The sequence below is a fragment of the Balaenoptera ricei genome, chromosome 6 (assembly GCF_028023285.1).
Source record: "Balaenoptera ricei isolate mBalRic1 chromosome 6, mBalRic1.hap2, whole genome shotgun sequence".
In the NCBI taxonomy this organism is placed as follows: domain Eukaryota; kingdom Metazoa; phylum Chordata; class Mammalia; order Artiodactyla; family Balaenopteridae; genus Balaenoptera; species Balaenoptera ricei.
Genome location: NC_082644.1, coordinates 18,764,809 through 18,836,897, shown reverse-complemented (window position 1 = coordinate 18,836,897; position 72,089 = coordinate 18,764,809). Strand labels below are relative to the sequence as shown.

The window sequence follows — 72,089 nt, the reverse complement described above, 5'->3', positions numbered from 1 at the left end:
TTTCTTACTAGAAAACTGATGCATACTTGCTGCAAAAGATACAAAGAATGACAGAAATGTATAAAATGAGCTCCACCTGCACCTTCATTGCTCAGGGAAGGCTCCTGTTGACCTAGAGTCCTTCTTTTATTGAAAAAGTTCCTTCTTTTCAAAGCACATTTTGGATATCCTTGAGAGTAGCTCTTTGTACACATTTCAACTACTTTGTGGGGCAAACTTTGTTTCTTAAATCAGTATTTGCTATATCAAAGTTACAAATTTAAAATTAGTGAATTCTAAAATTGTAAAAACCTAGTTCTTTAAGTAAACCTATAATTCATATTATTCTATTTATATATCTAACAAATCTTTAAATAAATTTTAAGGCTTTTATACAACTTAAGTCTCCTTAAACATTTAACAATATATTTGATTTCCATCAACTATACTTAAATTAAAAAATAGCTAAATACGTATATGTGTGTGTGTATATATGTGTGTGTGTGTGTGTGTATATATATATATATATATATATATATATATATATATATGATTTCCTTTGTAAGTACTTTGGTTGTTTGATTAGTGAACAAAATTATCCCAGTAATCACCAATCTTCATAAATTCATGAGTTGTAAGTTATTTTAAATGGTAATAATGTTTACAAAGAGCAAGATTTTCTTTTAAAATTAAAAAAGTCTGGTCAGTTATCTAATTACACATTTTAAGCTGAAGTTACAAGATTGTTGGGCCCCAAATCTCTGAAACTTTAAAAATACTTAAAATGCTAAGTATGCACAAAAATATTAACTCTATATGTTTGACTTATGAATTAGGTCTACACATACTTTAGATACATTGACACAATGAAGACACAAGCATGTGGTGCCACCTGAGTGGAGTGAAGTAACCATCCCAAGCAAGGTTATTCTCTCAGCTCCAGAAAATCCAGGTGATCCTTCTCAAAATGAGGGACACATTTCTGTACCAAAGGGACTCTCAGCCCATGTTTCAATCACTCAAGTTGTACATTATCTAATTCTCCTATCCGAAGATCAGCAGCCTCCCCCTTAAGATGGTACCTAACCTCCTTGCATTTGGGATTTTTGTCTTTTTGTGGCTCTTAAGATATTTAAGTGACATTATCTCCCAAGGCGCTGTCTAACTTTGCACCCACAAATTCTAAGGTCTGTATTGGATTCTGTATTTCCCAAGGCTCTAACTCTGCACCAACAAATTCTAAGCTCCTTTGAAGGAATTCAGGAACACCACCCCAAACTATGCCTCTTTGGTATATTGATTGTTTTGATCTGAAGGCACTCGGAAAAAAGCAAATGCTTATCTGCCTAAAGACAAATCCTCCAAAAAGAACCAGGGACTTCCCTGGTGGTCCAGTGGGTAAGACTCTGTGGCCCCAATGCACGGGGCCCAGGTTCAGTCCCTGGCTGGGGAATTAGATCCCACATGCATGCCGCAACAAGTCCGCATTCTGCAACTAAAAAGTTCCCACATGTCACAACTAAGACCAGGGGGCAGCCTAAATATAAATAAATAAATATTTTTTTTTAATTAAAGAAAAAAAAAAAAAAAAGAACTCAATTGTCATCAATTCCCTCCCAGGAGTTTTTCACTCACCAGGGAAGATTGACTCTTATCACAGGAGAAGAGACAGGAAGTCACCACCACTCTCAAATTTTGTCCCAAACTACCACAGCTTCCATCTGGTTTTTTGTTGTTTTTTTTTTTGTAAATCATTTACTCTCCCCTAAAATGCTCACATCCCTTCTCCCCTTCCCCTCTTAAGACAGTATATAAGCTCTCAAATCTCATCACCATTCTGGGTATTCACTTGTTTTCCCTGAGACACCCCCATTCATGTGATGTTCAAAATAAATTTGCATACCTTTTGTTCTGTTTACTGTGCCTGTTGTCAGTGTGTTTCATAGACCCAGCCAGGGCAAGTCTTTCCTCCTCTACCCTTTCCAAACACAAACCTCTTCAAAGATAGTCTGGAGAGACAGGTACACAGAGTGAGGGGAGAGGGTGATATCCTCCCTCACCTGCTACATCAGTAAAACAGATCTTGCCAATCAAGAGTAAGCAGTGTCCCCTCCTGTCCCTCACAGGAGCTGGCCTGTGAGCTGGCCCCAGGAGGACAAATGAGGGACATACAAGCATTCAAGCAGAGGGTCCTAGCCCCACTGGCCACTCCTCCCCTGCCATCCTCATCTCTCCGTTCTGAATGTGCCCTTCCTTTGTCACTCACTTTAAGCAATTTTATTATGATATGCTTTGGAGTAATTTTCTTCATGATCCTTCTGCTTGGGGTTGTTGAGTTTTGGTTTTTGTTCTTGTTTGTTTGAGCTGTGGGTTTATAGTTTTCATCAAATCACCTCCCTCTATACTTCTAGGACTCAAGTTACAAAAATATTAGGCCACTTATGTTGTCTCACAGTTCACTGATACTCTGTTTCATTTTGGATGATTTCTATTACTAGGTCTTCAAGTTCATTAATCTTTTCTTGTGCATTGTCTAAAATGCTGTTAATTCCATCCAGTGTATTTTTCATCTCAGACATTATATTTTTTATTTCTTGAGGTCCTGTCTATTTTTTTTTTCATATGTTCCAATAACTCTTTTATACATATGTGTTCCTCTGCCTTCTTGAACATTTGGAAAACATCCATAGTAGCTATTTGAACATGCTTGTCTACTAATTCTATCATTTGTATCATTTCTGGATCTGTCTCTACTGATTGATTTTTCTACTAATCATGAGTTATAGTTTCCTAGATCTTTGCATATTTGGTAATATTTTTTATTGCATGATAGATATGGTAAATATATTCTTGGGTGTAGGAATTTTTTTTAGTATTCCTTTAAATGTTACTAGCCTTTATCCTGGTACATACTGAAGGTACTTGTAAATAGTTTGATCCTTCCAAGACTTGATTTTTACTCTAGGGCTAATTTGTCCCTACTCCTAAGACAATACACTATTGACTACTTTTCTCAACACCCTGTTTCTCAGGAGTCTTTCCAGTCTGGCTAGTGGAACATGAATTATTCCTGGACTGTGTGAACCTGGGGATTGCTCCCCTGATCCTTTCTGGTGATCTTTCTCTGGCCTGTCTCCTCAGGTACTCACACTTTTCAGAACTCATTCACATATCTGCAGACAGATTTCTGGAGTTCTCTGTGGAGATCTCTCCTCTGGGGCACTCTCTCCTGTGAAGCATAGCTGCCGTGGCCACCCCCATCTCTGAGCTGTGTCTCCTTAACCCAGGGATCCTGCCACTGCTGGGCTACATCTGGGCACCCTTTATGATGCTCCGTGGCCAGCAAACCATCCAAGCAGTAATCCATAGTTGTTTCCTATATTTGATCTGTTTTTCAGTTGGGTAAGGCAAGATATAAATTCTGATCCCTTTATTCCACTCTTACTGGAAGGAGAATCACTCTCTTTGTGATCTTTGAATGGTCAGTCCTCTAGGACCTTCGTGTTTAATGAATGTGAGGCTCATGGACCAGCAGCAGCCCCTGGGAGACCCACCTGCTACTGAGTCACATTCTTCCTTTTAACCATCTCTCCTGGTTCTTCATACACAAGTTATGTGCTGCCTTGGGAAACAAGCTCAAGAACAATAAAATTCACACTCTAGTTTAAATAAAACACTAAAAACAGTGGAATGCAAGTTAAATAAGAACCCCATCTATACATGGCATGGAAAATGCTGTATTGTTTAGCTTGCCTTCGGTCTAGAACGATTGCTGCAAAATTATCATTACCACAGGGATCCTTGATCACATATTCTTTTCATTCAATTTAGCAAAAGATCCCCTCTATTTTGGTCTCATTTTGGTTTTAATATAAAGCTATCCTTACTTGTAAAGCTTTTTTAATCCTAGAATGAACCCAACACTGAGCTGGGTCTTTTCATTTCAGCTACAGCAGACAGTGTCTGTAGCCAGAGAACCTGCTTCACACTCAGGCAAGGAAAACACATGACAAATTTGTAAGTTACTCATTTGGCATTTTAACTGAACCAAAGAACAATTCATTTTTGTAGAAAAAAATTTAAATTACCTGGTTTCTCATACCTGGCTGTCAAGCAAACAAAGGCGTAAAGTAGGATAGAAGATTCATTTGGACATATTCCAACAGCAGGTGTTTTCTAATGTAGGCAAGTAGCCAAAGGTCTCATCTTTCAAAGCATATTATTAATAAGTTCAAATAATGTCAAAACAAATGAGTGCATAAATACTTGGAGGTCACTATGTATCTATTTTAATGATTCATTCATTCATTTTCTAAATGTAGTAATACTTCTGATAGAATTTGACTCATTCAGAAATGTGACCCCACACTTTAGGTGATCAGATTCTTTAGACCACTTTTACACCATAATGGTGGGATTTTTATGTATTCATTGAGCATCTACGCTGTGTTTAATTATATTTTATTCCGATAAATTTACACCTTGCACACCAGAGATTCAGAGAGTCAGAGGCATAGAACTAGTGAACAATGACCAAGTAGGTTGGTGTCCATTTACCTATGAGAGAAAGCTCCTTAAAGCTAGTGAGCTTCCAGGTTTAATAAAACACTAAATAATGTATCACAAGGTTCCACATCATAGTGAGTAACATTATTTCACAAATTTTGTAATGATAACTGTAAAAGGTTTGCTTGTAAAGCATTTTAAGTACTTTAGTAATGTTATTGGTAAGCCATACTGTGTAATTTATATACCTATGGTCAGTGTATCTGGAGATGGAGAACAAGATTATGCTCAACTGAAGGAAACAATCATGACAATGGTAATAGGAGTTTTTAATGGGGCAAACACGATTCTGGCAAATCCTACTCTAAAACCATCACAGCATGTAATAACAGCAAAATACTAACACGATTTAAAAAGAAGTAAAAAAAAAAAAAAAAATCCGCTGAAATTTGACAATAAAATTCCCTGACATGGAGATCCCTACAAGATGCTGCCATTTTTTTGTAGTTGTTTATGTCAAAAGTATAGAAATAACAAGAGTCTGCAATTTATAGTTACAGATATCAGGCTTCCCTCCCTGCCCTCCTGCCCTTATTCAGTTAACAAATATTTATTGGATGCCTACTGAGTTTTTAGGCACTGTTAGGTGTAAGGGATATCATGCTTAATAAGACGTGAATAATGCCTGAAAAAAATGAAATGCAACTACAACAACAAAAAAGGAAAACCAGTTTCCATGAATGAAGCCTGTGCAAAAGTTGTATACTTTGGTGCCAGAACTTCTGCCCAGTCCTTGAGAGACATGAGGCCACAGGGGTCAGGCATCAGAGCCTCAGTGGTAGGAAACCACATTGTTCCAAGTACAAGTTCCCAGAAATTGAGAGCATGTGTGGAGTAGAAGAGGCATTCTTCCTGTTTGTCTTTAAAGTATTTGTCTAGGTTTAGATAAACTTGATTTATCTTTCTAAAAAGATTTCATTGTATTTTTCTCTTTTTTTGGCTATGCCGCGTGGCTTGCAGGATCTTAGTTCCCCCACCAGGGATCGACACCAGGCCTCAGAAGTGAAAGCGCTGAGTCCTAACCACTGGACTACCAGGGAATTCACTCACTGTATTTTTAAGTTAGGAGGTCTGGCCTTTTGAACATGGAATGATACATGACAAATGTCCTACAGGGCATTTTGGGACATCCTAAGAGATCTTTATAGCATGTATTGAGATATAATTTACATAGCATACAGTTTACCCATTTAAAGTGTATAACCATCACTACAATCGGTTTAAAATATGTTCATAACACCAAAAGACCCATATCCTTAAGCAATCACTCTCCATTCCCTCCTCCCTAGGCAACTACTAATTTACTTTCTGTTTCTATGGATTTACCTATTCTGGATGTTTCATATAATTGTAATTATACCATTTGTGATTTTCTGTGACTGGCTTCTTTCACTTAGCATAATGTTTTCAAAGTTTATCTTTTTCAATATAATGTAGAGAATCACATTAATTGATTTTTTTTCTGTTTTTTAATTTTTAAAAAATTTTGGCTGCATTGGGTCTTCGTTGCTACACGTGGGCTTCCTCTAGCTGTGGCAAGTGGGGGCTTCTTTTTGTCATTGCGGTGGCTTCTCTTGTGGAGCACAGGCTCTAGGCGCACAGGCTTCAGCAGTTGTGGCATGCAGGCTCAGTAGTTGTGGCTCACTGGCTCTAGAGCGCAAGGTCAGTAGTTGTGGCACACGGGCTCAGTAGTTGTGGCACACGAGTTCTAGAGCGCAGGCTCAGTAGTTGTGGCACACGGGCTTCATTGCTCTGTGGCATGTGGGATCTTCCCGGACCAGTGCTGGAACCCGTGTCCCGTGCATTAGCAGGCGGATTCTTAACAACTGTGCCACCAGGGAAGCCCACATAAATTGATTTTTGTATGTTAAACCATCCTTATATTTCTAGGATAAGTCCCAGTGGGTCATGATAAGCTTAATTCTTGATATATTACTAAAGTAGATTTGCTAATATTTGTTAAGGATATTTGCATCTGTCTGTAATTTTCTTTACTTGCAAAGTCTTAATCAGGTTTTAGTGTCAGGGTCACATAGGTCTTACAAAACAAGTTGTGAAGTAGTTCCTCTTCCTCCATTTTCTGAAAGAGCTTGTATAGTATTGGTATTATTTCTATCTTAAATGTTTGATAGAATTCACCAGGAAAGACCTCTAGGTCTGGGCCTTTCTGTAGAGGGAGGATTTTTTTTTTTTATTATGAATTCTTTATAGATTTGGGATTCTTTAGATGTTCTTATGTCATATTTGCTAATTATATTTTTCAAGGAATTTATCTAAGCTTATTTAACTCTTGAATGTGGGTTATAGATCAAAAGGTGAATGAATATTTCAAGCATAGAAGATTGCATGGTCAAAGGAGTGGAGTGTGTGCATGTGTGTGGGTACAAGCAGTTGTTGCTGGAACATGAAGTAAAGGCTGAGAAGTGATGGAAACAGAGATTGAGACCAAACTTTAGACAGCTTCCTTTTTGACTATGCCTTGTCCTTGAGCCCTGTCCTTGGCCTGACAAGTCAAGCTATAGCCAAAATCCTGCTAACTCCGTTTAGAGAGAATCCCCTACCCTTGGTATTGTAGGGGTGGAAAGACTTTCCCTCTACCCTCCTGGATTTGATGGTTGGGTCTATGCAGTACCCTGACAACAGGCAGATTAGCAGAAGAAAATGTATACAAATGTATTAATTTTTTTCTTTTGTTTTTTGGTTTTTTGGCCTCACCATGTGGCTTGCATGTTCTTAGTTCCCTGACCAGGGATTGAACCTGAGTCCCGGTATTGGAAGTGCGGAATCCTAACCACTGCACTGCCAGGGAATTCCCAATTAATTTTGAATGTTACGTACACAAAGGCATCACAGGAAAAAAAGTGAATACCTAAAAAAAGCATATATAAGTAAGAGCTTATATACCATCTTAATAGGGGAAGGGGATAGGGAATATGGGCCCCTTAGGAGAGAGTGAGTGATATTCAGGAAAGATGTCGGAGCCCTTAGAGGAATAGATGGGAGGTATGATAGACTGGGACAAATTCTGGATGTGATGTCAATTACTAGTCTTCTCTCCTGGTGGATGAAACTCCCGGGGATACGATTTATGACAACTGAATTCCTTTTGGAGGATCTGTCTTTAGGTGAATGAGGGGAGTTCAGAGAAAGCCTCTCCCTGATTTGCTGCTTTTAAAGTGCCTTCAGCTCAAAATAATCAGTATACAAAAATGGCATATTTTGGGATGGCATGTTGTCAGGATTCAGGAAAAGCCTCCCAAAAATGTGCATGAGGATTAGTTCAAGCTAAAGGCAACTGAGACCCCGCTGGTTTAAGAGAAGTTATTGCTCCTCCCTTAAGTACCTAGAAGAATTTAAATTGGGGATTTTTCCCAGAAAATTTATTACTGAGAGATAAATTTTATCTAAGTGGCCCAATATATACAGCAGGTCAAACATCTAATTACCAAACACCTGCTCTTCTTCTTACTGTCCTGTGAATTACCTTCCTGTCCTTGGAAGCCCCAGGCCCCTATCCCATTCCTTAGCTCAGGATGACATATATACCTCATTTTACCTTTCTGTCTCTGAACTGCTCATGTATGTGGGATTCCTATACATACAAAATTAAGTTTGATTTTTTCCTGTTAATCTGTCTCATATCTATTTAATTCTTATACCAACCAGAGGAACCTAAGAAGGGTGGGGGAAAGTTTTCTTCTTCCCTGACAGTGTCCTGAATGCCTTCAGTATCTGCTCACCCTGGATATCTGATCAAATTCCTCACCCCTGCACCCTTGATATCTGACAACCCCAGCCTGCCTTCAGCAAGAATCCTCTTAAGTTAGTTTAGCAAGAATCCTCTACCCTGGATGTCTCCTCTTAGTGATTTCCTATCCACTGACCCCTCACTCTGCTTATTGGCTATAAACCCCCAGCCATCTTTGCTGCATTTGGAGTTGGACCTATCTTTTGCCCCTATTGCAATAGTCTTGACACCTTTCACCATAGTCCTGAAGAGAGTCTTCTTTACTGTTTTAAAAGTGTCATAATGATATTTTCTTTAACAGGGCCATGGTCTTAGGAAGTTTGGATTGGAGTTTCTAAGTTTTGAGAGGTTATAAAAAAATCTAACTCATGGTTAGATTTCTCAGTATAAAGTTGAAAGTAAGAGTTCCTTCTGATGGGGTTCAGAAGGCACCCCTTGGCACCATCTTGGCACCTGGGCATATTGAGTATTTTAAACTGAAGGCATTTGAGAAATGACAGGTGCTTGGAAGGGTTCTCTGACCTCCCACTTCCCCCGAAGCAGGTCATGAGATCCTCTTATAAGAGGTGCCCTCCTTATACCCAGAGTAAAGGAGCCTCCTTATCTCCAGGTTGGAGGGACACTGAGAAGATTCTGAGCACACAGGCCTTGCTGTTTCCCCCAGTTTACTACACTGACTTCATACCCTGTCCTATCCTGTTCCTTCATGACCGTGCACTCTTCATCAAACTTAGCATAAAAACGCTCAGTTTTAACTGTTTCTTTAGGTCTTCATTTTCTTATGAAGGCTCCCATGTCATATAAAACTTATATTAAATAAATGTGTATGCTTTTCTCCTGTTCATTTGTCTTTATCAGTTTAATTTTCAGACCTAGCCAGGGACCCTGAGAGGGTCGTCCCTCTTCTTCCCCTACATTTCCTTCCAATAACTGTATGAGGTTTTTTCATTGTGAGCTAACTTAAGTGAAATGAAATGAATGACAATCTATTGTTCCCAAAATTGAAGGAAAGGCTAAAGGCCCAGGCTGAGAAAGGACAGGGGGACCGAGAAGCCTGAGAGACCTGGAGCAGGAAGAGATGTGGTGTCTCCTCATGGGGAGCTTGGCCATTTTCGACCCCTACATAGCTCTACTTGAGGCTCCAATTCCAGCAAGAGTTGGGTTTTTGTCTCCCAGAGCTGCAAATCTCTCTAGTGCCTGCACGCTAGAATCTCCTGGGAAGTTTTAAAAAACATGCTGATTTCCCAGCTCTACCCCAGAAATTTTGATCAATGATAATTGGCCTGGGCTACAGGGCCTTGGTCTTTTCCAGAGTACCCTGGGGCTTTAGGTGTGGCTGGGAGAAGAGCACTCCTTGGGGTAGGGGGCTGAGTCTGCAACCACCTGGAGGTATTCTGGGCCAGGTGTGCTGGGGCTTGTTTTCGGCCAGTGCGGGGGAAATATAATTGCAAAATCCTTTCCCACCCCAGAATACTGCTCCACAGAAGTAGAAGAAAAAGAAAACAACATTATTATCAAATAAAGCATTAAACCAGAATTCGATGCACATCACAGGCATTCAATGTAACTCACTAAAATGATTGCAAAGATAGAAAGAAATCTCACTCTTTGATACAGCCAAGGGCATACAACCCATCACATTAGGTAGCATTTGCCATTTGGAAAAAGGTGACAAGTCTGGTCCACCTCCTCCCAGGGCATCTTAACTCTGTTATACTACTGGTATATAAATCCTGCATCATCATGGTTGTCCTTAAACATGGGCAGTGCATTTGGCCACCAATCAAGATTAAGGGCTATAGGGGATCAGAACAGACCACCCCAAAACATGCCACATGGGCATAAAGATTATTTTGAGCTGAAGACAACTGAGAAACAGCAGATGCCAAACAAAGCTCTCCACCCTCCCCATCTGCCTAAAAGCACGATATAAATCCCCATTTGTAAAAGTTTCTCCCTGTACTGTACCAGAAAGAGGAGGATGGCTCTGAGTCTCTTCTCAGCCCCCAAAATAGCAGGAGAGGAATCTATATAACAAGGCTACTAAAACAACACTTATCTTCCATGAGTTCTCCCCACATATTTACCTTCCCAAGTTTGCTGCCTTTAAATCCTCAACATCTTTTCCTAAGTCTTGTCACATCTCTAGAGATTTATTGTTTTTTGTTAAGATGCTATATGAGCCCAAGTTCTAACCACCCCTTTGAGTTACTCATCCCTGAGTTTCCCCATGTCTATATGTGCTGCACGCATTAATAAACTCCGAGGTTCTCTGCTTAATCTGTCTCTTATCAGTCTAATTTGCAGGGCCCCAGTTGGAGAACCTAGGAGGGAAGAGGGAGAGTTTTTTCCTCCCCTACAGAGCTAATACGTTTCCTCATAGTGGGGTTGGATACCCTTATCAATGCCTTGGGGATCCAGAATACTGAAGAGCAGCAGGAAAGAGAAGGAGGCTTTGGCATGCCAGCCAGAAGCTCATGGTGCCATGTTGGGAAAGGAAAAAATTTCCCTCTACTCTTTCTAGGTTCCTCTAGCTGGTCTAAGAACCACACTGACATGAGACAGATTAACAAGAGAAAATAAAGTTTAATTACATACTACATACCTACGGGGTCTCCATAAGAATGCGAGTTAGGCAATTGAGGCCTATATGTCATCTGAGGGAAGGAGAAAGGGTAGGGGTTTGGGACTTCAAAGGAGAGAAAGACAATTCACTTGGAAGTGGAAAAACAAATGTTTGGTGAACAGACGTTTGCTATGCCATGCAGAGACAGTGGGACGCAGAGAGGACTTTGGTCTCCAGGCCCTGCTGAGTGACCCCTGCCACACCCAGCCAGTATTCTTTGTAGATATCTCTGGTGATGGAGCTCTTCCTGGGTCAGGGCCTTTATCTAAATTCTTTCGGCAGTAAGAGGGAGGTAAAAAGAAAGACTTCCTGAGTCTTCTGTTTCTTAAAAATTATCAGCTTGAGATAATCCTCATGCCAAGGAGACATTCTGAGAGGAAAAATGGGATTTGTTCAGTCAGTGAATTAAACTTTTTTTGAGCATCTATGTGCCAGCAGTTAGCTAGACTCTGCAGAATTACTGGGATTAAATAAAACAGCAAAATGAATTCTCCTATTGTCAGAGAGGAGGGAGGCAGGGAGAGGGAGAGAGGCAGGGAAGCTTCTCTGACTTGTCCTCCTCCCCTTTCCTTCTTTCCTCCCTTTGACGCTGCACCCCAGCTGCCTTGGACACCCCCACCACCCCATCCCCGGTGTCCTGGGAGTGTTTGCATCTTCACCTCCCCTTCCAGACTGCAGGCTCCTCAAGAGTGGGGTCAAGATCCTCAGCACGTTCTCAGGGCCCAGCTCAGGTAGGTGTTCAACAAATGTCTGAGGACTAAAGGCAGAGTCCTCACCCTTAGGGCTTAGTATGCAGACTGTCCAGACATTGCGGGAATGAAGCCAGCCAGGCGGAATCCTGAAGGATGAGTACGACAGTGCTGTGGGCCAGTCCCCCCAACTCTTGTCTCGTTTCTTTGAAATTTCCCTGGCTGGTTTGTCCCTGAGACAAATAGTTGTTTTTCCCTGGGATTATAGTTGTATTTCAAAAAACAGATGGAGCAAACCTTCACTGGTTCAAATCTCTGGATGGAGGCGGGCACCAATCCCCAAGCAGCGTGGAATAATTGGGCCTAGGGAAGTGACTTGTCTCATCTAAAAATACACTTGTTTCTGCCTCTTCCATTCCCATAATTAAACACATGTACATGTACATGCACATATGCTTGCTGCCCCCATTTTTTTTTTTTTTTCAGTGTTCACATTTTCATTAGGGGATCCAGGGAAAAGGACCCCTCCCTGTCAATGTAGATGCTCACAGTTTCTTCAGCCACTCCAAGCTTGGGGCCTGTGGGTCCTGTGGGTGGCTGGACCCATTGAGTATGTTCCCATTGTCTAGGAGGAGCACTGGGTGGTTGTAAGGTGAGGCCTGGTTGATCATGATGGCATACTTGGTGTAGGGGCTGATTGTGGGCAGAATTATAATGTGGCCCCCGATGGTGAAGGACACCACCAGCACCAGCTCCTTGGCCCAGGCATTCCTGAGGAAGGAAGGAGTCTTGCAGTTTCCCTGGCTACCCCAATTTAAGTCAGCTGGTTCACAAAGACTCTCTGTTTGACCAAACTTTACACAGCCTCCTCATCCACGGCCTGCTAAAGACAATCTTTTAGCAAAAAATCCTGCTAAGTCAGTTTAGCCAGATTCACCCACTCTTGATATCTGATCAAACTCCTCATCCCCCACTACTGGTGTCTCATCCTTGATGCCTTCAGCAAGAATCCAGTTAGACTGGTTTAGCCAGAATTCCCCATCCTGGATATCTCCTCTTAGTGATTTCCCATCCACCAACCTCACAGTCTGCTCATTGGCTGTAAACCCCTAGCCATCTTTGCTGCATTCAGAGTTGGGCCTGATCTCTTGCCCCTATCGCAATAGTCTTGAAAAAGGTCTTCCTTACCATTTGAACAAATATCAGGGTAATTTCTTTTAGCTTGTTTGAGAAGGAAGAAGAGAAGTGGTCCAGTTGTTGCTTCTTGGTCTGTTCCTACAGGTGACTGGACTACGGCCAGAGTGACTTTGGGGAGAGAGCTGTCAGTTTCTGTACTTGGGAAGTGAAGAGTGGACTGAATCCCCAAATTTCTGTCCTTCTTTAGAAGGATACAGAAAAAGAGGTATGGGCAAAGAGATGCCCAGGAGAGGCAAGGCAGTGACCACCAGGGAGTTGGTAGGAAAGTGTTTACTTCTGCATTCTCAGAACTAAGGGAGAAACGCCGTGCCTGTCCATTAGCCTCTTGCGTTGGAGGGAAGAAGGTGGGGAGACACAAAGCAGGGCTGCAGCCTCAGGGAGATGTCTACATGTGTCCCCATGTCCCTGTAGCTCACAGGTGGACATTGCAAGATCCTTCTATCTATCTACCTCAGCTTCTTTTCACATTTAAAAAAGAAAAAATTATTTATTTATTTATTTTTGGCTGCTTTGGGTCTTTGTTGCTGCGCATGGGCTTTCTCCAGTTGCAGCGAGCGGGGGCTACTCTTTGTTGTGGTGCACGGGCTTCTCATTGTGGTGGCTTCTCTTGTTGTGGAGCACAGGCTCTAGGTGCGTGGGCTTCAGTAGTTGTGGCATGCAGGCTCAGTAGTTGTGGCACACAGGCTTAGTTGCTCCACGGCATGTAGGATCTTCCCGGACCAGGGCTGGAACCTGTGTCCCCTGCATTGGCAGGCGGATTCTTAACCACCGCGTCACCAGGGAAGTTCCCTATTTTCACAGTTAAGGCTTAATATGTGCTGAAGAGTGCTCCATCTGCTCCCCCTTTAATTTTTTTTTAAAACAAAATCTTTTGTAAAGAGAAAGGGAAGGAGGATGTAAGAGCTAGGTTGATTCATGAACAAACGTGGATCAGATAGGACTATGTCATGTTACTTGTATAATCCACCATCAGAAATGTTGTGTAGTAATGGAAATAAATCAGTTAAGCAAAACCGGTTATATTAGTGCTACTGATGTAAATACCGAGACTTTGTTTTCACCCTCTGCAAAGTACAGAGACAAAAAGGGGCCATGAAGGAAAACTGACCCACTGCACAAGCACATGAAAATGTGAAAGACGCGAGGACCTTTCTCCTCTGCAAGGTTTTTAGCCCCTGTGTTTAACGTGTCAAATCACTTCTACCTTCTGAGAGCTGTTTAGTCGCCATTAAAAAATAAAGATCTTTGATACATATTGTTGACACTGTTTCTTCAGGAAAACACAGATTTATGCTCTGAGGGCCTATATGGAGAGAATATGTGGCCTCTATAGCTGAAAAATTTAGAGTTCTAAGGAAAAAAATTTCTAGACACCAAATAAGATTTATTTAAAAAATGAATCAGTGTTAATATAATCCAACATAGTTTACATTATGGTTTATATAAAACCCAGAATAGATAATGTATGACATTTTAAATTAATATTTTAGATCATCTTTCTAGAGTGTGATTTCTTCTTGACCTGGAGACTAGAGACAAGGTCCCAACTGCCAAGAAATTAAGCAGAGTAAGGGAGATGGTGATGTATGGGGGAGGGACAGTGGCTTTTGAAACCACAGTCTTCACTAGGGAAACAGAACTATAAATACCAGAGCAGTTAACAACTCAACAGAATAAAATACAGTCAAGCGTCTAGATTTTTTTTTCAAGGTGATAGTGAATGTGTAGTTTTTTGGGGAAAAATATCAAAACTATCCATTTTTCTTACAGATATTAGAGCTTGCTGAAGGGTAGCAGAATATGCCACCCCAAAATATGCCTCTTTGGCACAAGGATTATTTTGAGAAACAGCTGAGGCCGTAGAAGCTCTGAAAACAGAGTAGAAGTTACCTTTTTGTAAGGGACATTTACATTTACAAAACAAATCTCCATTTGTATCGGTATCACCTATTATGTACCAGGAAGAGGAAGATGACTCTAAATTACAAGACAGTCTAATAAGTGAGGGAGGCACACACTTGAATCTATATAACAACTTTACCCTTGTTTACTTTACTCTTCCTGGAAATAACCCCCACCATCACCATGACTGGCCTCCCTTCCCCAACATCTTTCTTTTGTCTTTAGCTGAAGATGGTATTTAAGGTGGTGGCTTGGGTAATCTGGGGATTTACAGTTTCCCTGAGTATATTCCATGCACCTATGAGGTATACATGTTAATAAACTTCTGTTCTTTTTTCTCTTGTCAATCTGTCTTTTATTATTAGGAGGGTCTCAGCCAAGAACTCAGAGGGTAGAGGGAAAATTATTTTCTTCTCTTACACTTCCAAGCATGAATTTAAGTTCCTAAATTAGTTGCTAAATTTGTGAAAAATATTAGCTTTTCCAGGCCCAAGTTTCTGACCTCAAAAATGAAAGAGGAGGGCTAGCAGTTGGAGTATTTGTCCTATGCCTCCATGACCTGTGCGATTTATGGTTTAACGGTCTTTCTAATGAGGACGACTAAGAATTTTTTTATCCCCTGTGTCCATGGAATAAGTGATCCCCTTTGGCTACCAAGAGTAAAGGGAAGCATTTCTCTACTAGTCTTCATGACAGGCGCGTCATGGGAACGGATGTTGAGGGGTTAACGTGTCTCTCCCCGACAGCTGAGGCATTCTGGCTTTAGCTGTAACAAGCAGGATGTGATTTGTCACCTGCTCCCTGGCACTAATGCCCACAAGTTGATTGGCTTCAGACAGCTGACTTCCCAAGGGGCTGAAACACATACATTCACAACGGGGGTTTTGTCTTATTACCTCATCTGCTGGGGCGTCATCCGTACACCGTCTCCACAGAGGAGACCGGTGGAAGGTGCCTTCGCGGTGCAGGGTGGTTAGTCCTCACCTCTTCCCTGGGGAAGGTGTCTGTTTTCCTTTGTTAGGTCTTCAGGGTAGTGATGCCTTTGGTGAGGCTGCCTTCCCTCTTGTCCCAAGACAGCTGTAGGTCGGAGGCAGACACATCCCAGGATGTGTGCCGCTTTCCAGGCGCTTTCCCAGATGTCAAATCGAACAGCTTCCGTTAACATCTCCTTTGGTACCACAGCTGCAAGGAGAACAATGCCGAGTAACTGGTCGTCTGTCTTATTTTTCATTATATTCTGTTTTTTTTTTTCTTAATTGTAGTTTAATAGAGATAACATAATTGTAACCACTTTTAAGTGTGCAGTTCAGTGGCATCAAGTGCATTCACACTGTTGTGCAACAATCACCACCCTCCACCTCCAGAACTCTTTTCAACTTCCCATACTTGAACTCTGTACCCGGTACACAGTAACTCCACATTTATCTGGGTTTTATGTTGGCGAAAATCTTCTTACATTTCTCCCAGTATGTTAGAGAGTTTTCATCTTTTATGTTGTTCACAAATTATTGTTCCATGCCTGGCCATTTGTTTGTGTAAGTATTTCTCTTGTAAACTATTGGTTCTCTTTTTTCTGCATGGTGATTGGTGGATGTTTGTTACAGGAGAGCTCAGTGGCCAATGGAAATTTATGCTGTTGTTTTGGATGGAAGTCATGTCCCCCGAGGGATCTTTCTAGTGAGTTTGACTGGGAACTCAGGGGACCACTCACTGACCAGCAGACTTCACTCAGGGTGTGTCATCAGGGAGCTTTGGGATGAAGAAGGCACTGCTAGAAGCAGGAGGTCTCAGACAAGTGGAAGGTGGCATGTCTCATTGGTCTGCTGTCCTGAACTGGACTTTCTTATATCCTTTTAAACCACTGCATACTTTTCTATAATATTAAGGTGACACAGTTTAATGAAATTCCCCTTCTGATGAACATCTAGGGTGTTTCTGTTTTTCATTACGATAAACAGTACTTCTATAATCATCCACTTAACATGCATGATTATTTCTATAGAAGGGCTTTTTATAAATGTTATTGCTATCCTAAAGTATATGTACACTTTAAAATCTGATTGATAGATGCTTACAAATAGTTCTTTATAAAGTCCTATACCAATTTCCTACCGAAAATGTATAAGAATAAGTTTTCCTTCCCACGCTAGAAACATACAGATTCATTTGCTTACACTGGATGTTATTATTTTTTTTTAAATAAATTTATTTATTTATTTTTGGTTGCGTTGGGTCTTCATTGCTGCACGCGGGGTTTTTTTTTTTCTAGTTGTGGCTAGCAGGGGCTGCTCTTTGTTGTGGTGCAAGGGCTTCTCATTGCCGTGGCTTCTCTTGTTGTGGAGCACGGGCTCTAGGCACGTGGGCTTCAGTAGTTGTGCCTCATGGGATCTATAGCGCAGGCTCACGGTCTTAGTTGCTCCACGGCATGTGGGATCTTCCTGGACCAGGGCTCGAACCTGTGTCCCCTGCATTGGCTGGCAGATTCTTAACCACTGCTCCACCAGCGAAGTCCCTACACTGGATATTATTAATCTTTATTATTTATGCTCATCTAATTAGCTTAAATGATATCTCACTATTTTAATTTTCATTTCTCTGATAACTATTAAGAGAGAATGTTTCTGTTAACCATTTGTAGTTTTCTTTATCTAAACAGTCTAGTCACATCCTTTACGCATTTCCCCTCCTGCTGGGTTGTTGTAATTTTCTTCTTATGTTAAAAAATTTTGTGCATTATTTGCTTAACTTTTTTATGGTGTCTTGCCATATAGAAGTTTAAATTTTAATGCAGCCAAGTCCAACCTATTTATTTTCTTTATGGCTTTTGCATTTCATATCCTCATTAGTAAGTCATTGTCTTAGTCTGTTTGGACTGCTATAACAAAATACCATACATGGCTTACAAACAACAGAAATTTATTTCTCACCTTCTATGGGCTAAAAGTCCAGGACCAAGTCACCATCTGATACAGTGTCTAGAGAGGACCCACTGTCTGTTTCTAGACAGCTGTCTTCTCACTGTGTCTCCACCTGGCAGGAGTGAGGGAGCTCTCTGATGCCTCTTTTATAAGGGCACAAATCCCATTCATAATTACCTCTCAAAGGCCCCACCTCCAGACTCCATCACCCTGGGGGTTAGGATTTCAGCATATGAATTTGGGGGAGACATAAACATTCAGTCCATAACAGTATTTTTGTTACTGAACACAAGTTTGTGTGCCCGACGCACAGTGAGGCCAAACAAACTGAAATGTGGGAGTCTGGAGCAGAGAAAGGTTTATTGCCAGGTCAAGCAAGGAAAATGGGTGGCTTGTGCTAAAAAAACTGAACTCCCTGATGGTTTTCAGTGAGAAGTTTTTAAAGGCAAATTTAGGGTAAGGCTTGCAGGGTGTGTGACTTTCTTCTGATTGCCTGGTGGTGAGGTAACAGGGTGGTGCTCCAGAAATCTTATGCTCAGCTTGAAGTTACCATCTTCCACCTGGGTGGGGACCTTAGTTCCTGCAGAAGAATTCAAAGGTATTATTATATATATTCCTTCAGGAAGAACAAGGACCCAGCCCCAAGTCTGTACTATTGTTTCTTGACTTCTCTCTTGTTTCTGCATTCGCTCCCTTCCCTGATTAGCAACTGTTTGAACCTACCTTTTGGAACTCAGGGAAGGTCATGGAAGCTGAATGAAGCTTATTTTCTACAAACAAGAAACGGGGGACACAGAAAGGATTTGTACCTGGGAGACCCACAGGGTTCTGTTTGGTTTCACTTTCCCACCCAACAATCAAAAATATTCCCCCTTAGGGCTTCCCTGGTGGCGCAGTGGTTGAGAATCTGCCTGCCAATGCAGGGGACATGGGTTCGAGCCCTGGTCTGGGAAGATCCCACATGCCATGGAGCAACTGGGCCCGTGAGCCACAACTACTGAGCCTGTGCGTCTGGAGCCTCTGCTCTGCAACAAGAGAGGCCGCGATAGTGAGAGGCCCACGCACCGCGATGAAGAGTGGCCCCCACTTGCCGCAACTAGAGAAAGCCCTCACACAGAAACGAAGACCCAACACAGCCATAAATAAATAAATAAATAAATAAATAAATAAATAAATAAATAAATAAAAAATTCCCCCTTGGTTTCTTCTAGTACTTTTATAATTTCACTTTTTAACATTTACATCCTTAATCAATACAAAACATTTTAAGGCTGTGTGTTTTTGTTTTGTTTTGTTTTTTTTGCCATACCATGTGGCATGTGTGATCTTAATTCCCTGAGCAGGGATTGAACCTGCACCCCCTGCACTGGAAGTGCATTGTCTTAACCACTGGACCACCAGGGAAGTCCCAAGGCTGTGTGATTCTTAAACTGATGTTGGGGAAGAAGAAATTTTCCTCTACCCTTCTAGGTTCTTCTGGCTGGTCTAAGAATTAAATTGACATGAGACAGATTAACAGGGGAAAATCAAACAAAAGTTTAATAACCTGTACATGGGAGAGACCCAGGAAAACTAAGTAACTCACCCAAATGGCCGAAACCCTGACCTTAAATACCATCTTCAGGTAAAGACAAAAGAGATGTTGGGGATAGTAGTTTGGAACTTCAAAGAGGAGAAAGGCAATTCACAGGAAGTTGAAAAAGCAAATGTTTGGTAAACAAATGTTTGCTGGACCAGGCAGAGGTGAGGGGACACAAAGCAAACTCTGGTCTCTGGGTCCTGCTGAGTTTCCCCCACCACACCTAACCCATATTCTTTGCAGATAACTCTGGACAGCTTTATTCTGTAAATAAGCCCTTTATCTAACTTCTTTAGGCAGCTAAAGGGAAGGGAGAAAGAAAGACTTCCCGAGTCTCTTGTTTCTTAAAAATAATCAGCCTGTATTAATCCTCATGCCAAAGAGACACAATTTGGGGTGGCAAATTTTGCTCCCATACACCAGAAAGACTTCTCAGATTTTCCTGTATGGACAGACAGTTGTCTCAATACCATTTAAAAAATAATCCATTCTTTCTTTACATTTTTGAACTTCGACTTTGTCATGTGCTAAATTCCCATTGGTCAAGTTGCCTGCAGCAGTGCAAAGCCACACTATTTTCATTTCACAGCCAGCAGTATTTTACCTGTGATAGGACAGTGTGCTCTCATCATTCCTCTTCTTCAAAAAATTTTGGCAGATATTATTTATCTTTTAGAAAAATTTTAGAATTCACATTTCGAGTTCCATTAGGCTTAAGATTGGTTGAATTTACTGAGTAAGTTTGGTAAATTTTTTTATAGTTTTTGTTGGGATTATTTTGCATTACATTTCTAACTGGATGTTCCTTGTAAGGATGTTCTCCTATGTGAAAAACTATTACCAAACCAAACTTACATTTGCTCACCTGCCATGTAGTAAAGCCAAACTACTGACACCAGGTTGTCGTGAAGGAAAGTACAGTGTTTATTTGCAGGGCACTAAGCAAGGAGAATGGGTAGACAATGCTTAAAAGATCCAAACTTCCTCATGGCTTTCAGGGATTTTAAAGGCAACACTAGGGGTGAGGGTCATAGGGTGCGTGATCAGCTTGTGGACATTCTTCTGATTGGTTGGTGGTGCAGTAACAAGGTGATATTTCAGGAATCTCAATCCTCAACCTTCTGGTTCCAACCAGTCTGGTGTCTGTGTGCTTGTGGTTAGCAGTTTCCAACCCGGGGCGGGGGTGGGGGGTCCTAGTTTCTGTAAAAATCTCAAGGATATGCATCAGATTGTTATCTATATCCTTTCAGGAGGAACTAGGAGTCCTGTGACTCTATTGTTCAGGCTTAGAACTTATCTTGTTTGACTGCTTTTCCTTTGTTTCTGCATTTTCTCACTTCTATAATACTTAACTGCTTGAGTCTGATCTTTGGAACTTGGGGAAGGCCTAGGAGACTAAAGCTTTTTTTTACAAATCAGAAACCAGGACATGAAGAGACTTGTACCCAGGAGGGCCCCTCAGGGTCTGGCTTGGTTTCCGGGTGAATGGTTACTGTTTGTTGGAACCATACCTGCCCACCTAATGGAACTCTCTTACTACTTCCACTAGATTTTATGTTGATCACTTTGAATTTTGTAAGACAAGCATCATTCCATTATTCAACTTCCTAGTTTTTGTCTCTTTATTACATTGGCTAGGACCTCAATCACTGTGCATCCTTGTTTTATTTGAAAATTCAATATTGTAAATTAAAGTAGGCAATTGTATTTTTATAAAATCTTCAAAGTAAAACTTGTAATTTGAACTCTGAAATAGTCACTGCAAACAGCAAAAAAAGAAAGAAAAAGAATACATCACTAATGAAATTACACATTCAAATATAGAACATCATCAAATTTCTACTTAGTAGTTAAAGGCTTCCAACTGTACCCCTCCCCCCACCATGTGCAACATTCTAAATTCTGAAAAATAATAATCCAAAGCATCCTCTGGGCAAAATATTTTTATAAGATACAAAAACCAGTCAATATATTGGGATATAGGACATTTATCTTGTATGAAGCTACAAAGCTATACAAAAGCAGTTGACAAAGCTATACAAAAGCAGTTGAATACTGTGTTTTTGCAACTGCAGAAAGAATACCAATCTTAGATGGAACATAGAAGAATATGTTTCTACTTCAGAATAGTAGAGCTGTGTAATCTACCAGATTGCTTACTGTGAAGATGAAACTCAGTCCACATCTTGTTCCGAGGACCCTGTGAGCAAATCCATTTTATGAATAGAAATGGCATTAGTAATTCTTGAGTGACAATGTCACTATTTGTAATCACAGATTTTGGTTTTTTTGGCCACACTGCATGGCATGTGGAACTTCCCTGACCAAGGATCAAACCCATACTCCTCTGCAGTGGAACCTTAACCACTGGACCACCAGGGAAGTCCGTAATCACAGATTTCTCATTTTAGTCAATAATTTCTCACCTGGCTCCATACCTGAGCTCCCTTCACCTGGAATGTTCTTTTGTTCTTTGCCTTGCTAGCTCCTTTGGTCCTTCAGCTCTTAGCTTACTCATCACATTTTCAAGGCAACTCTTCCTGATGCCTAGGCTGGGTCACATCTCCCCTGGGGCACCTGCAGCTTTCTCTACTTTACATTCCAGTTTCTGGTGTAAAAGAAAAATCAGAATGGAGTCAGTATTGCTAAGAGAGCTCTCTAAAATGGAGCCAGGAGGCCACTGATGAGGTGGGACTTATGCATGTCTCAGCTTGGATGGAATCTGAACTTTTGACCGCTTATTGCCTTAACACAGGCATCCAGATCATCTGCACAGTGTTCCAGAAACCCAAGATACTTATGGGACCCTTACCCTAAATAACTTGTGACAGCCTATCTCTCTCTTTTTAAAAAATTTTTTAAATTAAATTAATTAATTTTTGGCTGCATTGGGTCTTTGTTGCTGCGTGCAGGCTTTCTCTAGTTGTGGCAAGCGGGTGCTACTCTTCATTGTGGTGCACGGGCTTCTCATTGCGGTGGCTTCTCTTGTTGTGGAGCATGGGCTCTAGGCATGTGGGCTTCAGTAGTTGTGGCTCGCGGGCTCTAGAGCACAGGCTCAGTAGTTGTGGCTCACGGGCTTAGTTGTTCCGCGGCATGTGGTATCTTCCTGGATCAGGGATCGAACCTGTGTTCCCTGCATTGGCAGGCAGATTCTTATCCACTGCGCCACCAGGGAAGCCCTTTCAGCCTATCTCTCTCTTAAGAACAAATATTTCCCATAATAGCCAAGACATGGAAGCAACCTAAATGTCCCTCAACAGATGAATGGATAAAGAAGATGTGATATATATACACAATGGGATACTACTCAGCCATAAAAAAGAATGAAATAATGCCATTTGCAGTAACATGAATAGACCTAGAGATTATCATACTAAATAAAGTCAGAAAGAGAAACACAAAAACCATACGATATCACTTATATGTGAAATCTAAATTAAAAAAAATGATACAAATGAACTTATTTACAAAACAGAAATAGACTCACAGACATAGAAAACAAACTTATGGTTACCAAAGGGGAACGGTGGGGGAGAGGGATAAATTAGAAGTTTGGGATTAGCAGATACAAACTACTATATAAAAAATAGATAAACAAAAAGGTCCTACTGCATAGCACAGGGAACTATATTCAATATCCTGTACTAAAGCATAATGGAAAAGAAAAAAATAAAGGAACAAATATTTCTCTTTTGCATCAGAGCCAATTATAAGTCTTGCAAGACAACTGTAATTACCTTGTAGCTTTTGCCTTTATAACCTCCTGTTTCTCTTCCCCAGAACACTCTTGGTTTTACCTGCGTGTCTCCTGAATTGCAATTCCTAAGGCTTCAGACAAAACTCTGTTCTTTTCAGTCATGATACTGATTATTATTTGATGTTGGTCCCAACTCTACCTGGCCCTTCTACCAGAATAGAAGCTCCATTAGGCATGGACCACGTGTGTCCCCAGCTCCTTAGTCCACACTTATCCAGATTGTGGAGTGAATAAATGGATAATTTCATTCTTGAGTTTCTTAAGCATTTTTTTAAAACTAATTAATTAATTAATTACTATTATTGTTTTGGCTGCATTGTTGCACATGGGCTTTCTCTACTTGCAGTGAGTAGGGGCTACTCTTTGCTGTGGTGCACGGGCTTCTCATTGTGGTGGCTTCTCTTGTTGCGGAGAATGGGCTATAGGCGCGTGGGCTTAGTAGTTGCAGCACGTGGGCTAAGTAGTTGTGGCACGTGGGCTCAGTAGTTGCAGAGTGTGGGGTCAGTAGTTGCAGCATGTGGGCTCTAGGGCATCTGGCCTTCAATAGTTGTGACGTGTGGGCTCAGAAGTGTGGCTCGTGGGCTCTAGAGTATAGGCTCAGTAGTTGTGGCACGTGGGTTTAGTTGCTCCACGGCATGTGGGATCTTCCCGGAACATGAATCGAACCCGTGTCTCCTGCATTGGCAGGCAGATTCCTAACCACTGCACCACCAGTGAAGTCCCAGAATTTTTGTTTGGACAGCATCCTGTTCTACTTTTTTATTAATATGTAATATGTCAATTACCTTATTTACTTTCTGTAGTAAATGCATTTTCTTTCCTACCTCTAAGGTGCTTATAATTTTGTCAATAAAGTCAGGCCTCGAAAACATAAAATAATGGAGACTCACATCCCCTGGTCGTGGAGTAGAGCATCACCAAACATCACAGCAAATATACTTTCTCAAGTCTTATTGGTAGTTTTTAAAAAATAATCATTAACTAAAGTCCAGAAAACTTAAAAATAATTCTCTTCAAATTTAATAATTAATATTTTGTTTGTATAAAATTATGGTAGTGTCTTTATTTGTCATATCTTAAAAAGTTTTTCTTCAAAAGGAAGAAAATATGAATATATTTTTAAGTGTTAAAAGAAAGATATTGAAAGTTGAGTAATGTAATCAGATATTAAAGCTTATTCTAAAGTTATAATAAATTAGGGATTTCCCTGGTGGTCCAGTGGGTAAGACTCCGCACTCCCAGTGCAGGAGGACTGGGTTCTATCCCTATCGGGAAACTAGATCCCACATGCATGCCGCAACTAAGAAGTATGCATGCCACAACTAAAAGATCCCACATGCCACAACTAAAGATCCCGTGTGCCGCAACTAAGATCCAGTGCAGCCTAAATAAATAAATAAAAATATTTTTTTAAAGTTATATTAATTAAAAGTGTGATTTAAAAAAATTTTATTGGAGTATAGTTGATTTACAATGTTGTGTTAGTTTGAGGTGTACAGCAAAGTGAATCAGTTATACATATACATATACCCACTTTTATTTTTAGATTCTTTTCCCATATAGGCATATACAGAGTACTGAGTAGAGTTCCCTGTGCTATACAGTAGTTTCTTATTAGTTATCTATTTATATATAGTAGTGTGTATATGTCAATCCCAACCTCCCAATTTACCCCTCCTCCCCCCACTTATCCCCTGGTAACCGTAAGTTTGTTTTCTACATCTGTGATTCTACTTCTGTTTTATAAATCAGTTCATTTGTACCCTTTTTTTAGATTCCACATATAAGCAGTATCATATATTTGTCTTTCTCTCTCTGACTTACTTCACTCAGTATGACAATCTCTATGTCCACCCATGTCACTGCAAATGGCATTATTTTGTTCTCTTTTATGGCTGAATAATATTCCATTGTATATATGTACCACATCTTCTTTATCCATTCCTCTGTTGATGGACATTTAGGTTGCTTCCATGTCCTGGCTAGTGTAAATAGTGCTGCAATGAACATTGGAGTGATGTATCTTTCCGAATTATCGTTTTCTCCGGGTATACGCCTAGAAGTGGGATTGCTGGGTCATACGGTAGTTCTAAAAAGTGTGATATTGATTCAGTCATAGAGTTCAATGTTTTTTGCTGCATTCTAGCCTTGTGACTCAAGCTTGTCCTTCACATCACATTCTTTCCTTGTTTCATCCTGCTTCTTTTTCATTTCTACCTGTTTCACAACCATTTCCCCCCTCCCCTTTGCTATTATCTTACCATTGTGTATTTTATCTAGTATTTTATAGTCATTGCTTTTCTTTTTTTCTTGAAGGGACACATCAAATGTTTGCTTCCAAATCATAAATCTTTAAATGTATTTTTTTCCTTTTATCTCAGGTGATCTTCTAAATTTTGATATTGTAAATTCTTTTCATAGATTCCAGTTTCAGAAAGCTTGTTTTTAACATACAGTCCACTGTTGTGTTTTTTTAAATTTTACATAAATGGTATTGTAGACATTATATAAATGATTTGCAACTTGTTTTCTCATTCAACATTTTGTTTTCAGACTTTATCCATGATGATATGTGTAGTCCAGTTCATGTTTTTATTTTGTGTGATGTTCATTGTATGATCAATGCATTACTTTTTATAAAAAAAATTTATTTTATTGAAGTATAGTTGATTTACAATGTGTTAGTTTCTGGTGTATAGCAAAGTGATTCAGATATCATTCATACACACACACACACACACACACACACACACACACACACACACACATATATATTCTGTTCCATTATGGTTTATCACAGGATATTGAATATAGTTCCCTGTGCTATACAGTAGGACCTTGTTGTTTATCCATCCTATATATAATAGTTTGCACAGCAAATGCACTACTTTTTAATCCATTGATAGATATTTAGTCTATTCCCATTTATTTTGCTTCCACGAACATCACCGCATAAGCTGCTTATATGTCCTGTGTTGAGACAAATGCTTCCCAACATTCCCATGTCACATCACTCACCAGACACAGCACTACTGGTGTGGCAGATTGGAGTCAGCACAGGATGGCACTGCTCCTGCAGGAGGTGCTGATCCCAGCAGCCCTAAATGCCCCTGGCCCTGCTCAGCCACCAGGGGACACCTGAGGACACATACAAACTCCACACATCTGCATTCAACTTGGGGCACCTGGTCGGGAAGCTCTGCTCCAGAAGACAGACTCAAAAGGGAAATTACTGGGTGTGTGAACAGTCAACCCCAGGAATTACTGTCAAGTCACTCTTCAAAATGGTATATTAATGTATACTCTCAAAGCCTCTTTCAATCTCAAGATTGTGTCTTTCCTCAGCTCTTGGAAAAGTTTCTCTATTTATTTGATAATTTTCTACTCTACATTTTATGTTCTCTTTCTTTCCTTCTCTCTCTCTCTCCCTCCCCCTCTTCTTTTCCTCCTCTTCCTCCTTCTCCTCCTCTTCCTCCTCCTTCTTCTCTTCCCCTCTGTTTCTCTCCCTCTCTGTCTCTCTCTCTCTCTCAATTTCCTACTAGTTAGGCATTGTATCTGGATTAATCCTGGTTTAATCATCTATATCTCTTATTATTTCTGTCATATTTTCTGTCTCCTCTTTCTCTCTGTACTGTAGTCTCTGAAATGTCCTAAATGTTATTGTCCATCCATATTTGTTATTTTATGTTTTGTGAAACAATTTTAATTTCCAGAGGCTTTTGTTGTGGGTATTTTCACATGGCTCATTTTTCATAGTGCCATGCTCTTGTTCTATGGATGCAATGTTTTCTAAAATCTCTCTGAGGATGCTGATCAAAGAGGTTTTATTCTGTTATGTTCTTTGTTTTATACTCTCTTGTTCTCTGAATTCCCTCTGCTTCCTCCGAGATAAGTTTCTGTCTCTGCCTTTCTCTCTCTCTTTAGAATCCTGGTTGCTTTCTTTCATGCTACAAGTTTTGTCTAATCTCTAGTGAGCCCCTAAAGGTGGACGAAAACTCTGGGACTGGAGCAGGGACTGCTGCCTTGGACTCCTCAGCAGGAGTGGGCAGAGAAGCACCTGAGGCTAAGATAAGACTCTGCCCCCCTCCCCTCAACAGCTGCATTCCAGCAGGAGGTGGTCTTCACTCTGGGTCTGCACACCAGCTGCCCAAGTCCTTCCCTGACTGGGCACTTTTCTCTGGGCTCAGGGTAAGTGCCTGGCTGATGTTCCCGGCAGCTCTGTGCACAGACTGGGGTGGGGTAGGGGGATGTTAACCCTCCTGTACACAGATCTTCAGACAGTGCTTGGTTTTCAGCCCCATTCTTCTCTCCTGCCACTAAGTGTCAAGCCCTGGGCCTGTCCCAAATTCTACAGGCAGAGCAGTCTGTTGCTCCCCCCTCCAGATGCATCTCCTAGTCTAGCTGTGGTTTCCTCTGGGCTGTGGTTTCCTTTGCTATTTCCTCCATCAACGCTCTTCAGTCTTCGTTCAGTGTTCCAGAAATGGGCTGTGAGCTCTCCTCTGTGCGCACCCATCCGTCAGCATCGTTCATTCTATCAGGGTTTGCTGTCTGGTGTTTATTTACACCTATCCTTTTGCCTTCACTTATAAACTTACTAGTGCCTAGAAGTGGCTCCCAGCCCACACCAAAGCCAAGCCCCAAGGATGATCAATGAGCCCAGGTGAAGCCTGAAGGCTCTGAGGCAAGTGCTAGCTCCAAATGCACACATTTATCACATCAAAATGTTTGGGACATTTGAATATTGATGGATAGGTATAAGTTTGGGGCAAGGAGAGAAATGTTTTGGTTTGATTACCTGGTGAATGGCATGGCCATTTACTAAGATGGAGGAGAGGAGAAAGGCAAGAATAAGGGCAAACTCAGGGGTATGCTTCTCAGTATATTATATTTGAGAAGCCTCTAATCATTGCAGGGGTTCAGAATATGTCATTCCAAGATATGCCACTTTGGAATATTGATGATTTTGAATTGAAAGAACTTGAGAAACAGCTGTTGCAAGAAGGACACTCCGAACTTCCTTTTTCCCCATGAAAGCAGGAGATAAATCTCCCCTGTGAAAAGTCCCCTCCCTGTACTAGGAGGGTAGAAGGCACCCATATCACCAAAGATAGGGAACTTAGGGCCGAGAAACCTGTATAAACAAACCTGTTACTTCCTTACTAATTTACTATTCCAAACCCAAACTTCTTCATTTTGTCAATTCTTCACACATTTATTGTTTCCTTGTCTAAAAGGTATAAAAGCAGTCTGCTTTGGTCACTTCTTTGAGTCCCATATTTTTATGGACTCCCGAACATACAAAATTAAATTTGTTTTTCTCCTGTTAATCTGTCTTATGTCAATTTAATTACTAGACTAGCCACTGGAAGGGAAAAGGGGAAGAGCTTTCCTTCCCTACAATACAAACAATTGTTTGGCAGTTGCTTTAAGTTCCTTCCTGGCTTACCATGGTTCAGAGCACTTTCAGCTGAGAACCAGAACTCCTTGAACAAGGACAACTTTTGCACTTACTGCAAGTGGTATTTATCCACCAGCAAAATTTTAAACAGCTTTAGAAATCATTCAAAGAAATGTAGCAACTTAATTGTAACATTGATTTCATTAATCATGTAATTGAATATTTGTTCAGAGAGAAGTAGGTCAAAGGTTATGATTTTCCTCAGAGTAGGGCATATGGTATAAGGCATGACTATCTGTTTGAAGTGCTTCTTTGGGCAGGTTTGATTTTTCTGCATTCAATAACCCATCTGAGATTTCTTTGTCTAATCTAGTAATTCTCTGAAGTGCAGGGGAAGACAGAAATTCCTCAGGGTAAGCATCCAATGATTTATGTTTGGTCAAATTCAGGGATTAACTCAGCATGGTATAAATAATAAGTAATGACAAGCTAAGGCAAGCTTCAGAATTAGTACTTTGTTTGGCAGAAGAAATTTAATAGACTTTAAAGACTGGAACCCAAGCTACAGTGAGTAATTTAACACGAGTTGAGTAAATATATATAGATCAAAGATACAAACTGCTGTCCTCCTGTTTAAAACATGTTTAAAAATCATGTTTTTTAAAAAAAATTAGTTACCAACACTTAAAAGTTGGGCAACTTCTCATAAACATCCAAATTTAAAAGACCAGGCAACATTGGGTATGTGTGGGCACAGGAGAGGCTATCCATTAGATAAGATGTATTCCAGGTTGTCATGGGGCCTGTCACCCTGTCTGTACACTTGGGGTTGGCCTCACCTGCATTGGATTCTCTCTTACTCACTTTATTCTGGTTTAGGAAGATTGCAAAGAAAAGGGGATTGACTATCAATGGCTTCTAAGGAAAAAGGAAGAAACCAGCAGAATTTAGGCTTGAACTGAACCAGCAACAGAAACTCACTCAGCAAAAGAAACTGCACAACATCAAGAAAATGCAATAAAAGCATTCATGGTACGTGATTTCAAACCATGAATAGTACTTGGAATGCAAAATCCGCCATATATACTTTCCTAGGTAAAAACATGAGTAGTTCTATTCAGAAATATTGTATAAGCTCAGTTCAATAAATAATTTTTCAACATCTATTTTATGCCTAACATTAAGTTGGGCCCTGAGGATGCCAAAATTGGGAAGACCATCTCTGCCTCAAGGAAATCACAAACTAAAGGAGGAGACTAGCATATATAAATGCATAAAAATAAATGGATTTACAACTTTATGATAAAAAAGAAAAATAACTCAATTAGAAATAGGCAAAGGGCTTACCACATAAAAAATTAACTCAAAGTGGATTGAAGATCTAAACATAAGAGCTGAAACTATAAAACTCTTAGAAGAAAACATAGCAGAACATCTTCATGATTTTGGTTTTTTGATGTGACATCACAAGTGGAGCCAACAAAAGAAAAAATAGATAAATTGACTCTGTCAAAATTAAGAATTTTGCCCATCAAAGAACACTATCAACAGAGTACAAAGACAACCCACAGAATGTGGGAAGATATTTGCAAATCACATATCTGATAAGAGATTAATACCCAGAATATGTAAAGAACTCCTATGACTCAATGACAATAAAACAAGCAACCTAATTAGGAAAAGGAGAAAGAATTTGAATAGACGTTTCTCCAGAGAAGTTATATAGATGACCAATAACACATGACAAGATGTTCAATATCATTAGCTATCAGGGAAATGTAATCAAAACCACAATGAGCTATCACTTTACACCTATTAGGATAACTATAGTAAAAAGACAGATAATAATAAGTGTTGTCAAGGATGTGGAGAAATTTGAACCCTCATAAACTGCTGGTAGAATTACAAAATGATGCAGCTACTGTGGAAAACAGTCTTGAAGTTCCTCAAACAGCTAAACATAGAGTTACCATATGATCCAGCACTCCACTCTTAGGTGTATATACCCACGAGAAATGAAAATATATGTCTACACAAAAACTTGTACACAAATGTTCCTAGCAGCAGCCAAAGAGTGGAAACAACCCAAATGTCCATCACCTGATGAATGGATAAACAAAATGTGGGATATTCTTACAATAGAATAGTATTCAGCCATAAAGAGGAATGAAGTTCTGACACATGTTACAACATGGATGAACCTTGGAGACATTATGCTAAGAGAAATAATTCAGTCACAAAAGACCATGTATTATATGGTTTCACCTATACAAAATGTCTAGAAGAGGCAAATCTATAGAGACAGAGCAGAGATTGGAGGTTGCCTGGGGTGAGGGAGATTGAGGAAAGGGGAGGTTGAAGGGTGATGGCTGAGAAATGTGTGATTTCTCTTTGAGGTAATAAAAGTGTTTTAAAATTGATTGTGGTGATAGATGCACAATTCTGTGAATATAATAAAAGTCAATTCAGTTGTACACTTTAAATGGGTGAATTGTATAGTATGTGAATACTCTCAATAAAGCTGTTATAAAATAAATGAATCAACACATTTGGTTGTGGCAGGTGCTCTAATAGAAGCTGGTTCCAGTATTATGTGACAACAAAAGAAGGAGTGTGACCATCCAAACTTAGAGGGCAGGGGAGATTTCATAGAGGAGGTGATTCACCAGACACACCCACAAACAAGAGAAAGGCTTTTTTTGGCAGAAAAGCAAATACAAAGGCCTGGAAACATGACAAAGCCTGGAATGTTCTTGCCCTTGTGAACAGGGGCAAGAGGAACAAAGTAGGGGATGAAAATCCAGGTCATGGGGGACTTGGCTAGTGAGGTTAGGGATTTTAGCCTTTATCCTATAGGAGATGGGATCTAGAAAGATCCTCTGGCACCAGTATGGAGGATGAATTTGAGAGAATTGGGTATTTACTACTTCTTGCATTGTCCCACTACACTTGGTATGAAAGGCAATAAAATGCATTTGTTTTTATAAGTGTTCATATGCCAGTTTGTGACATCAGTTCCATCAACTTGTGATGTCCTTGAGGAAAGAAACTGTCTTTTTAATCTTGGCATTCCCTGGGTCTAGCCTGATGCAAGGCATAAAGTAGGTGCTGGGAAAATTCTTACTGAATTGCGTTTACATGAGAATTCTAGAAAGCCTTGCTCAGGTTGTTACCTTAAAAATTACATGGGAGATTTTGTATGACTCCTGTATTTTATTCACATAATGATATTAGGTGTAAAAAACACCCTCAGATGCCAGTTAAGAGAATTCTCAATAGGTAAGAGAATGGAGGTCTGAATTAGACCACTGGCTGTAGAGGTAAAGAAAATGGACTAACTTGAGAGATATTTAAGAAGTAGAGTTAACATCTAGGGAACAAATAGAAGTGGACGTGAGAAAGAGGTTTCTTGGTTCACTCCCAGAAACTTGTTGGGTATTATCAGTACCACGGTAGAGGCAGTATTTGTCAGGAAAAGAAAGCACACAGAAATGAGCAGGTGAGGGCGGTGGACTTAGCAGGGGGTGGGGGATAGGACAGGCAGAGTTGAACATGTGGAGTTCTAGGTGTCTGAGGAGCAAATAGATTTGAAGCCTCTGAGAAAAGACTGGATGAGGTGGTGGTGGGGGAATGGGGGACACCAAGTGTGAGCTGAAAAGCTTGCTTGAGAAAAGTTCTGTGCTGTATCAGTTTTAAGGGCAGGCAGAGGTGTGGGAGCCAGTAAAAGAGGCTAGGAAGATGGTGGGTGGGGAAGTAGATGCAAGGCCAAGAAACATGGAGTTTCCTGAAGGAAGAAGTAAACAGTGCTAAATGCCACAGAGAGGTCAGGTAACATAAGGTGGAAACATGACCACTGGAATTGGCAACATTTCCAAAGATTTGGGAGGTCGTTGCCAGGACAATTTCAGATGATTAAAAAGGGCAGACACTGAGCATGGAGGGTCACAGAGGAAATGAAAGGGAAGAAAAACGTTTACGAAATGGAAACACCCCTCCCACTTCTGGGTATATATCCAAAAGAATGGGAAACAGAATCTCAAAGAGATATCTGCACATGAATGTTCACTGCAGCATTATTCACAATAGCCAAGAAGTGGAAGCAACCTAAATGTCTATTGACAGGTGAATGGATAAAGCAAATGTGGTGTATACATACAATGGAATACTATTCAGCCTTAAAAAGAGGGAAATTCTGACACATGCTAGAACATGGATGGATCTTGAGGACATTATACTGAATGAAATGAGCCAGTCACAAAAAGACAAATACTGTGTGATTCCACTTATATGAGGTATCTAAAATAGTCAAACACACAGAAACACAAAGTAGAATGTGCTTACTAGCAAATGGGGACAGGGAGGAGTGGGGAGTTGTTTCTTAATGGGTATAGAGTTCCAGTTTTGCAAGATGAAAAGTTCTAGAGATCTGTTGCACAACAAGGTGCATATAGTTACTACTGTACTGTACACTTAAAAATGGCTAAGATGAGGGACTTTCCTAGCAGTCCAGTGGTTAAGACTCCGCAATTTCAATGAAGGGGACACAAGTTTGATCCCTAGTCGGCAAACTATGATCCTACATGCCAGGTGGTGCAGCCAAAAAAAAAAAAAAAAAAATGGCTAAGATGGTAAATTTTATGTTATATATATATTTTTTTAACACACTAAAACAGTAAGAAATGAAAACATTTAGTTTGAATGTGAAAATAATATACTCTTACTGTTGGAAAATTCAAACCACACACAAACTATTTAAACCATAAATAGTGCACTGTAAGGAAGTAAAATGCAAGCCACAGATGTAATTTAAAATTTTCTTGCAGCCACTTTATTAATTATTTATTTATCATTTATTTTGGCTGCTCTGGGTCTTACTTGTGGCATGTGGGATCTTTAGTTTCAGCATGCATGCGGGATCTAATTCCCCAACCAGGGATCAAACACGGACCCCCTGCATTGGGAGCATGGAGTCTTACCCACTGGACCACCAGAGAAGTCCTTCAGCCACTTTAAAAAGAGAAAAAGAAACATATGAAATTATTTTAATAAATTTTCATTTAAAAGAATATATCAGCACCAGAGAGCAGAGAGCAGAAGCAAGAAGAAGTACAATCCTGCAGCCTGTCGAACAAAAACCACATTCACAGAAAGATAGACAAGACGAAAAGTCAGAGGGCTATATGTCAGACGAAGGAACAAGATAAAACCCCAGAAAAACAACTAAATGAAGTGGAGATAGGAAACCTTCCAGAAAAAGAATTCAGAATAATGATAGTGAAGATGATCCAGGACCTCTGAAAAAGAATGGAGGCAAAGATCAAGAAGATGCAAGAAATGTTTAACAAAGACCTAGAAGAATTAAAGAAAAAACACTAGAAGAACTAAAGAACAAACAAACAGAGATGAACAATACAATAACTGAAATGAAAAATACACTAGAAGGAATCAATAGCAGAATAATGGTGGCATAAGAACGGATAAGTGACCTGGAAGACAGAATGGTGGAATTCACTGCCATGGAACAGAATAAAGAAAAAAGAATGAAAAGAAATGAAGACAGCCTAAGAGACCTCCGGGACAACATTAAACACAACAACCATTGCATTATAGGGGTCCCAGAAGGAGAAGAGAGAGAGAAAGGAACCGAGAAGATATTTGAAGAGATTATAGTCGAAAACTTCCATAACATGAGAAAGGAAAGAGCCACTCAAGTCCAGGAAGCACAGAGAGTCCCAGGCAGGATAAACACAAGGAGAAACACACTGAGACACATAGTAATCAAATTGGCAAAAATTAAACATAAAGAAAAATTATTAAAAGCAACAAGGGGAAAGCGACAAATAACATACAAGGGAACTCCCATAAAGTTAACAGCTGATTCCTCAGCAGAAACTCTACAAGCCAGAAAGGAGTGGCATAACATATTTAAAGTGATGAAAGGGAAGAACCTACAACCAAGATTACTCTACTCAGCAAGGATCTCATTCAGATTCGAAGGAGAAATCAAAAGCTTTACAGACAAGCAAAAGTTAAGAGAATTCAGCACCACCAAACCAGCTTTACAACAAATGTTAAAGGAACTTCTTTAAGTGGGAAACACAAGACAAGAAAAGGACCTACAAAAACAAACCCAAAACAATTAAGAAAATGGTCATAGGAACATACATATCAATAATTACCTTAAACATGAATGGATTAAATGCTCTAACCAAAGGACACAGGCTCGCTGAATGGATACAAAAACAAAATCCATATATATGCTGTCTACAAGAGATGCATTTCAGACCTGGGGACACATACAGACTGAAAGTGAGGGGATGGAAAAAGATATTCCATGCAAATGGAAATCAAAAGAAAGCTGGAGAAGCAATACTCATATCAGATCAAATAGACTTTAAAATAAAGAATGTTACAAGAGACAAGGAAGGACACTACATAATGATCAAGGGATCAATCCAAGAAGAAGGTATGACAATTATAAATATGTATGCACCCAACATAGGAACACCTCAATATATAAGGTAACTGCTAACAGCTATAAAACAGGAAATCAACTGTAACACAGTAATAGTGGGGGACTTTAACACCTCACTTACACCAATGGACACATCATCCAAACAGAAAATTAATAAGGAAACACAAGCTTTAAATGACACAATAGACCAGATAGATTTAATTGATATTTATAGGACATTCCATCCGAAAACTGCAGATTACACTTTCTTCTCAAGTGAACACAGAACATTCTCCAGGATAGATCACATCTTGGGTCACAAATCAAGCCTCAGTAAATTTAAGAAAATTGAAATCATATGAAGCATCTTTTCTGACCACAATGCTATGAGATTAGAAATCAATTACAGGGGAAAAAATAGTAAAAAACACAAACACATGGAGGCTAAACAATACGTTACTAAGTAACCAAGAGATCACTGAAGAAATCAAAGCGGAAATCAAAAAATGCCTAGAGACAAATGACAACGAAAACATGACGATCCAAAACCTATGGGATGCAGCAAAAGCAGTTCTAAGAGGGAAGTTTATAGCAATACAAGCCTACCTCAAAAAACAAGAAAAATCTCAAATAAACAATCTAACCTTACACCTAAAGGAACTAGAGAAAGAAGAACAAACAAAACCCAGAGTTAGTAGAAGGAAAGAAACTATAAAGATCAGAGCAGAAATAAATGAAATAGAAACAAAGAAAACAGTAGCAAAGATCAATAAAACTAAAAGCTGGTTCTTTGAGAAGATAAACAAAATTGATAAGCCATTAGCCAGACTCATCAAGAAAAAGAGGGAGAGGACTCAAATCAACAAATTAGATATGAAAAAGGAGAAGTTACAACAGATACCGCAGAAATACAAAACATCCTAAGAGACTACTACAAGCAACTCTATACCAATAAAATGGACAGCCTGGAAGAAATGGACAAATTCTTAGAAAGCTATAACCTTCCAAGACTGAAACAGGAAGAAATAGAAAATATGAACAGACCAATCACGAGTAATGAGATTGAAACTGTGATTAAAAATCTTCCAACAAACAAAAGTCCAGGACCAGATGGCTTCACAGGTGAAGTCTATAAAACATTTAGAGAAGAGCTAACACCCATCCTTCTCAAATCTTCCAAAAAATTGCAGAGGAGGGAACACTCCCAAACTCATTCTATGAGGCCACCATCACCCTGATACCAAAACCAGACAAAGATACTGCAAAAAAAGAAAATTACAGACCAATATCACTGATGAATATACATGCAAAAATCCTCAACAAAATACTAGCAAACAGAATCCAACAACACATTAAAAGGATCATACACCATGATCAAGTGGGATTTATCCAAAGGATTCAAGGATTCTTCAATATACGCAAATCAATCAATGTGATACACCATATTAACAAATTGAAGAATAAAAACCATATGATCAACTCAATAGATGCAGAAAAAGCTTTTGACAAAATTCAACACCAATTTATGAAAAAAACTCTCCAGAAAGTGAGCATAGAGGGAACCTACCTCAACATAATGAAGGTCATATATGACAAACGCACAGCAAACATCATTCTGAATGGTGAAAAACTGAAAGCATTTCCTCTAAGATCAGGAACAAGACAAGGATGTCCACTCTCACCACTATTATTCAACATAGTTTTGGAAGTTCTAGCCACGGCAATCAGAGAATAAAAAGAAACAAAAGGAATACAAATTGGAAAAGAAGAAGTAAAACTGTCATTGTTTGCAGATGACATGATATTCTACATAGAGAATCCTAAAGATGCCACCAGAAAACTACTAGAGCTAATCAATGAATTTGGTAAATTTGAAGGATACAAAATTAATGCACAGAAATCTCTTGCATTCCTATACACAAATGATGAAAAATCTGAAAGAGAAATTATGGAAACACTCCCATTTACCATTGCAACAAAAAGAATAAAATACTTAGGAGTAAACCTACGTAGGGAGACAAAAGACCTCTATGCAGAAAACTATAAGACACTGATGAAAGAAATTAAAGATGATACAAACAGATGAAGAGATATACTGTATTCTTGGATTGGAAGAATCAATATTGTGAAAATGACTATACTACCCAAAGCAATCTACAGATTCAATGCAATCCCTATCAAATTACCAGTGGTATTTTCTACAGAACTAGAACAAAAAACCTTAAAATTTGTATGGAGACACAAAAGACCCCGAATAGCCAAAGCAGTCTTGAAGGAAAAAGACAGAGCTGGAGGAATCAGACTCCCTGACTTCAGACTGTACTACGAAGCTACAGTAATCAAGACAGTATGGTACTGGCACAAAAACAGAAATACAGATCAGTGGAACAGGATAAAAAGCCCAGAGATAAAACCACACACTTATAGTCAACTAATCTGTGACAAAGGAGGCAAGCATACACAATGGAGAAAAAGACAGTCTCTTCAATAAGTGGTGCTTGGAAAACTGGACAGCTACATGTAAAAGAATGAAATTAGAACACTCCCTAACACCATACACAAAAATAAACTCAAAATGGATTAGAGACCTAAATGTAAGACTGTAAACTATAAAACTCTTAGAGGAAAAACATAGGAAGAACACTCTTTGACATAAATCACAGCAAGACCTTTTTTGATCCACCTCCTAGAGTAATGGAAATAAAAACAAAAATAAACAAATGGGACCTAATGAAACTTAAAAGCTTTTGCAAAACAAAGGAAACTACAAACAAGACGAAAAGACAACCCTCAGAATGGGAGAAAATATTTGCAAATGAATCAATGGACAAAGGATTAATCTCCAAAATATATAAACAGCTCATGCAGCTCAATATTAAAAAAAACAAAGAACCCAATCAAAAAGTGGGCAGAAGACCTAAATAGACATTTCTCCAAAGAAGACATACAGATGGCCAAGAAGCACATGAAAAGCTGCTCAACTTCACTAATTATTAGAGAAACGCAAATCAAAACTACAATGAGGTATCACGTCACACCAGTTAGAATGGGCATCATCAGAAAATCTACAAACAACAAATGCTGGAGAGGGTGTGGAGAAAAGGGAACCCTCTTGCACTGTTGGTGGGAATGTAAATTGATACAGCCACTATGGAGAACAGTATGGAGGTTCCTTAAAATACTAAAAATAGAATTACCATACGACCCAGCAATCCCACTACTGGGCATATACCCAGAGAAAATCATAACTCAAAAAGACGCATGCACCCCAATGTTCATTGCAGCACTATTTACAATAGCCAGGTCATGGAAGCAACCTAAATGCCCATCAACAGATGAATGGATAGAGAAGATGTGGTACATATATACAATGGAATATTACTCAGCCATTAAAAGGAACGAAATTCGGTCATTTGTAGAGACGTGGATGGATCTAGAGACTGTCATACAGAGTGAAGTAAGTCAGAAAGAGAAAAACAAATACCATATATTAACACATATATGTGGAACCTAGAAAAATGGTACAGATGAACCAGTTTGCAGGGCAGAAATAGAGACACAGATGTAGAGAACAAACATATGGACACCAAGGGGGGAAAGTGGCGGGGGTGGTGGTGGTGGTGGTGGTATGAATTGCGAGATTGGGATTGACATATATACACTAATATGTATAAAATGGATAACTAATAAGACCCTGCTGTATGAAAAAATAAATAAAATTCAAAAAAAATAATATATTGAAATGTTATTGATTCAATATGTAATCAATAGAAAAGATTAGTAAAGAGTTATTTTACATTCTCTTTTTTCACTAAAACTTCAAAATCCAATGTGTATCTTATAGCACATCTCAGCTCAGAGTAGCCACATTCAAAGGCTCAATTGCCACATGTGGCTAGTGACTATTGTACTGGATAGTGCAGATTTAGACCATAAAATATCCTTGTAATTCCACTCTTGAGATAATAAATATTAATTACAACCATTTTCTTTTCATATTTCAAGTTATTAAGATACATAGTCTTATGTATTATCTTACTTCATAACTAAAAATAAACCAATGTAAGATTTTAAAATATTTTTTCAAAGGGAAGAAGCAGAGACAGTGTGTAAAAAACTATTCTTTAAAGAGAACTTGGCTGCAAAGTATAAGAGAAATAGTGGTTAACTAAGATGATACAGGAAGGGAGGGAGGGTGGTTTGTTTTCTGATATTTAATGAGAGACACAAGTGTATTTATAGACCAAAGAAAGGAGACAAAAATACAGGATGAGACAGAAAATACAGAAAAAGGGATGTTAAAAATTTGGGAGTAGTCTGTCCTTACCCCATTGGTTAGGCTCTCTCCTTATCATAAATAGAATTCCCATGTATATTTCTATTTGGTTCCAGATTTCCTATTCTGATCCACTGATCTGTCTATTCATGTTCTGCTACCATGCTGTTGTCATTACTGAGGCTTTATAATATGTTTTAATATCTGGTTGCACCATTATTTTCACCTAATTGTCCTCCCTCTTTTTAAGATTTTCTTCCATTGGCTATTCTTGTTTGTTCAGTTTTCATATAAATTTTAGAATCAGCTTGTCTAGTCCAAAAAAATTTTTTGGATGATATTTTTATGGAGAAGAGTTAACTTTTGGTCAATTCAATTCACATGGGCTCTTCCCTATATTCTAAAACTAACTCTCAACAGCAGGAAACTAATGATGAAGAAAGTTGATCGAAATGTGAGGAAGAAAACAGGAAGAGTAGACTGACAGAAGTCAGAGAGGAAGAAAGATCCAAGACAATGGCAGTGATAGACAAATCCAAATGCTCAGATAGAATGAAAGATATATGGACAGAAAAGTTTTTATGGACTTGACTACAAGGAAGTGTAGGGGAGCAAAACTTGCCACCCCAAAATGTCTCTTTAGCATGCTGATTATTTTGAGCTAAAAACAAGCAAGGCCCAAAATACTCAGGAAGAAACTTTGACCTTCCCCCTAACTGCCTTAAAGAATTTAGATAGAGAGCCAGTCCCCAGAATAGAGCTGTCACCAGAGATATCTGCACAGAATTTGGGCCAGGTGTAGTGAGAGGAACTCTAGGCAGGGCCTGGAGGTCAGAATTCACTCTGTGTTCCACTGTCTCCTCAGGGCCCAGCAAACATTTGTTTACCAAACATTTGCTTTTCTATTTCTGAATTGCCTTCCTCCCCTTTGAAGTCCCAAACTACTACCCCAACATCCTCTTTTGTCTCTAGCTGAAGACGGTAATTAGGTGAGGGCTTCAGCCACTTTGGCAAGTTACTCAATTTTCCTGGGTCTCTCCTATGGATACATGTTATTAAACTTTTGTTTGATTTTCTCCTGTTAATCTGTCTCATGTCAATTTAATTCTTAGACCAGCCAGAAGAAACTAGAAGGGTAGGCAAAAATTTATTTCTCCCTGACAGAAATCATTGGTAACCTTGACAAGAACAGTTTCCATGGAGTTGTAGGGGCAAAGGCCCAGTATCAGGGGGCTGAGGAATGAATGGGAGAAAAGGAAATGGAGACTGAATGAATTGTGTGTGTGTGTGTTTGTGTGTTCATTGCAATGTGATGGAGAGGGGTTGGGCATTGGACGGCAGCTGCAAAATTGGGTGGGGGCCTTTTTAATGAAAAAGATGTGAAAATGTTCATAGGCTGAGAGGAAATAACTAGTAGAGAGCAGGAGGTTAAAAATATAAGGAAAGGAAGACGGAGCAAGGATGAAGCTGTGGGGCTGAGAGCACAGATGGAGGATGAATCTTGGATCTGAGGTCATTTTAAAACGAAAGAGAATTGCAATGTGTCAGCAAGTGTGGGATGGAGAGCTGATGGGGCTTATTTTCTCTGTCAGGTAGGACCCAGGTCAAATGCAAGATGCTGAGGGGCACTAATAGACCAGTAAAAATGGTGACCCTCATTTGAGTGCCACTATTTGCTTGGTTATACTCCTCGGTGTATGCATCTGAGTGAAGGGTCAGCTGCAGACTGATTCAGTGTTAGGAGAACATAGAAGGATAAGGAGGTGAGGGCGTGGTGGATACAGATGGAAAAGAAGTTGATGTCATCAATCATAGGATCTTGGGTGATCAGTGAGGTAAGGAAAGGAACAAAAGACAGGGACAAGAGGACACAGCATGGAAGGACAAAGAGGAAGAGTCAAGGGACATGTGAGCTCCAAATCAGGGCTGGGGACATGGCAGGGTATTATGGACTGAGTGTCTGTGTCCTCCCCCCAAAATTCGTATGTTGAAATCCTAATCCCAACATGATGATATTAGGAAGTAGGACCTTTGGGAGGTGATTAGGTCATGAGGATGGAGCCCTCACGAATGGGATTGGTGCTCTTATAAAAGAGACCTCAGAGAGCTCCCTCTCCCCTTCCACCATGTGAGGATTCTGTGTGAAGACGTCTGTCTAGGAACCAGGAAGTGGGCCCTCACCAGACACCAAATCTGCCAGCACCTTGATCTTGGACTTCCAGTTTCCAGAACTGTGAGAAATTCCTGTTTTTAATAAGCTGCCCAGTCTATGGTATTCCATTATAGCAGCCTGCATGAACTAAGACACAGTGCAAAGAATATGAAAGGCTAGGAGTCTATCTGAAGAGTAAACTTGAGAGTTTACAGTTTCATGAGTGCAGCAATTCCTAAGAACTGATCAGCCCCAGGATTTAGCTATGGAACCAGCTAAATGAATTGAAATGGAGATGAATATATCTGGAGTTAAGGAACTATAAGGACTAGCTACTGGATGGACCCGTGAACCATGAAATCATCCAGATGTTGGCAGAAGTCAAAGTGGAGAGAGGTACTTAGAGTCACATGTCACAGTTTTAATGAGGTCAGGAAGAAGCCACAGGACATTGCAATGATTTTCGAACTTAAAAAAAAAAAAAAAATGAAATACAGTGTGCACTCAAATACACGTGCATGACTGAAATAAAACAAGAGTTTTGCAAAAATAATTCTGCTATTTACTAATCTCTGTTCTATTCTATTCTATTCTATTCTATTCTATTCTATTCTATTCTATTCTTTCTGTTCTGTTCTATTTCATCTAAAAATAAATGCTGGTCACAACTCCCTACACTAATTTCATCACCCAACTGCTGGATTTCACAGCATCCATGGACTCTAGATCCAGATGGCTTAAATTTTAATCCTGGCTCTATCAGTTATTAATAGGGTCCCCTTAGACAAGTTACTTGACTGTTCTGGGCCTCAGTGTCCTCATTTGTAAAATGGGGATCATGGTAATAATCCTTACCTTGTACGTAGTTGTGTTGGAGAGTGAATGACTTAGTACATGAAATGCCCTTGGAACAGTGCCTGCCACACTGTCCACGAGCTACTATCATCATCACGTAGAAGAGTGCAGTCAGGGACAGGAGAAGCTGCTATTGCCGGGGGACAGAGCTGGCAAAGGAGGATGCTCTTTCCACAATGGCGGAGAGGAAAGGAGATCGCCTGCCTCCCCAGGAGTGTGTGGGAGAATGGCAGCCAGGACACGAAGATCCTGCAAGGAGGCAAGGCCTCAGGAAGAATCAGAGGTGGGGGAGCATGGCCTGCTCACACTGGAGGGGGGCTTCCAGGAGGCAAAGTTTTAAGTGAAAGGTTAGCAGTGGGAAGACAAGCTGCAGTGAGGGGAGACAGGACCGGGGGGGGAATCAGCTCTGCATCGACACTAGAAATTTGATTCAGACGGCCTTTGAAGCAAGTAAGACAGGCTCAGGGAAGTTGCCTTCCCTTCATTTTTATAACACATGCTCAAGCCATAAAAATTGGGCATCGATAGTGATCAGGAAAAGTTGGCATTGAAAGAGCTGCTGGACCATCTAGACTCCGCTCTATGTTCGAAGTCCCAGAAGTTTTAGGGACATGCTAAGGCCCATAGGTAATTCATGGAAGAGCCAAGACAGACCTCTGCTCTAGAAACAATTATTCTTTTGCTTTCTCTGGCAGTAAAATTATTTTGTCCGAGAGTTTACATTTTGAGAGTAGTTACCCCTCCCTCTCTACTGAAGCCCACAACGAAACCGCCATCTTTACAAGTCCTTACAGCGCTTATCCTTATAATTCCCCCTTGACCTGTTCACATGTGGCCTAAAGATGTTATATGCATGCTGTATGTCCAACTCCGTATTTGTGGATATGGATTTTATCTCCTCACCTCCTGTGAGAACAGGGGCATTGCAGTGTGCCTCATTCATTCATTCAAAAAAAAATTAACTGGGGCCCTACTATGCACCAGGTACTATTCTAGTTGCTGGGAAACATAGTGCTTAGAAGTGGGGGAAAACAAGTTGCAGGGGGGACAATTTACCAATAAACAAATAATCAAGTGACTGCACCATGGGTGGAGAAAAGAGCTCTGGAGAAGCCTAAAGCAGGGTAAACAATTAATTAGTACTCAAGGAACGTTGACTACTCAACCAATACTCAACTGGTAATCAACTCCTTGATTGATCTGAGGGTCAAATTCTGAAGTCCATACAGGACATAGTTTGGGGGCACCAAAACATGCTTGATGGTCTTGCCTTAGGACACGCTGGCGACTCTTCCCTGAGGCCAGCGTTACACTGCTGACTGTCACAGCCACGCCGTCTCCAGCCTGGCTCTGTGAGCCGTTCTTGGAAGCGGGAGGTGCATCACCTCTTATCAAGTGTTGGATGCTAAGGGGTCTGGGGGTGGGCTTCCGCCTCCCTGTGACATGACTGCAAGGCTGGCAGGGAGCCCCACTGAGCAGAGGGAGGCAGGTTCCGCCCAACACATCTCAGGCAGCCCCCAGAATTGGAAAAGCAAGGACTAGCAAGGGCTTTTTGAGCACAGCTTTCCACAGCCCCCCACCCCTTACCTCAATGTGGATGAATTATAATAGGCCACAGGAAAATGTATCGAGAAAGCGTGAAAACCATACCCCAAAGGACACTTTAAAAGGGTATTCCTTGGACTTCCCTGGGGGCGCAGTGGTTAAGAATCCGCCTGCCAATGCAGGGGATACGGGTTCGAGCCCTGTCCGGGAGGATCCCACATGCCGCAGAGCAACTGGGTCCGTGCGCCACAACTACTGAGCCTGTGCTCTAGAGCCCGCGAGCCACAGCTGCTGAAGCCTGCATGCCTAGAGCCCGTGCTCCGCAACAAGAGAGGCCACCGCAATGAGAAGCCCATCCACCGCAATGAGAAGCCCACGCACCGCAGCGAAGAGTGGCCCCCGCTGGCCGCAACTAGGGAGAGCCCACGCGCAGCAACAAAGACACGATGCGGCCAAAAATAAATAAATAAAATAAATAAATGTTTTTTTTAAAAAAGGGTATTCCTTATGTACAGAATTCCCCAAGCTCTCTAATAAAGCTTCCTTGTTTTCACAGTTTTCCTTCAATCAATTGTTTTCAAGGTGAACTAATATGAGAAATTTCCATTTTTATTTCACCTCACATGCTAACAAATGCCCCTGGTCAATCTCCACCACAATTAGGCACAGGCAGGTGCATCGTTGGCTTGTATTAGAAGGTGGGTACACACAGGATGTCTGGGACTGGGGTGGTTACATCAGAGAGATCCTTCCCCACACCCAACCGTCTCACCTGCTTATGTTGCTTCTGTGAGCTGGTAACACTGTCCTGGCAATCACTGGGAACCTAGATGAGTAAGCAGAAGCTGGTGCTTTTCCTTTTTTCTTTCTACAGTCTGGTCATTTGAGCGTATTTTGAAACAGTAGACCCATGACATTACCCTGCAAAATACGTACAACAAAAATGAACTAATTAAATAATGCAACGTGATACTACAATAATTTACAATCATACTATCTAACATTGGAATAGAGTATCAGGGGCCAGGAGGGATGACATTCATGGCAAGAGGTAGAGAAGGGAAGGATGAGATGAGTGACTGACTTCAGAAATGTTTTTCCTTTCACCAGAGTTGTAAAGAAAGCCTGCGCTCTAGGGACGTGGTCTCATCCAGCCGGAAAAAAGTTTAGGCACACACACCCATATTCTACACTGTGCGACTGCAGGACAGTTTCCTGGGAGGAGAAATAGTGGCTCAGGGGGAGAAGTGGGCAAGACACAGCCCTTCACTGCACACTCTGCCTCTTTCATTTGTTCCTGGAAGCAAGGGGAGTCCCAGATGCTGCTGGCTGTGGAGGAACAAAAGCAAGGGCTGTCTCCTGGCCACAGGAATTGAATCCAATCCAGGTTGAGCCAATACTAATATTGGCCAACAGTCCTTTTTTTTTTTTTTAAGTTTTAATTTATTTTTGGTTGCTGTGTGCGGCTTTCTCTAGTTGCGGCGAGCAGGGGCTACTCTTCATTGTGTTGCGCGGGCTTCTCATTGCGGTGGCTTCTCCTGTTGCGGAGCACAGGCTCTAGAGCACATGGGATTCAGTAGTTGCGGCACACGGGCTCAGTAGTTGTGGCGCACGGGCTTAGTTTCTCCGCGGCATGTGGGATCTTCCCGGACCAGCCCTCGAACCCGTGTCCCCTGCATTGGCAGGCGGGTTCTTAACCACTGCGCCACCAGGGAAGTCCCAACGGTCCTTTTTATAATGATGACCATTCTGAGTTTTCTGAAGGTCACAGAGGCATCTAATGAGTGACCACCAGAGACTGTCCTTTGTTCTACAAAGATAACACCACTGACCAAATTTAGCTTCAGCAAGGGCTTACACAAACAGTGTAAGTAGGTCTAGACCACATGTTTGTTTATGTGAAGGGAACAGCCTGTCTGTACTTGCCAAGGTGGGCCAGCCCTCTGACGCTGCAGCTACATTCACAGAGGTAGCAGAGGAGTTAAAATAGATTTCTTTGAACTTTTTCTTCTTTAAGTCATAAGCAGGGGAGGAAAGTTGGCCAGCTTACATTTCTAGACCTAGCTGATTGGAAAAACCAAAAAGTTTGATAGTACAGTATGCTTACAAGCTTCTGGTTTGCTTATATACAGCCTTTTATAATTTAACTTCTCTCAGTTAAAGGGAAAAGATTTTTGATATTCAAGGCATCACAGGGTAGTCACTGGGAGTCCCTAAAAGCTAGTCCTTTGTCCCTTTAGCATCCTATTGACATCCTTGAAAGCTTCTTAGCTTCCTGGCAACGACAGGTATACCAGGCCCACTGTGAGTTTTCTCAGCCTTGAGACAGTTCTCAGCTATTCTCCAAGATGCCTTTTAGGGGAGAATAGAATTGGTAACCAAAGGGTGGATGTTTGGGGTGCACATGAGAAATGATGGTGGGCAGAGACACTGTGGTGGATGTTGAGACAATTTTTCTTAACAGGGGAAATGTTTCTGGGAGTTCACACTGACTTTTCTAATTTGAATTTAGATATGTTTTTCTCCGCCACACAATTACTAAATTCCTAGACCCTCAGGCAACCTATGATTATACCTACATGTCTTCCCTCTCATTATTGTGTGGTCAATTTATTGAAGCATTTAATAGATAAAATACTTAACAAAAAAAGCATGTTATTAAACAATTTAATGTAAATCCTTCATTTCCTTTACTATATTAAAACCATTTTCTTAGGTCCTGCATTTTATCTACTAACTATACCAGGTAACTGACATGTCTTACCTTTGCCGTAGGATTCTGGCCCTTGTTAACTAGGAGGCAGGGGGAGATCTGAATTGATTCCAGTTGCCAGCTTCTTTCATCTCCTCTCTCATAGAGGGGCCTGGTTATTTGGTTTTGTAGCTGCTTTACTGAGATATTTAGGCTGTCCCAAGATATGTGTCAATGGCAAATTGATTATTTTGAATTAAAGTTACTTAAGAAACAGCCTATGCAAGAGGGACACACTGACTCTCCTTTCTGTCTCCCTGAAAGCAGGAAATTAATCTCTCATATGAAAGATACACTCCCTGCATCTGGAGGTAGAAGGACACCCTTATCACTAGAGATGTGAAATTCAGGCCAAGAAGCCTGTATAAACAAACCTTATTTACTTTACTACCCCAAGCCCAAACTCCAGATTCTTCACTAATTAAGCACCCAAAGCCTAAATTTCTTTGTCCTGACAATTCCTCGCAAATTTATTGTTTCTTTGTCTAAAAAGTATATAAGCTGCCTGCTTTGGTCACTTCTTAGATTCCATTTCTATGAGACTCTGTGTGCACAAATTAAAATTTGTTTGTTTTTCTCCTGTTATTCTGTCTTGTGTCAATTTCATTATGAATCCAGGCACAAGAACTCAAGAGGGGTAGAGAGGGAAGTTTTCCAGTCCCTGACAATAAACTTCACATACCTTTAGGAGAGGAAAAACTAATTTTAGGTTGATTGACTGGGACTCTGTAAATTAGACTAACAAAAGATAGATTAACAAGAGAAAGAGAGAAGTTCATACAGGCAGGAACACTCAGAAATGAGTAACTCCAAGGTGTAACCTGGGCTTATGTTGCATCTCTACAGAACAATAATAAATTTTTAGAGAGGTGACAAGATGAAGGAAAGGACTTTGAGTTTCTAGGGACCACAAATTGTGGGAAGGTAAATACATGGGGAAATTGATGGAAGATAAGAGCTACTTGCAAAGCAGATTCCTCTGCTGTGTCTCAGGGCTGATCTGGGTCTAGTGTGGTCAGGTGATTAACTTCCGTCCTTCCTGCTAGAGAAAGGAGGATGGGGGCGCCTTTACAGATTGATGTCTTTTTAGGCAAATGGGAGGGCAGAGAACTTTTCTTGCATCTGCTGCTTCTCAATTGCCTTCAGCTTAAAAGAATCCCTATGTCAAAGTGGCATATTTTGGGTGGCATGTTCTCCTACCCTTTACCATACAATTCATCCATTTAAAGTATATAATTCAATGTTTCTAGTATAGTCGTAGAGTTGTTCAACCATGACTGCAATCTAATTTTAGAACATTTTTAGTTCCCCCACACCCCCAAAAGAAACTTCATACCTATCAGCATTCAATCCCCATTCTCCCACCTAATCCCCCCAACCCAGCCTTAGGCACTATTTTACATTTCCACAAGCACCATACGAGATTACCAATTTCTCTACATTCTTGCTAGCATTTGTTCTGTCCTTCTGATTGTATCCACTCTGGTGAGTGTGAGTGAAGTGTTCTCACTGTGGTTTTGATTGGCAGTTCCCTAATGACTAATGATGTTGAACATCTTTGCATGAGCTTGTTGACTATGTCCTTGGAGAAATGCCTAGTCAAATCCTGTGGCTAGTTTTAAATTAGGTTATTTGTCTTTTTCTTATTGAGTTGTAGGAGTTCATTGTCTGTTCTAGATACAAGTCTGTTATCAGATATATAATTTGATTAAATTTTCTCCCATTTTCTGAGTTGTCTTTTCCCTTATTTGATGATATTATGTATAGCACAAAAGTTTTTAATTTTGATGTGGTCTAATTCATCTATTTTTTCTCTTGTTTCTTTTGTGGTGTCATATCTAAGAAACTATTGCCTAAAACAAAGTCATGAAGAATTCTTCCTATATTTTCTTCTAAGAGTGTAATAGTTTCAGCTCTTATATTTAGGTCTATGAATCATTTTGAGTTAATTTTTGCATGCAGTGTTTGGGTCCAACTTATTTTATTGCATGTGAATGTCCAGTTGTCCCAGTACTGTTTGTCAAAGAGGCTATTCTTTCCCCATTGAATGCTCTTGGAACTTTTACCAGAATCATTTGACCATAATGTGAGGGTTTATTTCCAGCCCCTCAATGTATTTCATTGATGGATAGGAGGTGGGCCTTTTCTCTCCCATCTGCAGACAGATCCATGACTCAGTTGCTAAGACATATTCTGATCCTATGTAGGGTCTTACAAGTCCCTTTCTTCCAGCACCGTGGGGTTGAATCTGTGTCTCCTGGCATCTCTGACCTTAGGCCTCAGTTCTGTTCACAGTGTCTCTGCCTATTTTAGAAGCCAGCTTCTATGGCTGGGGTCTTAGGATATGAACTCCCGGCTGCCTTCTGTGCAGTAACTGCTTCCAGGCCCCTCTGGGGTGTGGGCCTGTGATAGCAAAAGATGCCCTTGACCCAACTGTTCATGCTTCACCACCTGCTGTGCCTGCATTCCCCTGACACTGTTCATCTCCTGGTTGCTGGCTGTTTCACTGGGTGACAAAACACCCAGAGACTTGGTGGCTTCAAATCACAACCATCATTTTATTTGTGCAAAATTCTGCAGGGTCAGGAGCCAGGGCGGTGTTCAGGTGGGTAGTCCTGCTCCACGCTGTGTTGGTGAGCAAATCGGTGAGGGGCTGGGACCCCTGCAGCTGGCACTTGAGAACCTGGCCCTGTGGTGGCTGAAGCCTGGGGGCTGGCTGGATCGCTCTCTCCACGTTGCTCTTTATATGGTGCTCAGGGAGGGAGGCAGAGGAGCCCAGCTTTCCCATGGTCCCACCTTGAGGCAGCAGATAGATGGGCTCCAGGCTAGGCATTTAGAACCAGCCTCCTGTTCCTGGGGTGAGAAGAAGATGGGCTCCAGGCCGGATATTCATTACCAGCACCCTGTTTACATTTCCTGAGGCAAGAGACAAACAGGCTCCAGACTACTTATTTATGACCCGACTCCTGTCTATATTTCGAGATCGGCACTTTGATATAAGAAACAACAACAGGAATAGGGTAGATAATAGGACATTGGACACTTTGATGGCAGGGACAGAGAGGGGCTAAACCCTGTTAAAAGATCAAGAGGTCATACATTTCCCATCCTTGGGGCAAGGGAGACGTCGTACATGTGCAGGAAGGCTCCTTGGGGGTCAAAGAGGAGGGGGCACCACCCCGTAATATGTGATGCTAAGGCCTCTATAATCCATTTTTACTGTGCTCCTCCTCATTAGGGAGGACTCCCACACTCTTCCTCTCTGGGTGTGCATCTCTGCCTTGCTTCTATCTTAACTGTTTCTCTGTGTGCTCTCCCACTTGTTGTTGTGCTGTGTCTCTAATAATAAACTTTGTACCTGTTTCTACAGTTTTGCCTCCGTGAGAAATGCATTTTCCACTGGGGGCAAGAGCCAAGGGAGTGTGGTGGCTAGGATTCCTGGTTTTCATCCAGGCTACCCAGGTTCCATTCCTGGGCAGGGGATTAAGATCTTGCTTCATGCCACCACTCACTGCTGTCTTTCTGAGATCAGTCTTGGCAGTTACACTTCTGCATCATCGAGGTCAGAGTCTGTCCAGAGCCTGCTGAGATACAAAGGGAAGGACTGGACTCTACCCCTTGAGGGAAGGGTGGCACAGTCACACTGCGAAAGGGCAAAGGGGATGCGAGACATTGCTGCAGCCTTCTTTGGAAACACAATCTACAACCAGGACCCCACATTGACTCTCCCTGGGGGTGGCCTCTAACTAATAAACATCCAGGATAAGGAATGTGGCAGCATCTCACCAAGTCCTGAGCAGAGTAGAAATGCCTTTGGAATCATCGAATAAATGTTTGGACCATGTTGTGCTTGTCTAACTTTTTTTCCTCATAAAGAAAAATGATTTTTGCAATGATTTTTGTCTTGGTAAGCATTTTTACCTAGGATTGTGCTCCAAAATTTACTGGCAATTTTACTGTTGCTTACTCCTCCCTAATAGGAGTTTGGTGAAATCTCCACGGAACACGTTCACATGTTATGTGAAATAAAAATTATGCAATTAGACATTGATTCTCCCAGACTGAAGGTTTCAGGGGACTTAAAGATAGAGATGGGCACACAAGAAATAAAACGACTTATTACAACTAGTAACTTCTAACAACCACCCCCCCCTCTCCCCTCAAGAAAGCTCAAAGATATACAGGAATAAATCCTTTTATTTTCCATATACAGTGACGAGAGGCAAGGATGATAGCTCTGCAAGCCAGCAGGATCGAGGAAAGATTCCCCATCAGTGAGGTGGCAAGGCCTTGGAGAGGGGGTCTGTCCCCTTGGATGGGGTGCTAGGCAAACACACCCACATCCCTGCTCCACTACTTTAGTTATTGACAGAATACAGCTTTCTTTACCAAAGAGGTAACAACAGATAGCAAATCCTTTGGTAAATGGTTTAGATGGGTTTTCTACAAAGAAGGATAATTCTCTTACGTGTCAATCTGAGTAAACCATCTAAAGAATTGTTGGCACCTGGGAACATTTTAGCCTTACAGAAAAGGCATAAAGTCTACAGATAACTTATGATCTGATATATTTCTTCTTGTGCCAATGAATTAAGCTTAAGGAATAACAAACTGAAAGTGCTGTAGGCATTGAATTCTCCGTGGCCAGACCTAGAGACAGCAGAAAGGGCTTTACATATTAGGTTTACAAATGCAGCTGGATGGGTACTGACTGGTAGGTTGGGGATAGGCCAAGCGGCTCATCCAGAGACTTGGATACAAACCCAAATCCACCATAATTCAAGGAGAGTTGGGCACCAGCCATGAGTCAGGCCTCTTAGATTAATATAGACACACCCAGAGGCTGCTGGTTGTTTTTCCTGGAGAGGGTGTGGATTATACTGTGAGAGGGTTTAAGTGGGATTCTGTGGGTCAGTGGCCTCTCTTCCAGCAAACACATGTGACTGCATTATAAATATCCAAGCACATTCTTGTCAAACCTCAGCCATCATAAAAAAAAAAAAATCCTTAAATAAAAATTGAAAAAAAGTTTTAATTAGGTTAAATTTCCATATCTATAAGAGTTCTACCTTCTAGTGAAGCAATAACTTTCTTCTGCATAAAAATTTTCAATTTGAGGGACTTCCCTTGTGGTCCACAGGCTAAGACTTCATGCTCTCAATGCAGGGGGCCTGGGTTCTATCCCTGGTCAGGGAACTAGATCCCACATGCTGCAACTAAAGATCCCGTGTGACATAACGAAAATCAAAGATCCCGTGTGTGCTGCAACTAAGACCTGGCGCAGCCAAATAAATAAATATATTTTAAAAAAATTATTAAAAAGAATTTGCAATTTGAGTGTCAATGTGGTTATTTTTGGTCTCCCTCCCTCTCTCGATCCTTCTTTCTCTGTTGTCTCTGGTGAAAATGGGCCACAGAAGCATGTTAATGGGAAAGGAGAGGCAGAGCGGAAGCAGAGGGGAAGAGCCTTTTTGGGGGTCACTCCTCAGAGCCGAGCTCTGAGGGCTCCACACTCACAGATGAGGGGGATGTGAACATGCAGATAAAGTCCAAACGCACGGCCCCCAGGGTCCAGTGCACAGACAGTGAGCCCCAAACTTGAGCTTGTCCACTCACCTGTTCACATGTGGCTCAGGTAGTGCTGGAGCTAAGTTTTGGGCCCAGGGACCTGGTTTTCTCCCCTTGCCCCTGTCTGCTCTCCCTCCACCACATTGTAGAGCACATCGTTTATTCATCTGAAATTAGAGAAGTCCTGCCCAGAGAGAGACAGACAAACATAGTTCTTACCCCGCTAAGGGCAATTAGGGAAAAGAAGAACCTTGGATAAACTCTGAAAACCCTCACTCATGCCCGCTCCCACCTCCCACCCCATTTATACCTTGGTGCAGAGCATCCTCTGGAGTAGAAATCCCTCCTTCCCTCCAAAGGAGGAAAATTGCTGGACTCATAGGCCTGATTTGCCCTGGCTAGGCACCGAATGGTGACTCAGAGTCAACTCTCTTCAATAATAAATGGAGAGTCACCCACAGAGGAAAACAAAAAAAGGCAAGCAAGAAAAAAAAAAAAAAAGAAAGAAAGAAAAGAGAAGTGAAGATGAGTACTGTATAAGGGAGAGGACACAGTCCCTAGTGGGAATATCAAGATGCATCAAGACCCCGAAACAGGGACTTCCCTGGCCGTCCAGTGGTAAAGACTCCAAGCTTCCACTGCAGGGGGCATGGGTTCGATCCCTTGTCGGGGAACTAGGATCCTGCAAGCCACAAGGTCAAAAAAATAAAATAAGAAGACCCCAAAACAACCCACAGGGGATTTCAAGAAAAAGTGCACTGCCGACTCCCTTCCTCCCCTGCTCCCAGCAGCGGGTGTGGACACCTGGAGAAAAAACGCTTCAAATTCTCTCTTCAAATGTCCATGGAGGTCTTTAAAATACAGACTTGGAAAACAAAAACAAAACCCAAAGCCATAAAACTCTGGAGCTAACTTTTAATTTTCAACCTCTTCCTTTCCTTTCCAACAAATAAAATTTCTTACAGGTTGTTTTAGTTTCTTGGAGCTGCCTTCAGAAAAACTCGCAAAGCAGGTGACGTAAAAAATAGAAATTTACGCTCTCAATTCTGGAGTCCGGAAGTCTGAAATCAAGGTATGGGCAGTGCCACACTCTCTCCAGAGGCTCTAGGGGAACATCCTTCCTGCCTCTTCCAGCTTCTGGTGTTCCCAGGTGTCCCTTAGTTTGTGGCTGCATCACTCCAATCTCGGCCTCTGTTCTCTCATAGCCTTCTCTGTGTCTGTGACTCTCTTCCGTCCCTTACAAGGATACCAGTCATTGGATTTCATCCCTCCCGAATCCAGGATGATCCCATCTTAAGATCTTTAACTTAATCACACCTGAAAAGATCCTTTTCCCAAATAACTCACATTCACACTTTCTGGGGGGTAGGATCTGCGCATATGTTTTGGGGGAAACATCGTTCAACCCACTACTTAGATATATGAAATATACTCTAAAACTTGGTCAGATGAAATACAGAGTGGATTTTTGTCAAACTCTTAAAATACAGAGAAATATATTTTAAGAGTAATTTCCAAGCGCTACTATTTGGCTGAGATTTTGATCTTAAACTTTTATTTCCTGGTCTGTTTGGTTTAAACAAGGGTTTAAGACTACAGTCACACTTTCCAGTCAGACCGAGGAGTCCAGGGGGCTGGGCTGGGGTGAGTGTCCAAGTCAGAATGGGTGTCCCCATTCCTCTTGTCGGGACATCTCCTGGAAAGTCTGCAAAACCCTGCCTTGCAAATCAATCCCCTTTTCACCCCTTTTCACTTGATATGCCAAGTCAGGTTGCTGTTCTCTGATGGGCCAACCATCAATCCCCACTGTGTTATAAATCATCTGCACTTAACCCTCCAGAACTCCACCACCAGCCTTACCCATGCCGACTGACACCCATGCTGCACTGAGGTGCAACCTGACAGGAGCAGATTTGGGGAACGTGATCTTTTCAGAAATCAAGGCCAATGTTCCCTTGGAGATGACGGTCCTTTTCCTGAGTAACTGCAGCATAAAATGTTTTGTTTATTGTTTTTCCAGATAGTGATTCTCAGAACGCATCTTATTAGTGGCTGGTTAAGGTCTTATTTCTTGATTAAGCCAACTCATTTTTTACCTCTGTTGTGAGCAGTGACCTACATCTCTCCAATCGCAGCTTGGGGTGTGTGGGGTGCCAGGCATAAGCTGGAGGCTTTTAACACAGAAATAAACTTCACTGTTGTGGACGCCTGGGGAAATTTTGGTTTAGTTTTTCCTTTTAAAATCTGAGGTTTTCGACAGAAATAAACCTCACTGACTCTGCATGCCTGCTGCTTGGATGAAAAAATTTTGGTTCAGCTCCATGTTTTAAAATCTAATACTTGTGAGCCGCTGTCTCTCTATCCACCACTCTTTAGTGAAGACCTACTTTGCGCCAGGCATTGTGCTAGGTGTATGATGCTGCCTTGAGACATCTACCATTTAATTAAGGAGAGGAGACAGACAATGGAAGATGTGGCAACGACATAAGGAAGATAAATCACATGTCAGGGTAAGGTAGGGCAACGTAAGGCGAAATCCCCAAGAGAGTGGTGAACAAAGGCATCATACTTTCCATTGTGCAATGATGGCGCTGTGATGGTTTCAAGCAAGCATCCAAGGGCTAGCTGACCTCTGGTTGCAACATTAAAATTGCCTCCAGAAACCAGATCAGAGGCCATGTTCATTGCTTCAGTCAGACGATGATGAAATTGGACTCAGCCCAGTAAAAAAACTTAGAAACAACTAAAGAAGTAAGGGATGATGATTTTGTGGATATGTTAACCAAGTTTTGTTCATTTTACATTTTCTATGAGCACAGACCTCATAGGATCAATCAGCTGATATTTATTGAGGATCGGAATGCAGGACAAAGGGATGCCTGCTTTAATCGAAGTAAGGGTATTGCTGAGCTGATAAGTCCCGCACCCACTAGAGCTGGAGGACTTCTCAGGAAGGATTTAATTAAGTATAAGTATGCCCATTTGGAAGAGTCGGGTCTGGGGAGGTAGGGAAAGCAGGGGTTAAAGCTGAGAGAAAGAAGAGAACTGGGAAGATTCTGAGATGCCGTAGAGGACTCAGATGTGATTGGAGGCCTTTAATCTAAACCAATGTTTCCCAAAACGTGTTCCTTGAATCTTTGAAATGCTAGTGCTGAGAGATACCCTGAAAAAGGAAAAAAAGAAAAAGAAAAAGGATCTCGGTCTACTAAGTAAGCCTGCAGAGTCATAAGAAATTTCAACTTCTAGAGGCAGAGTTAGTAAGACCAAATTCTGACTTTTCCCATGAAATCCAAAGACTCAAAAAGAACAAGCTAAAATGTAAAACTAAAATCATTTCCAGGTTGCAGTTCAAATGGCCACTCTACAGAGATGTGAAACTGCACAATTCTTAAAAGAAGGATGAGATATTTAAGGGTGCTTTGTGGGCCATGGCTCAGGTGGAGGCTGTGAGGAGACTGGTGCAGGGACTGTAGGTGCCCAGAGATGCCCTCCTACACCCAGTGCCTCGAGCCTGCTTCCTCCTCCTGGTGGCTGCCTGACCAGTAACCAGGGCTGCTTCAGGGGTGCAGGACCCTGTCCCCGTACAAATTCTAGTTACTAAATTTATTTTAAGACTTCTAAGGCTTCCCTGGTGGCACGTGGTTAAGAATCTGCCTGCCAATGCAGAGGACACGGGTTCGAGCCCTGGTCGGGGAAGTTCCCACATGCCGCGGAGCAACTAAGCCTGTGTGCCACAACTACTGAAGCCCGCGAGCCGCAACTACGGAAGCCCGCGTGTCTAGAGCCTGTCTTCCGCAACAAGAGACACCACTGCAATGAGAAGCCCGCACACCACAACGAAGAGTAGCCCCCGCTTGCCGCAACTAGAGAAAGCCCGCGTGCAGCAATGAAGACCCAATGCAGCCAAAAATAATAATAAATAAATAAAATAAATAAATTAAAAAAAAAAAGAGACTCCTAGCCTCATATGAGGTCAAGTGCTTTATGGAGGCTCCAGAGTGATGGGCAGGGAAGTGGCACCTTTGATTTGCTTATCCCCTTCAGGGCACGTGACTGTTCCACACTATCCAGGCACTGTCTCTTTTTGTTTTGGTCTAGGGACCATCTCTGTTTTCTAATTGCCAAGTATACTCTTCCCAGCTAACCTCAAATCTCCCACCATGAGCTGAGGTGGCAAACACACCTCCATGGTTTCTGAGAACATTACTGTGTGACAACACAACTGTTCAAAAGGGTGACCCAGAGACATAGCAAAAAGTTTAGGTTAGATTTCATATTCACTTATTTCATGAATATTTCTGTGCCAAACTCACTAGGTGTTTTCATCTTCTTACATTCTTTGCTTAGAACATACACACTTTCAATAAGAGTTGTTGTTAAAGTTTCTGAATGGGTGTGCTTCAGTTATCTGAGCAATTTTACATTTTTGAATATTTTTTGAGTATCCCCTACATCGACAGCTATGTTAGCAATTCTACGACATGCTTTGAATGTGATGTCTTATCTCAGTCACTGCCTGTTACTACAGATTAATCGATCTGTATGAGTCCATTTTAATTAGGCCCTCTCTCATCTAGGGAAGAGTACATACAGTAGGAATAAGTAAATAAGATTCTGAATGCTACACATTTAAGTATGAATATCCTGCTTGATGTTTAGCTCACCACTAAGTCATTGAGAGGTGATAATGAAACTGGTTCTAGAAGTTGGGAAGTGTCGAAACCATGGAGATGAAAGATGTAATGAGAAACACAGGTGTATTGCTTAGAGACCGCCTAACACATCTAGTTGCCAACCTAAGGGGCTAAATTTAGATGTGGGAACAAAGCACACATGTTAAAGGAAGCTTGTTCCTTCTCTTGATCCGTGGGATAGAACAGGCCACCTGGATATGAAACAACCAGAATTGCAAATGAAGGTTAGTTAGCAGGGTGTTCTGGTCTCCAACTACTTTGTTATCTTGGGACCTCCCCTCTCTGGGCCTCAGTTTACTCATCTGTAAGTTGAGGGGTGTCCCAGCTTTGCTAAGCCTAAGAACACTCAGAACCCAGAAAATCTCTTTGTTCATAGGAGAATTGTTCTTGGAAGACAAATCACTAAAAGGCTGAAAGTCACAGCCGTTCTGGCTGCTGGGTGGTGGGGCAGGCGCTTTCCCCTCCCACTTCCCATCCCTGTGCCCCCAGTGCAAGAAGAACAGCCAGTCCCTAAGAAAGCACAGCTTTGCTTCTCCAAATCCCCACACTGCACGTTGCTCCAATCTCTATCGCTTGTGGCAAGCCGCCCCAAAGTGCATGCATCATGCAGGGCCATGATGCCGTTCACAGGTCCTACGGGGCAGGATTCACTCTGGGCTAGCCTAGCACTTCCTGTGCTTTGCGTGGTGTCAACAGGGTTATTCAGTGGTACCTTGGCTGGTAGGTTGGCTGGTCTGGAGGATCCAAAATCCCTTCCCTCACATGTCTGTGCCTCAATGGGGATGGCGGAGGCTGGGATCTGGCAGCGTTGTCACCGCTGTGCACATGGTCTCTCCAGCACCGCATTCTCGCACACTTGGACATCTTATATGAGGGCGCCCTTCTGGGGGCTCGTATCCCAGGATGTCACATCCTTCTCCCTAATTCAATCTACATGCTTCAGGCTTCATACACAGCTGAAACATACCCAGTGAAAACAGGGTAGAGACAGGTCCTGTGATGTAATAAAAGGTACATATTTGGTCTCTGTCCCTGGTGCCTAGCATACAGCTCCTGAAATCTTTGGAATCTCTGGAGTGATGAGTGTCTCTTATTGCTAATGAGATAACTTTGGGGGCTGGGGGTCCTTCCTGGGTGGCCTCAGGGTAGGGGCTGGTCTCCAGAAAGACCCAGGTGGAACATTCAGCCCCATCCCTCAACTTCCAGGGAGGGGAGAGGGGCTATAGATTGAGCTCAAGCACCAAAACCTATGATTTAATCAACGATGCTTACATAGTGGAACGTCCATAGAAACCTCTCACTGATGGGGTTCGGGGAGCTTCTGGGGTGGTGAAGGGAGGTGCTGGGAGGGTGGTGCACCCAGAGAGGACATGGAAGCTCCCACTTCCTATTCTCTCTCACTGCCCTGTGCATCTCTTCCATCTGGCTCTTCCTGAATTATATCCTTTATAATAAACTAGTAATAGGTAACTAAACAGTTTCCTGAGTTCTGTGGGTCATTCTGGCAAAGTATCAAACCAGAGGAGGGGGTCATGGGAACCCCATGAATTTACAGCAGGGTGATCAGAAGTACAGGAGACAACCTGGTGTCGGAAGTGAGGGCAGTCTTGCTAGATTGAGCCCTTAACCTACGGGGTCCGTGCTATCTCCAGGACACCTGGCTGGTGTCAGAGAATGGGAGAATCAGTGTTGGAAAAGACCCTATGCATTTGGTGCCAGAATCATTGTGAGGGAAGTGCTCGTTTGAGTCCCACAGCCTTCCTCAGCCTGGAGGTGAGTGAGTGGACAGGCAGGGCTCCTCAAAGAATTTGAGTGGACGCATGACCTCTGCTGTCAGACCGTCCCCTCCTCTGTGGGCCCCCCATTCACCTTCTCTATTACCCAGCCCAGGGTCCCTCAAACTATCATGTGTGCACAGATCACCTGGGGATCTTGTTAAAATGGAGGTTTTGACCGCAGGTCAGGGCTCAGGCCTGAAACTCTGCCTTGCTAGCCAGTTCCCAGGAGACGTCACCTCAGGTGTTAAGGCCCTGGCCCTTCTGTCCTCACAGATGTTTCTGATGTCGAATCTCAGCTGCTGAAGCCTCTTGCTTCCTTCCCAGTCCCCAATTTACACAGAACACTTTCAGCTCCTGCCCTTCTCTGCTACCATCTCACAGAGGCAAAACGATGTTGGGTGTAAAAGCCATGCACCAGAATTTATTTTCATCAGTGAGAACACACTTCAGTATATGTACGAATAAAAGTGTGGGGACAGTGCAGGTTTTGTGCACAGCAGTGCTGAGCATGGACAGGATTTCTGCAGCATCGTGGAGCAGAGATGGAGGCATTGCAAATGTGGTGGCTTGGGAGCAGGGCAGGAGGGATTCCCCCAAACTTCAGACGTGTCCCCCAAACTAGAGTCAGTCACAGCCTCCTTGCTCTGGGCCAGCCATAAAAAGCTTCATAGAGAATAGGGGTGCAGCGTTGGCTCAGAGGCTGCTCTGTCACCTGGGCTGTGAGGCTGGAGAAGTTGTCTGGAACCTCTGCAAGCCTCGATTTTTCACTGGTCAAGGGTGGCTGCTGATCTCTGCCCAGCAGGCTTGGAAGGGCATCCAAATGAAGGAAAGGGCTTTTGTGATGAAAGTTTTTAAAGGATTATCATTGAAAATGCTGAAAGTACCAATATCAGGGGTGAGTCCAAAGGGAGGTGGAGACCTTGGAAGCAGCAGAAGGGACGTGGCGAGGAGGTGGCATCAGTAGCGACACAGGACTACCAAGAGGAGACAAGAGTGTCTGAGCAGAGGTGATAGTGCACAGAAGGATGGGATCACCCTTCCTGGCCCATGAATGAATGAAGGATAGCGGAAGCAGCCATCTCCTGGAGATGGCCTCCAGGTTTGGGACATTGTCGAGTAAAACCGAGCTACATCATGGAAGTTTAGGGGATGGGAACATGCCAGCCCAAATGTGTCATTTGGCATAAGGATTGTTTTGAGTTTGAGGCAAATAAGAATCAACAGGTACAGAAAGATGCCTTCCCAGAGCTTCCCTTATCTGACTAAAAGCAGAAATGGGAGTGACATAAATCCCCTCTCCTGGGAAAGTTTTATGACCGTGAAGAAGATGGGAAGCTGGCACCAAGATGGGCCTTCACAGACAAATCTTACTACACAAATGCCCCCCTTATATTGACCTTCCCACAGTTCAACCTCTTTTCCTTTGTCTTGTCACGTCTCTACAAATCTATTGTTCTTCTGTTAAGATGCTATATAAGCCCCCAAGTTGTAACTACCTCTTTGAGTAACTCATCTCTGAGTTCGTCCCGCATGAAGGCAGGCTGCATGAAATTATAAACTCTGCTTGTTTTCTTCTTGTTGATTTGTTTTTTGCCAGTCTAATTTGTAGGGCTCCAGCCAGGGAACCTAAGATGAGTAGAGGAAAAAATGTTTTCCTTCCCTATGGAAGGACTTGGGAAGCGTTTTTCTTTCCCCATGCGAACAAAGGTGATTTAGTTATTCATTAATAGAGCAGTGGGGAGATGGCAGTGGAGGGCACAGGAAGGAATAGGATCCATGCAGAGGACAGATTACCTACAGCCATGTGTCCATCATGAGTCGAGGAACCTGGAATCACAGAGGAGGCCTTGAAGGGAGGGTAGCAATTCTGGAGGGGAGTTTGGGTGTGAATAAAGGGGGCTGTAGAATAGAAAGCCTTCAAGTCCAGCTGAGGTTAGATTTGGCTCAGGTGGTGTCTCTCAGCTCCAGGCAGGGTGCTGCTGGCATCCTCTCTACCTTGCTCACTGCTGCATCTGCAGGACCGGTGCACACTCCAGGGTTAGTCTTGAACAAAAGAAGAGTGAGTTACTCCAGAAATGCCTGTTTTGTGAAGACTCACTGAAGCAGGGGGAGAAAGATTTGCCCTTAGAGTGACATTTGGATGGAATCTCATATGTATTCATAAGCACATTTGAATTCTGGAAACTATTAAATTGGTTGCAGATCTCAGCTTTCAGTATGTGAATGCTGGGAATCCCAGCTTTGTTCATTTATTGTTTTATTACTCTTGCAAGCTTCTGAAAATGAAGAGCTCCCACTCTGCCATATTTCAGATCATGATTCAAAGAAAAATTATTTGCAGCCAACAAAGAAAAACAATGAAGCTCCAAGTAGCATTCTCTGAGAAGCAATTTAACTGATTTTCATCACTGATTTAGGTGACACCTGGTTTACCGCAGGTTAATGCAGAAGTGCCCTCATGTAACAGTCCAAAGGTGATTAGGCCTCAAAGGCAGCCTGGGTGTGAGGTCAAGTTCAAGCTGCTTGTGTGGGGTTGGGATGGAGGGGTGGTCTATCAGGATCATAACAAGGCAATCCAGAGGGGGGAATGTTGATGTTCACACTTCTCTGTTGATTTCCTTCATGTCTCAGTGACAGGTTCTGTTTGCCCACAACTGCATTCTGGCCCCATGGGCTCTTTGGAATATTTGTCACTGCACACAAAGAGGCTGCATCTCTGTCCTCTCCCCTTGGACCTGGGGAGCTCTGCAATTGCTGCGGGAATGGCCTGTGTGGTTGATGAGGCTGTGTTAGAAGAGATGACATGGCTTCTTCCTGAGCCTCTCTCAGGATCCCTGCCTTGGGCCACTGTTGTTGGGGATCTGGTTCCACTAGAGTGGCTGTGGAGCAGAGATACACAGTCCCCAGCGAGCCTGCCCACACCGCAGGTTTATGAGCTAAATAAATGCTGGTGTTCTTTTAAGTCTCTGAGTTTTGAGGAGGTTTGATATACAGCTACAGGGAACCGGAAGCATCTCTATGGATCTTCTCAGACGTTCTCATTTCAGGATATCTTATAGGCCAGGAGTGGGAGAGAAAGAGGAGGTACTCCCCCCCATTCGTCCCCATCATTGACCTCAGTGTGTCTGGTTTCCACAACCCCCTAGAATTCCTTAGCAGGTCCCTAGGGCTTCGGTCATTTTGTTTTTATATTTTTAAGGCTCTTTGTATATATGTTTGTTTGCTTGTTCCCTAATGCATGAAAATATAAATGACATCCAGAAATCGAAAGAGAGGGAGACCAGTCAAGTATCCTCATCCATCTGTATCCGTCAGGGTCTTGGCAGGACACACTCGAGATCATTTGTCTGAAAAGAGGAGATACATATCTCTAAGATGAAGAGACTCTTTGCAGAGTTGGGTAAAAATCCAACAAGGGGTGTGAGGCACAGGGGACTAGTGAGAGTTAGCCCCCAGGCCTGAAGGGCAGAAAGAATGCGCTGCTGATGTCAGAGCCTGGCGAGGACTTGGAATTGTGTCAAGGGGCCACACAGAGCATATCCGGTTTCTGACTGGAGGGAGGCAGAAAAAGGCGAGAACAAGAACCTGATTTCTCTCTCTTCCCGTCCCCAGCCTCTCACTGGCTGAGCCCAGCTGGAAACCAGGAGGTGAAGGAGCCCAGGTGATGTCGTATTTGGGGTCAACTTCCCTGGATGAACAAAGCTGAGAGTGAGTCTGGGAGCTAACCAAGAATGCAGCCTTCCTGCCTCCACTGCACTGCTGGTTCAGGGCTCAAATAGTCAGGGAGATGTTCCCAAGGTCAGGGTTTACATTTGCTTAGGTTTTGAACAAAAGGGAGTTTTTGAGATAACAACCATGAGAGCCTCATAATAATAACGTCCCTAAGTAATGAATAACATCTAGTTCCAATGAAAAGTTTACTTCAAATGAATACCAGAAAAGAATTTCTTGTAGTAAAATTCTTCAAAGCCTGATCTTCTAATGAGCTCTAATTTTTACCAAATTCTTAAAAATCAATTTTTACCCTATTTAACTTTGTTGTAGGGAGAATTGAGATGGGCTTCAAGATTCCTGGCCCCTGGTGGACACCACCTCCTCTCAGTTATTCAGTCAAACACTAACCTAAGTCTTTGTAAGAAGGAATTTTGCCATTGTAATTAAGGTCCCCATCAGTTGATCTTAAAAAGATCATCCTTGGTGGGCCTGACCTAGTCAGGCAAGCCCTTGAAAAGGACTAGATTGAAAAAGGATTCAATGTGAGGTGGATTCTCAATAAAATGCACCTTTGGGAAAAGCTTAGTAAGCTCACAGGTGCCCCATTTATCTGAACTGATACAAATTTTGAACCATCATTAAATTTCACAGACATTGTAATTTATCTAAATAACATGTTGCAAGCATTTGAAACAACCAATCACATAATAAAAGGTCTTTGCAAATTAAAAAAATAAAGAAAGACAGATTCTCCATTGCTGGCTGAGTGGCTCTGGCTGACAACAGTGAGGAAATGGTGACCTCAGTTCTACAACCACAAGGAACTGAAATCTGCCACGACTACGTGAACTTGGAAGGGGACTCTGAGCTCCAGATGAGAGTGCTGCAGCTAGCCGACACATTGATGTTAGTCTTGTGGGACCCTGAGCAGATAACCCAGTCATGCTGTGCTGGACCATGACCTACAGAACTGTGAACTGATAAATGGGTGTTGTTCTAAGTCACAAATTTATGGTAATTTGTTACATGGCACTAGACAACTAATACAAACTCCATGAATGTGAACCCCCCTCATAGATATTATCCCATCTTCCCAATGTTTCCTCTCTGTTCCCCCACATACAGGTGCACTAGACCCAAGATGAACAGCTCACATCTTGTCCCAGCATCTTGCCTGCTTGGTGCCCTTTCCCTCCCAGGGTACCAAGCTGGGATGCTGTATTAAATGTTCATCTCAATCCGAAGTTATCTCCCTGACAGTCTCCGGGTCAGGATTTCCAGTCAAAATTTTGCCCAAGCAACAAATGAATGCCACACGTGTGGAACTTCTGACTGTTGTCACTCTCAGGTATCTTGGAAGAAAACTGTCTAGAAAAAATGTAAAATTGTTTATTGCTTTTATTGATCTTACTGTTTTAGACTCTGTAGTCAGAACTGGCTGTAGATTAAGCTACTTGAGCCAGACAGAGACTTTCAGTTGAGGTATCTATGCAAACTTGCATTTTGACACTGCAGTGAGCATCTGAGGAAAGCAATCTCTGTCTGGGACAACAGGTGCGGACCATGTGAACTCACACCCACATGACTGAGGTTTAGTCATTCCGCCTTTTTCACTTCTCAAGGTATGGTTTGACCCACTTCGACCGAGAGTTAGAATTCAATATCATTTAGTGGTTTATACGCTTTTGTGTTTTTGCTCTGATGAAGGAGGAATGACCAGTTAGTTCTATTATTAAATGTCATTACTATTAGTGACTAAAGAGAAAAGAGAAAATGGTAATAGTGATTTCTTACCTGGAAAGGAAGTGGGTGCTTGGCCAGAGGGGACTATGAGGTATTTTTATTCTTGGTTCCATTTAAATTTTGTACTTTGTATAGGTGTTGCCTATCAAAAATAAATTAATAATTAAAAAAACGCATAATCTCAACTATTGTATAATTAAAATAATTCTGTTTGGTGCAAGAATTTGTTTATATCTAACACTTCCATAGAGTAGATAAATTAATTTACTGATTTAGAATCTATACTTTCAACAAAATGATCCTGATCTTTTCAACAAGAAGCTATATTTCTCAAAAATAAATGCTGAGTTTTAAAATTTTATTTATTTATTTTTGGCTGCGTTGGGTCTTCATTGCTGCGCGTGGGTTTTCTCTAGTTTCAGCGAGCGGGGGCTACTCTTCGTTGCAGTGCACGGGCTTCTCATTGCGGTGGCTTCTCTTTGTTGCGGAGCACAGGCTCTAGGCACGTGGGCTTCAGTAGTTGCGGCATGCGGACTCAGTAGTTGTGGCGCATGGGCTTAGTTGCTCCGCGGCATGTGGGATCTTTCCGGACCTGGGCTCGAACCCGTGTCCCCTGCATTGGCAGGCTGATTCGTAACAACTGCACCACCAGGGAAGCCCAAATGCTGTTTTTGTGTGTGTGTGTGACTTGAAAGATGTGTGATAACAGCTGCCTTGAAAATGATACCGATTACAATGGCTGACAATTAATATGGCACTTACTAGATTTGGGGCACTTTTCTAAGTACTTTTTCCTACCTTAGCTTATTGAATGTCATAGCAACCCCCTGAAGTGGTACTGTTGACATTCCCAGGTTACAGATGAAGAAACTGAAGTACTGAAATGTTAAGTAACAAGATAACACAGTTAGCAGGGCATCCAAAACCAGCCTGTGCGGCTCCACCAGCACTCAGCACATCCAAGTCTTGTGAGTCAAGAATATTTCAGCCACATATTCAATACGGTGGCCAACATGCAAACTGTAATGTGTGGTGGTCATCATGGTGTGTATAAAAGCCTGATTCTCAGAACTCATTTGGACACAGCAGGTTTGTGGTGATTCTCAATAGCCTACTTTTTGAATAAGCTGATTCTTATTTGGAGAATCTGTGGGCTACAATATAAAATCAATCTACTCTATAGTATAACCTCGCTAATTTGGACGTTGGATCTATGTTCTTCAGAGATCAAAAGATGAACATGGAAATGCCTGATGGAGACCAGGGTCTGGGGAGATGACCTAGAGCTAAGGAAATTACTACAGGAAGGTGGGATAGTTTTGATAATGACACTCTTGGGTCCACTTCAATAAATGGATGATTGGTCAATAACCAATCTCTACTTCTTGTACCTGTCCAGTTCTTGTTGAAAGTTTGCATAAGAGATGCAGAATGTGTGGAAAAATGTGTATCAAATATGTGATTTGATAGAAATCTTAGGTTTTATGGTGGGAATAAGTGGCATTATTGTAAAAGGGGCATAATTGAATTTGAATTTTGCTCCAAATTGAATTTGACCATCTGAATTTTGCTTCCCCGGCCCCCACCTAGAGAGTTGTGTGTGCTGTTGTCACAATTTTACTTCTATTAAAGGATGCTATGAGAAAGAGTTGTGTGGAACCCCAGGTACTTTCACATTGTGAGGATGTTATCTATGACAGGGTTTCTAAAACTTGAGAGAGGTTAAGAATCACTTGGAGGGTTTTTAAACACAGACTGCTGGTCCCCACAAGAATTTCTGATTCAGATGTGAGGTGAGTTTGCCTTTCCAAGAAGTTCCCATATGATGCTGATGCTGTTGGTCAGGGGATCTCATGCAAGATGTTTCAGAACTTAGAGTTGAAAAAACTTTGCTGCCCTCACAGGTCTGTCTTGCTTCCTCCTTATTAATAATGGGAACTATGCAACTGTACTCCTGTTTTCACTTTTACTGCCGGGAGCTAAATTTGTGGTTCAGCTTTCTTATCTGTGAAGGCCTCTGTAGTGACTCCTCAAAATTCATGTCCACTCAGAATCTACGAATGTGATATTATTTGGAAATAGAATTTTTGCAGATATAATTAGTTAAGGATCTTAGGATGAAATCATCCTGAATTTAGGGTGGGCCCTAAATCCAATGAGTGGTGTCCTTATAAGAAGAGGACACAGAGAGACACAGAAGAAATGGCCATGTCAGGATGGAGACAGCTATTGGAAGTGATTCAGCCACAATCCAAGGAACTTCTGGAGCCATGAGAAGCTGGAAGAGGCAAGAAAGGATCCTTCCATGGAGTTTTTGAGAGAGCATTGCCCTTCTGATAGCATGTTTCAGACTTCTGGCCTCCAGAACTGTGAGAGAATTAATTTCTGTTGTTTTAACCACCTGGTTTGTAATCTCTCTCTCTCTCTGTCCTTCTTTATCTCTATCTATATATGTGTGCGCATTTGTGTTTGTGTGTGTATACTTTCAATGTATATATTTGGAGATGTCAATGAAAAATTAATCAATAGTCAATCAAGAAGAGAAGTAGAGAATGTCATTCAAGCCAATCTGAGAATTATAACCCGGGTGACAGTTTTTCAGAAATCTCTGAGGACTGTTCCACTTGTTAGAAGTTGAAAGCACAGTCATATACATTTTCAAGACAAAGGATCGTAAATCAAAATGACACACTGACACACTGACATTTCACATAAAGTTCACCAAAGGTACTTAGTCCAGATCTGCACATACGAAGTGAGCAGCAAGATGCCGTGACCCCTTACAGAATTAGGAAAAGAAAAATTAATCTTTTAAAGGGTTACATTGCTGGCATTAGAAGAATGAGAAAAATAAACCCAACATTCATCTTTATGGTTGAGCAGGCATTCCCACCTTTGAGAAGGTCTGGTTACCATGTAACACAGATGCACACTGCACATTAGGGAGGGCCCAATATGCGCAGGGAATATGTTATGCTTAAATTTTCTTGCCCTGCCATAAAACATAACTTTTATTCCATCAGAGCCATTTCAGAGTAAGTTGAAGACAGCATGTTACTTCACTCCTGAATACTTCTGTGTTTTTAAAGAGTGACGGAGACATACCAAAAATGGCACCCACACCAAATCTGGAATGATTGAGCATCAGAATAATTAACAACAAAAACAGATTACAACTTACTGATGCAGTGGAATGCCTATTAAGAAATAAAATGGTATTTTAGAGAAAATACCAGAATCCACCTTAACCAAACAACCAAAGTTAACATTGCCAGAATTGGGACAATCTGATACCATGTGCCTCTTGATATAAGGCGTTGTGAAAGTATACTTTGATAGTATTCCTTCTAAAACCTAACTATGGGGCAACATCAGACAAACCAGAATTGAGGGACATTCTACAAAACTAGTGTAATGAAAATGAATTGTAATTTAAATATTACAAGGTCATAAAAGACAAAGGCTGAGGAACTGTTCCAGATTAATAGAGATTAAAGAGATATGAAACAAAATGTATTGTATAATTATGGATTTGATCAAAGACCAGAAAAAAAAAGAGCCACAAAAAGAACATTATTGGGACAACTGACAAGAGTAGACAGTGTTCTGTGGATTAGATAATAGCATTGTGCCAAAGTTAAATTTCTTGGTTTTGATGATTGTGTTGTGGTTATGAAAGAGAATGTTCTTGTTCTTAGGAAATTCTTACCACTTTAAAACTTTAATTGTAATATATATTTTCTTTTTTTTGGCCTTTTAAATTTTTTACGGCTTTTTATTTTTTCCTTTAATATTTTATTATAAACATTGAAAAGTATGATAATGTTATGGGCTGAACTGTGTCCCTCCAAAATTTATACCTTGGAGTCCTAACCTTCAGTACCTCACAGTGAGGCTATATTTGGAGGTAGGGTCTTTAAGGAGGTAATTAAGTTAAACTGAGGTCATTAGGGTGGGCTCTAATCCAATATGATTGGTGTCCCTAGGGAAAAGATGTGCAGACAAGCAGAGTGGGAACACCATGTGAAGATACAGGGAAAAGACTGTTGTCTATAAGCTAAGGAGAGAGGCCTCAGGAGAAACAAACCCTGCCCACAATTTGATCTCAGACTTCCAACCTCTAGGACTGGGAGAAATAAATTTCTGTTGCTTAAGCTGTCCAGTGTGTGGAACTTTGTTACAGCCGTCTTAGCTAACTAATACAGATTTATACAGTAGAATTTATGGAAGTCATAGAGTTTAAGTAATAATAATACTAATGATGATGATGATGATAATAATAATAAACAACCAAGTTCCTCTGTTTGCCACTCAAACTAAGAATTAAAACATTACCAAGGGAAACTTCAAGATGGTGGAGGAGTAAGATGTGGAGATCAACTTCCTCCCCACAAATACATCAGAAATACATCTACATGTGGAACAACTCTTACAGAACACCTACTGAACACTGGGAGAAGACCTCAGACTTCCCAAAAGGCAAGAAACTACCCATGTACCTGGGTAGGGCAAAAGAAAAAGAAAAAACAGAGACAAAAGAATAGGGACGGGACCTGCACCTCTGGGAGGCAGCTGTGAAAGAGGAAAACTTTCCACACACTAGGAAGGCCCTTACTGGCAGAGATGACGGGTGGCAGGGGGGAAGCTTCAGAGCCACAGAGGAGAGTGTAGAAATAGGGGTGCGGAGGGCAAAGTGGAGAGATTCCTGCACAGAAGATCGGTGCCGACCAGCATTCACCAGCCCAAAAGGCTTGTCTGCTCACCTGCTGGGGTGGGCGGGGGCTGGGAGCTGAGGCTCGGGCTTCCGAGGTCAGATCCCAGGGAGAGGACTGGGGTTGGTGCGTGAACACAGCCTGAAGGGGACTAGTGCACCACAGCTAGCCAGGAGGGAGTCTGGGAAAAAGTCTGGACCTACTGAAGAGGCAAGAGACCATTGTATTAGGGTGTGCCAGGAGAGGAGATTCAGAACACCGCCTAAACAAGCTCCAGAGATGGGCGCAAGCCGCGGATATCGTCATGGACACCAGAGACGGGCATGAGACACTAAGGCTGCTGCTGCCGCCACCAAGAAGCCTGTGTGCAAGCACAGGTCACTATCCACACCGCCCCTCCTGGGAGCCTGTGCAGCCTGCCACTGCTAGGGTCCCATGATCCAGGGACAACTTCCCCGGGAGAACGCACGGCGCGCCTCAGGCTGGTGCAACGTCACACTGGCCTCTGTCTTCACAGGCTCGCCCTGCACTCCGTACCCCTCCCTGCCCCCGGCCTGAGTGAGCCAGAGCCCCCTAATCAACTGCTACTTTACCCCGTCCTGTCTGAGTGAAGAACAGATGCCCTCAGGTGACCTACACGTAGAAGCGTGGCCAAATCCAAAGCTGAACCCCAGGAGCTGAGTGAACAAAGAAGGGAAAGGGAAATTACTCCCAGCAGCCTCAGGAGCAGCGGATTAAATCTCCACAATCAACTTGATTTACCCTGCATCCGTGGAATACCTGAATAGACAACAAATCCTCCCAAAATGGAGGTGGTGGACTTTGTGTGATTTTGTCTGTATAGTTTTGCTTTTACCATTTGTCCTAGGGTTCTGTCTGTCTTTTTTTGTTTGTTTATTTGGATACTTTTTAGCACTTGTTATCATTTGTGGATTTGTTTTTTGGCTTGGTTGCTCTCTTCTTTCTTTCTTTCTTTCTTTTATTAATTTTTAATTTTCTTTATTCTTAATAATTTTTTATTTTTTATTTTTTAATAACTTTATTATTTTCTTTCTTTCTTTCTTTCTTTTATTCTCCCTTTCCTCCTGAGCTGTGTGGCTGACAGGGTCTTGGTGCTCTGGCCAGCTGTCAGGCCCGTGCCTCGGAGGTGGGAGAGCCGAGTTCAGGACATTGGTCCACCAGAGACCTCCCGGCTCCATGTAATATCAAATGGTGAAAGCTCTCCCAAAGATCTCCATCTCAATGCTAAGACCCAGCTCCACTCAACAACCAGCAAGCTACAGTGCTGGACACCCTATGCCAAACAACTAGCAAGACAGGAACACAACCCCACACATTAGCAGAGAGGCTGCCTAAAATCATAATAAGTTCACAGACACCCCAAAACAAACCACCAGAAGCAGTTCTGCTCACAAGAAAGACAAGATCCATCCTCATCTCCCAGAACACAGGCACCAGTCCCCTCCATCAGGAAGCCTACACAACCCACTGAACCAACCTTAGCCACAGGGGGCAGACACCAAAAACAAGGGGAACTACAAACCTGCAGCCTGTGAAAAGGAGACCCCAAACACAGTAAGTTAAGCAAAATGAGAAGACAGAGAAACACACAGCAGATGAAGGAGCAAGGTAAAAACCCACCAGACAAAACAAATGAAGAGGAAATAGGCAGTCTACCTGAAAAAGAATTCAGAGTAATGATAGTAAAGATGATCCAAAATCTTGGAAATAGAATGGAGAAAATACAAGAAACGTTTAACAAAGACCTAGAAGAAGTAAAGAGCAAACAAACAGTGATGAACAACACAATAAATGAAATTGAAAATTCACTAGAAGAAATCAATAGCAGAAATACTGAGGCAGAAGAACGAATAAGTTACCTGGAAGATAAAATAGTGGAAAAAACTACCACAGGGCAGAATAAAGAAAAAAGAATGAAAAGAATTGAGAACAGTCTCAGAGACCTCTGGGACAACATTAAATGAACCAACAATTTGATTTATAGGGGTCCCAGAAGAAGAAGAGAAAAAGAAATGGACTGAGAAAATATTTGAAGAGATTATAGTTGAAAACTTCCCTAATATGGGAAAGGAAATAGTCAATCAAGTCCAGGAAGCACAGAGAGTCCCATACCGGATAAATCCAAGGAGAAACATACCAAGACACATAGTAATCAAACTATCAAAAATTAAATGCAAAGAAAAAATATTAAAAGCAACTAGGGAAAAACAACAAATAACATACACGGGAATCCCCATAAGGTTAACAGCTGATCTTACAGCAGAAACTCTGCAAGGTAGAAGGGAGTGGCAGGACATATTTAAAGTGATGAAAGGGAAAAACCTACAGCCAAGATTACTCTACCCAGCAAGGATTTCATTCAGATTCGACAGAGAAATTAAAACCTTTACAGACAAGCAAAAGCTAAGAGAATTCAGCACCACAAACCAGCTTTACAACAAATGCTAAAGGAATTTCTCTAGGCAGGAAACTTGAGAGAAGGAAAAGACCTACAAAAACAAACCCAAAACAATTAAGAAAATGGTAATAGGAACATACATATTGATAATTACCATAAATATAAATGGATTAAATGCTCCAACCAAAAGACATCGACTGGCTGAATGGATACAAAAACAAGACCCGTATATATGCTGTCTACAAGAGACCCACTTCAGACCTACGGACACATACAGACTGAAAGTGAGGGGATGGAATAAGATATTCCATGCAAATGGAAATTGAAACAAAGCTGGAGTAGCAATTCTCATATCAGACAAAATAGACTTTAAAATAAAGTCTATTACAAGAGACGAAGAAGGACACTACATAAAGATCAAGGGATCAAACCATGAAGAAGATATAACAATTGTAAGTATTTATACACACAACATAGGAGCACCTCAATACATAAGGCAAAGGCTAACAGCCATAAAAGGGGAAACTCACAGTAACACAATCATAGTAGGGGACTTTAACACACCACTTTCACCAATGGACAGATCATCCAAAATGAAAATAAATAAGGAAACACAAGCTTTAAATAATACATTAAACAAAATGGACTTAATTGATATTTATAGGACATTCCATCCAAAAACAACAGAATACACTTCTCAAGTGCTCATGGACCATTATCCAGGATAGATCATATCTTGGGTCACTAATCAAGCCCTGGTAAATTTAAGAAAATTGAAATCGTATCAAGTATCTTTTCTGACCACAAGCTATTAGACTAGATATCAATTACAGGAAAACATCTGTAAAATATACAAACACATGGAGGCTAAACAATACACTACTAAATGACCAAGAGATCACTGAAGAAATCAAAGAGGAAATCAAAAATACCTAGAAACAAATGACAATGAAAACACGATGACAGAAAACCTATGGGACACAGCAAAAGCAGTTCTAAGAGGGAAGCAATACAAGCCAACCATAAGAAACAAGAAACATCTCAGATAAACAACCTAACCTTACACCT

At 41.5% G+C, this 72,089-nt stretch overlaps 1 protein-coding gene and 1 long non-coding RNA gene across 2 annotated transcripts; both read right to left on the bottom strand.

The window, feature by feature from the left end:
• Positions 1 to 12,153: 12,153 nt before the first annotated feature.
• Positions 12,154 to 15,623, bottom strand: LOC132367708 (NADH dehydrogenase [ubiquinone] 1 alpha subcomplex subunit 3-like). The gene is made up of 2 exons (XM_059926294.1): positions 15,604 to 15,623; positions 12,154 to 12,412 (listed from the first exon to the last, which is right to left on the bottom strand). The coding sequence occupies exons 1-2, from the start codon at positions 15,621 to 15,623 to the stop codon at positions 12,154 to 12,156; spliced, it is 279 nt and encodes a 92-aa protein (XP_059782277.1).
• Positions 15,624 to 21,635: 6,012 nt separating this feature from the next.
• LOC132367670 (uncharacterized) lies at positions 21,636 to 46,639 on the bottom strand. Its single transcript, XR_009503834.1, has 3 exons — positions 46,406 to 46,639; positions 44,414 to 44,562; positions 21,636 to 21,812 (listed from the first exon to the last, which is right to left on the bottom strand). It is a non-coding gene; the product is annotated as an uncharacterized LOC132367670 (long non-coding RNA).
• Positions 46,640 to 72,089: the final 25,450 nt, after the last annotated feature.

What these genes read in the sequence shown, in the direction of transcription:
- LOC132367708 (XM_059926294.1), bottom strand. Translation starts at nt 15,623, where the DNA reads ATGACGCCCCAGCAGATGAG. An exon ending in ATGACGCCCCAGCAGATGAG is followed by an intron (nt 12,413 to 15,603) that starts GTAATAAGACAA and finishes AAATTGGGGTAG; the next exon opens with CCAGGGAAACTGCAAGACTC.